General features: G+C 40.6%; 1 protein-coding gene across 1 annotated transcript; it reads right to left on the bottom strand.

Annotated features, from left to right (window-relative positions):
• Positions 1-27,742: 27,742 nt before the first annotated feature.
• Positions 27,743-58,330, bottom strand: MFSD14B (major facilitator superfamily domain containing 14B). Its single transcript, XM_048291204.1, has 12 exons — positions 58,097-58,330; positions 45,944-46,039; positions 42,792-42,854; positions 40,425-40,552; positions 39,432-39,546; positions 38,250-38,468; positions 37,075-37,188; positions 36,448-36,519; positions 33,791-33,903; positions 32,797-32,894; positions 30,836-30,993; positions 27,743-29,334 (listed from the first exon to the last, which is right to left on the bottom strand). The coding sequence occupies exons 1-12, from the start codon at positions 58,268-58,270 to the stop codon at positions 29,131-29,133; spliced, it is 1,554 nt and encodes a 517-aa protein (XP_048147161.1). The 5' UTR covers positions 58,271-58,330; the 3' UTR covers positions 27,743-29,130.
• Positions 58,331-72,089: the final 13,759 nt, after the last annotated feature.

Here is a 72,089-nt window from a genome sequence, read left to right as displayed (position 1 = left end):
TACTTGCATCTTTACCTTCCCTATGTGAAAAAATTTTGAGACCTCATCCCACCATTTGTTCTTTCAGAATTTTACCTCAGGACTGTCAGGAAGCCCAGCTCCTCAGATATGGCATGTCACAACAGAAAAGCTATGAATATACTAATGTTTTATTAAATTTGGGTTTGTGTTATACAGGGATACCAGCCCCTAAAATAGGATGCCTTTGCCACAGAATCCAACCCAGGAACCAGACTTCAATCAATGCAAAGGATCTTATGAATTCAGCAATTTTCTACCCTTGAGGGAGGGCACAGAAGAAAAACTCCTTCTCTTAGAAGCTACTGTCATCTCTCACACAGGACCCATCAGTCAAGCTAAATGTTAGCTAAGGGAGACTATGTTGTCTGGTGCTTCCCCTGTTCCCCAAACACTAAGTGGACACAGCTTCAAGAGAAGTTGTTCCTGCACACTGCAGGTCTGTGCTCGTTCCTGCATCGTAACTTAGCTGTGACAACACGAAAGGTGCTGAAAACCCTGATCCTTACATTTAATAATGAGATAGGTTCACCTGGGCTCATGTGGTGTGCACTCCACACTCTCAATCTGCTGACACAGACATTTTAATTAAGCTGTGCTAAAAAGATTGCACAGCTCAGTAAAATACATTCTGTCCGCACACAGCTCAGATGATAAGCTCTCTTCTTCATCCTGTATATGACACTATGTGGAAATGTATTTTTGAAAGTGCAATCAATACCAGTCCTTTAAAATTTAGCTCTAATAGAGAGTATTATAGCAAAAAAAAAAAAAAAAAAAATCAGAAGATAATGGTATATTAAATCTATCTCAGAAGAGTAGAGTAGTGGTTTTATTCATGAGAAATTTTAGAGTAGAAGGGCAGAAGGAACTACTGGAAGTTACTGCTATGCTCCTACCTTCTATACCACAGCACAGGACGTGAACCTAAGGGCTCACTTTAATTAAAGAACATCAAAAAAACCCTAAATCTCGAACAAAATGAATAGAAAATACATTGTACCAGCTACTATGCTGTTCCGGGACTTTATTGCCATTGGTGACAGTCTTCATTTTAAATCTGAATACATCTAGTTTCAACTCCCAAATCTTGGGTCTTCTTTTATGGCTTCAATCTCTGCTTCTCACATATTTCTTAGATGACATCTGTCCCTTCTCAGATGCCTGTAAATCACAATTCCTTTTCTTTCTCTTTCACCAGCCAAATATTTCCTGGAGTCTCTTAACTTACAGCAAATTCCTCCCTTTCTTGGCTCTTCTCTGAATTTTCTCAGACTTAGCAACTCCTATTTTGAATTTTGCACATTTAAAAACGATCCAAGATTCTGAAAAAAGCTGGTCTAGAGCCAAATACAAAAGCAACCTATCTTCTAGTTTTCTTTTTATGTATCTCTGATATACTCTACAGTTTAGTTCAAATAGTTAGGGAAATACAATCAAAGTTGTCAGTACTAATAAGATGCAGAATCAGGATAAATTGTACGTCATGGGCAGTATTAAAATGGTAGTTTACACTCTAGCTGATAAAACTTGTTCATTTTCAAATATCACAGATAACAGTGAAAAGATAATGGGGCAAGAAAAAAATTAAAAATAATCCCAGTACTTTGGACTCCTGGGGTTTTTTTGGAGGGGAAGGGGTTGAAGTTTTTTGGGGGTTTTGTGGAATTACTCTTACAAAGAAAAGAATGAATCAGCTATTCTCAAAACATCTCTATTATTGACATGATATCACTCACAACCTTTATAAGATAGTCTGATGCACTGTAATAGTAATGAACAAAATCTGCTGTATTGCATGTGTGTTCAGCTGCAAGTGAGAAACAAAACAATCCTTAGAAATGCAAAAGCACAGAGGAAGTATTATGTAATTTGAGATGTTGAACAGACTGAAAATAAATTAAATAGAAACTAGGTAGTCTTATCTGAAGACATCATTAAAAATTTCCAATAATTTATTAGCTGGTAAGTTTTCTGCCTCAAGCCAAGAAAATTACATTTTCTAATTCTCATGTTTTAATGTTCAAAACAGAACAAGAAGAAAAATCTTATTTCTGTACCAGGTACAGCAAACAGTTTAACTGCAGAGGAGAGGCAAAGGAAACTTTTTAAATAAGACTTGATTATACCAAAATCTACTCAGAAACTGTTAAGTGTAGCCGAGCAGAGTGTGAGAATGGTAAGACCATCTGAACCAGTTACATTTCACAGAAATGACAACCACTAACATAATTTTGTACATTGGAACCAGTTTGCTTACATAACTTATGCCTACAATTGAGGTGGTCTGTATTTGAATAAAGCAGATGTGCAAATGGCATGGCTCCTGTTAGAAAAGAGTCTTCCACCAAGTTAAATAGCTGCACAACACACTAAAATCCAGATAGCTAGTATTCAACACCATTTTTGCATCTGTCTAAATCCTTGTTGCAGTAAACAAGATAAAAAGGGTTAGAGGTTCAGAAATAAACACCCTTTCTTGTTTTTATTCCATTTGCTGGCCTTTCCAAGACAATGTCTACAATGAACATCATTATCAGTAATAATAATAATAATAATAATATGTTGGGGTTTTAGTTTAGTCTTAGGTTTTTTTCCTGTTAAAGGAATTTTCTCCCATATGCATGTTGCTAGGGGACAAATAGCTGTACTTAAGAAAGACAAAAAGGGGAGTGGGGCGGGCCTGGCTACTCCTTTGTCTACACCTGGGTGTGGGGTCAGTTCGCTCTGAGCGTCCGGAGAGAGAAGCTGCAGAGAAAGGAGCTGCTGCTTCTTTCTTTTTGGCCGTTCTTTCTTCCTGCTGGAAACAACGCCAGGACCCCAAAAGCCGCTTTCCCTGCCCTGCTGGAGACCGAGCTGTGGCTGCCCTGCCCCGCTGCTGCTTCAAGCTTTCGTTACGCTGTAGCCCTGCTCACCTTGCCTGCCTGGGCCTCCGTGGGGTTCTCCCATCTGGATACATCTCACCTGCCACCCGGGATTTGCGTCCGTCCCTGCCATTCCAGCCTGCCGTTTCAGCCTGCTGTTCCTGAGAGCCCGGGATCAGCTGCCCAGCGGTTTGTGAAGCCTTTGTTCCATCCTTCCCGGGATCCCAGGGCACCGGTGCCGCGGGTTTCCCGAGCTCGCCCCGGAGCGCCCCCTGCAGCCGCGGGGGAACCATCGCACCTGCCCTGCTCACCGGGAGCCGCCAGCGCCCCTGCCGGCTGCGAGCGGAACTGCACCCGAGGGGAAAGGGCCTGACAGCCGAGAAGGCTGGCACTGGGTTTGTGATTGCTGTTACTGCCATAGTTGTTGTTGTTTTGTTTGACTGGTTATATACATATATATATATAGTAAAGAACTGTTATTCCTATTTCCCACATCTTCGCCTAAAGGCTCTTGATTTCAAAATATAATAACTTGGAGGGAAAAGGGGTTATATCTGCCACTTCAAGGGGGGCCTCTGCCTTCCTTAGCAGACACCTGTCTTTCAAAACCGAGACAGATCTTGGCGCCCAACGTGGGGCCTGAGGGCATTAAGAGATAGAGGTGAAAAAGGAATAACAGTTCCTCGATAACTTTATTTTGTGTGCTGGATATTGGAACCTTGTTAGGCAGCACTATGTGGTCTAGTTTACCCTGGTTTGGGTGGCATGTAGCCGTGGCTATATTCTTCCCCTTTGCAGCTCCTTACTTGAATATGGGTCCTCTGACTAAGGCTACCATTGCTGTTATCCAGCTTGCGTTATGGGTCGAGAAGGTGAGGAATTCATGGGTTTTTAACTTCCTCTGGAATGTGGGCACATGGATAAACAGCTATCACACACTGAGCACATGTTTTTGGGGTTATGTTAACAATGGTACCTTCTGTGAGGAAATGACACCAGGGGAAGTTTTCTCCCAACCCCTCAACCAGTTCTTTGGGCCCACCCCATCAATTTTCGAAGGGTTTAAATTCCCTCTGAATACTAACCATCTGCTGCTGATAGGCCTACTCTATTTAGCATTCAAGGATAAGTTGAGATTGGCTTGGATATCTACCCGGACACCAGCCCCAGAGACTAGAGATCCTGCCCCAGAGCCTGACACGGCCCCAGACACTAGAGATCCTACCCCAGAGCCAGAGCCTGCCACAGCCCCAGACACTAGAGATCCCGCCCCACAGACTGATACTGCCCAACAGTCCACCTCAGAAATGGACTACCCAAACTGGGTGGGGGTACTGGCAAAAGGGATGCAGGAGATGTGCCAAGAGATGGGTCAGGTGCGCCAGGGGATATGCCAGGAGATGGGTCAGGTGCGCCAGGAGATATGCCAGGAGATGGGCCAGGTGCGCCAGGAGATATGCCAGGAGATGGGCCAGGTGCGCCAGGAGATATGCCAATTGCTAAGGGAATACACCTCCTCAGCTAGTGAAAAACCCTCTCCCTGCCCCAAAGAGGGTGAGTCCGATGGTGCAGCAGTGGAACCCACGGATGTTACAACCGTCCAGGCTTCAGCTGAACCACAAGGACAACCACAGCCAGCAGCAGTCGCCCCTGTGCAAAGGAGGAAGTATAAGACCAAATCAGTACGACCAGTTAATGATGATGGGCAACCAGGGCCCTCACAACCAGCAGGAGAGCCAGAGCCAGAAGTCATCACTGAGTCCCTGTCGCACGACAGTCTCCGTGCTATGCGAAACGACATTGTGCGAAGGGGGCGTGAGCCTTATACCACCTGGCTGCTTCGCGTTTGGGACCTTATGGGCACAAGTGTGCAACTGGATAGTGGTGAGGCAAGGTATCTGGGATCGTTGACCCAGGACCCAGGTGTGGACCAGATATTTGTGAGGGAGCCAGGGCCTCTCTCTCTTTGGGAGCGGCTCTTAATGAGTGTGAGAGAAAGGTTCATTCACAAAGAAAGAATGCAGGAGTATCATCATAGAATGCAGTGGAAGACACTCGAGCAAGGGATCCAACAGCTAAGAGAGGTGGCAATATTAGAGGTACTCTTTGGGAAGGATGGACAGCATGATAATGACCCCGATAAGGTCAGGTGCACAGGACAGATGATGTGGAACCTGGCAAGGCTAGGGCCATCGCAATACACCACCTTCATTGCAACGATTGATGCTGACAATACCCGAGAAACAGTGGGCTCTGTTGCCAACAGGCTCAGGCATTATGACAGCATGATCAATGGCCCGCTGAAAGCTCATGTCTCTGCTGTGGTCCAGGACCTCAAAGAGGAGATGAAGGAGATGAGGAAGGAAATGAGGGAGGAGATGAGGGAGGAGATGAGGGAGGAGATGAGGAGGGTCAGTGTGGCACCAGTGCGAGTCACAGGCCCCCAAGTCAGAGCCCGTCGTCCCCCTGCTAGAGAGAGAGGGTACACCCCACGAGCTGAGCTGTGGTTTTTCCTGTGTGAGCATGGGGAAGACATGAGAAGGTGGGATGGGAAATCCACCTCTGCCCTGGCAGCGTGGGTGCGTGAACTCAAGGAGGGAGGCACTAACCGAGGGGGTTCCGCTAAGGTGAAGGTAGCCTCAGCCTCCCGTGACCGAGCTGCCAGGCATTACAGAAGGGAGGATGATATGTCGGATCCCCTTGAAGGTACCTCGAGCATGTACGCCCAGGGAAAGAATGATAACCAGGGCTAGAGGGGCCCTGCCTCTAGCCAGGAAGAGGCACGGGAGAACCGAGTTTTCTGGACGGTGTGGATCCGATGGCCTGGCACATCAGAGCCACAAAAATATGATGCATTGGTTGATACTGGGGCACAGTGTACTTTAATGCCATCGGGACATGTGGGGGCAGAACCTGTATCCATCGCTGGGGTGACCGGGGGATCACAGCAGTTGACCCTTTTGGAAGCTGAGGTGAGCCTGACTGGGAAGGAGTGGCAAAAGCATCCGATTGTGACCGGCCCAGAGGCCCCGTGTATTCTGGGCATAGACTTCCTCCGGAATGGCTACTACAAAGACCCAAAAGGACTCAGGTGGGCATTTGGGATTGCTGCTGTGGAGGCAGAGGGCATTAGGCAATTGAACACCCTGCCTGGACTATCTGAGAATCCTTCTGCAGTTGGGCTCCTGAAAGTGGAAGAGCAACGAGTGCCAATTGCCACCTCGACAGTGCACCGCCGGCAGTATCGGAAAAATCGAGATGCTGTGATCCCCATCCACAAGATGATCCGCGAGCTGGAGAGTCAAGGGGTGGTCAGCAAGACCCACTCACCCTTCAACAGCCCCATCTGGCCTGTGCTCAAGTCTGACGGGGAATGGAGATTGACTGTGGACTATCGTGCCCTGAATGAAGTGACTCCACCGCTGAGCGCTGCCGTGCCAGACATGTTGGAGCTCCAGTACGAGCTGGAGTCCAAAGCAGCGAAGTGGTACGCCACTATTGACATTGCCAATGCATTCTTCTCCATTCCTCTGGCAGCAGAGTGCAGGCCTCAGTTTGCCTTCACCTGGAGGGGCGTGCAGTACACCTGGAACCGACTGCCCCAGGGGTGGAAGCACAGTCCCACCATCTGTCATGGACTGATCCAGACTGCACTAGAAAAGAGTGAGGCTCCAGAACATCTGCAGTACATTGATGACATCATTGTGTGGGGGAACACCGCAACCGAAGTGTTTGAGAAAGGAGAGAGAATAATTCAAATTCTCCTGCAAGCTGGTTTTGCCATCAAGAAGAGCAAGGTCAAGGGACCTGCCCGAGAGATCCAGTTCCTGGGAGTAAAGTGGCAAGATGGACGACGTCAGATTCCCACTGAGGTCATCAATAAGATCACAGCAATGTCTCCACTGACCAACAAGAAGGAAACACAAGCTTTCCTAGGCGCTATAGGTTTCTGGAGGATGCACATTCCCGAGTACAGCCAGATCGTGAGTCCTCTCTACCTGGTTACCCGCAAGAAGAATGATTTCCACTGGGGCCCTGAACAGCAGCAAGCCTTCACTCAGATCAAACAGGAAATTGCTCACGCCGTAGCCCTTGGCCCAGTCAGGACAGGACCAGAGGTGAAGAACGTGCTCTACTCTGCAGCCGGGAACAATGGTCTGTCCTGGAGCCTCTGGCAGAAGGTGCCTGGTGAGACTCGGGGCCGACCACTGGGATTCTGGAGCCGAAGCTACAGAGGATCTGAAGCCAACTACACTCCCACAGAGAAGGAAATCCTGGCAGCTTATGAAGGAGTCCAGGCTGCCTCAGAAGTAATCGGCACAGAGGCACAACTCCTCCTGGCACCCCGACTACCGGTGCTGGGGTGGATGTTCAGAGGAAAGGTTCCCTCCACGCATCATGCCACCGACGCTACTTGGAGCAAATGGATTGCCCTCATCACGCAGCGCGCCCGAATTGGAAACCCAAGTCGCCCTGGGATCTTGGAAATAATTACAAACTGGCCGGAAGGTGAGACTTTCGGGTTATCTTCTGAAGAAGAAGAGGAGCAGGTGACACGTGCTGAAGAAGCCCCACCATATAACGAGCTACCAGAGAGTGAAAGACAATACGCCCTCTTCACTGATGGTTCCTGCCGAATTGTAGGCGCTAGCCGGAAATGGAAAGCCACTGTATGGAGCCCCACACGACAAGTTGCACAGGCTACTGAAGGAGAAGGTGGATCGAGCCAATTTGCTGAGCTCAAAGCTGTCCAATTAGCTCTGGACATAGCTGAAAGAGAGAAGTGGCCAAAGCTCTACCTCTACACTGATTCATGGATGGTAGCCAATGCTCTGTGGGGTTGGCTGGAAAGGTGGAAGAAGGCAAACTGGCAGCGCAGAGGAAAACCAATCTGGGCTGCTGAGGAGTGGAAAGACATTGCCACTCGGGTAGAGAAGCTATCCGTGAAGGTCCGTCATGTAGATGCTCACATCCCCAAGAGCCGGGCTAATGAAGAACATCGTAACAACAAACAGGTAGATCAGGCTGCGAAAATAGAGGTGTCCCAGATAGACTTGGATTGGCAACATAAAGGAGAACTGTTCCTAGCTCGATGGGCCCATGATGCCTCAGGTCATCAGGGCAGAGATGCCACCTATAAGTGGGCACGAGACCGAGGGGTGGATCTAACCATGGACAGTATCTCCCAGGTTATCCATGATTGTGAGACATGCGCTGCGATCAAGCAGGCCAAGCGGGTGAAGCCTCTGTGGTATGGTGGGCGATGGTCCAAATACAAGTATGGGGAGGCCTGGCAGATTGATTACATCACACTGCCTCAAACCCGCCAAGGCAAGCGCTATGTGCTCACAATGGTAGAAGCCACCACTGGATGGCTGGAGACCTACCCTGTGCCTCACGCTACTGCCCGGAACACCATCCTGGGCCTGGAAAAGCAAGTCCTTTGGAGGCATGGCACCCCTGAGAGAATCGAGTCTGACAATGGGACTCATTTCAAGAACAGCCTTATCAACACCAGGGCTAGAGAACATGGCATTGAGTGGGTGTACCACATCCCTTACCATGCACCAGCAGCTGGGAAGGTTGAGCGGTGTAATGGACTGCTTAAAACCACCTTGAAGGCACTGGGTGGGGGGACTTTCAAAAACTGGGAGATGCATTTAGCAAGAGCCACCTGGTTAGTTAACACTCGAGGTTCCACCAGCCGAGCAGGCCCTGCCCAATCTGAACCCCTACAAACAACAGACGGGGATAAGGTTCCAGTGGTGCACATGAGAGGTATGCTTGGAAAAACTGTTTGGGTAAAGTCTGCCTTGAGCAAAGACAAACCCATCCGTGGGGTTGTTTTTGCTCAGGGACCAGGTTGCACCTGGTGGGTGATGCAAAAGGATGGAGAGACCCGATGCTTACCTCAAGGGGACCTTGTTTTAAGGTGAACTACCCATGGCTCTGTACTTGTATCAGTATCAGCATGTATATTTGTATATAATTTGGGTAATGCATAGAGTTATATGGTTAAAAAAGTTAAGTTTCATGTAACATGTTAGTATGGGAAAAAATTCGGGGTGGATAATGTTGGGGTTTTAGTTTAGTCTTAGGTTTTTTTCCTGTTAAAGGAATTTTCTCCCATATGCATGTTGCTAGGGGACAAATAGCTGTACTTAAGAAAGACAAAAAGGGGAGTGGGGCGGGCCTGGCTACTCCTTTGTCTACACCTGGGTGTGGGGTCAGTTCGCTCTGAGCGTCCGGAGAGAGAAGCTGCAGAGAAAGGAGCTGCTGCTTCTTTCTTTTTGGCCGTTCTTTCTTCCTGCTGGAAACAACGCCGGGACCCCAAAAGCCGCTTTCCCTGCCCTGCTGGAGACCGAGCTGTGGCTGCCCTGCCCCGCTGCTGCTTCGAGCTTTCGCTACGCTGTAGCCCTGCTCACCTTGCCTGCCTGGGCCTCCGTGGGGTTCTCCCATCTGGATACATCTCGCCTGCCACCCGGGATTTGCGTCCGTCCCTGCCGTTCCAGCCTGCCGTTTCAGCCTGCTGTTCCTGAGAGCCCGGGATCAGCTGCCCAGCGGTTTGTGAAGCCTTTGTTCCATCCTTCCCGGGATCCCAGGGCACCAGTGCCGCGTGCTTCCCGAGCTCGCTCCGGAGCGCCCCCTGCAGCCGCGGGGGAACCATCGCACCTGCCCTGCTCACCGGGAGCCGCCAGCGCCCCTGCCGGCTGCGAGCGGAACTGCACCCGAGGGGAAAGGGCCTGACAGCCGAGAAGGCTGGCACTGGGTTTGTGATTGCTGTTACTGCCATAGTTGTTGTTGTTTTGTTTGACTGGTTATATACATATATATATATAGTAAAGAACTGTTATTCCTATTTCCCACATCTTCGCCTAAAGGCTCTTGATTTCAAAATATAATAACTTGGAGGCAAAAGGGGTTATATCTGCCACTTCAAGGGGGGCCTCTGCCTTCCTTAGCAGACACCTGTCTTTCAAAACCGAGACATAATAATAAATAGTTACACTTAAAAAACCCCTGACTGAATCCAGAATATTATAGAGCTATACTAGAAATAGAGCTATACTATAATGTGGGCTTCTTTGAGAACGGTATCTACAGAGGACATCCTCTCTCTGCAATTTTGGTAATTTTTAAATTAAAAGATCCCTATTGCCACACTTCCACTCTTTTTTTTTTTTAAGAAACCCAGATGAACAAAAAAGAGTGGAGAACTACAATTGGTGTCAAAACAGTAATGGGCATTTGTTATTAATAAATGCAACAGCATTCAACACTTAATCATCATAATTCCACCTATTTTGTTGTGCCTTTTGGCCCAGCTCTTCGCTAAAATTGAGCATGTCATCTTTGCTCAGATACTTCTGGCAAACTCTTCATTCTTTCAGGAACCTATCAAAACAAAATCTTCTAGTGACCTCCCTGATTATCTCCCGTGCCACAATTTCAGAAAAGGTGCTGCCTTATGGGCATGGCAGAGGAGGAGAAATAGAAATTCAACATACTAATTCAGCATTAGTAATCTTTTTTGCAGCTACAGTGATCTGAAAGGAAGTAAGTTAGAAAGTATTGGGTATCAAAGGATGACTAGATTTGCCATTTTCTGATGATATAAAACTCCTCTAGACTGTAATAGCAATTTTTGCCCAGCACACCACTTTTAAGAGTGCAATTTAGCAATATGTTGTTTAGGCTTGATCTCTTCTGTGGTCTGTTCCATGAGATCAGACTGTTTTAACTTCAAAAAACCTGGAGTATGTGTCTCAGTTTTAAGTGTTGCTACAGTTTGAGATCATTAGCATGATTTTTTAGACATACTCAGAAAAAAAGTAAAAACAAATCCCAGCAACTAGAAATGGAGAAGATTTTTATCTCAGGTATCCTGGTGTCAGAAAAACCTTTTTAATTACTATAAATTAATCCCATTTTAAATATTAGAAAATAGAGTAATATTTTATTAGTAAGAAAGCTTTTCTATCCCTGCACTAAAAAGCTTCCCTCCTTAATGAATGCCTATGCAGGAAGAAAAGCGCACTTTTCACAATTGGAGCTCCAGCTTGCTCCCTTTGTTTCTCAGTGAGCACTACCTGAAAATTTATCCAGCATGGAAAGACATCTACTGACTTAACAATTTCCTGAAGTAAACATTTCATTAACCTTTCTAAAGGGAACAATTTCTCCTAAGAGAGAAGGCATGATTCAGATAAAAGATAAAAGAACAGAGAGAGTCCATGATTGAAAGAGTTTTCATATTAAAGACTGGTTGGCAGGCATCAATAGCATGAAAACCCAAGAAATATAGAAGTAATTAAATACCAAAACCTCAGCCTTCTTGCTAGCATCCCAATTGTAGCCAACCTCCACAAGGCAAATTGCTGGCTGGAAGCCACTTTTTATTTTCAGATAAAAGCTTGCTATGTCTAACGTACAGTTGTGCTTTTCACATACCTATTCCCTCTAAAGGCAGCAATTTTCTCAAAGCAGGGGAATATTCACAGGGAGAGGAGTCCTTTAGTAGCTGACTTCAGTCGCCATGGCCCAGATTTCCCCCTGTATTTAAAGGGTGCTGGGCCACCACTTCGAACCAGCGAAGAATTGCTCTCTATGGAATGACTGGCTCTCTGTGCTGAACTTACTCCATGCTGACACTGACTTCAAGACATTCTCATTCTGCACATCTGCCTTCCAAATGGCTCTGCTTAAATGATTATTTCCTTTCCCTTTATCAGTTTTGTTTTCACCAGGGATTTTTTCTTTACTTATTTCTGAAGCTACCAAATGACAGCTTTGACTAGAGTAAGAAAAGTGAACACAAGGCCTGAATATACACAAGACTATTTGCTAACTGAACAAATGGCAAACAACATGTTTCCAAAAATCTTACAGATAGAAGAATATCAAAACTCTTCATGTAATAAAAGTACAGGAACTAATTTCTGTCATGAGCATGATTTCTCTTCCATAATCCTTTCAGACTTGAAAGCAGGGGTTTAGGTCACCTTTCTGTTCCCCAGACTGGCCTTTTCCAGGATAAAATATATTACTGTACAGTGCAAAATACTGAGAACATTTTTTAAAAATTGATTTGTCTAAGGGCTCCATTCACTTACTTTTTTTTTCGTACTAGGAAATAATAGATTCTGACCACTGAGTTTCATAAATGTGTGAGTCTTCACCTACTTGCAAGTAAGAGATCTGGTAGCAATAAAGGAGTACAGTAAGTAATAGCAGTTGGTGCATCTGGTGCATGAGCATAGAAATGTAGTTAACTTGTTCTGCCATTAGTAGCCATCCTCAATACCCTGAATTCTTGAGTAGTTTTAATTGTTTGTCTCCCTTGATTAATAGTTGAAGGAGACATGGAATTATGCCTTAGGAAGCAAAGTATAGTTGATAGGCAGGAAATAATACAGCTTTAAGACGTTTGAATGTGAGAGAAAAGCACTTGAAATAAGTGCAATGAAGGACATCTTAACACTGGAGTTTCAAAGAGCTGATAGCACAGTCCAGGCTATTTGCAGATCATTATATAAGCTTCATTTTCAAGACCCTGGATGGTCTGAGGCAAGTAAAAGATGTTTAAAATCAAAATTAAAACTAAAACCACAGAATTGGAAAAACAAAAGAAATCCTATAAGCAAAGGTTATTACTTTAGAAACTATTTCTGCCCACTGCCCTTCCTATTTTCTTGCTAATCTGCACTGGAGCCTGAGCAGTGAAATATTCAGAAGTGCCCAGCCCTACTGAAATCCAATTTCTTTTTCTATTTTTAAAATTAAAGGTCTTGAGTCAAACCATGATGTATTATGCAATGAATCTGCAACAGGAAGAGCTGTATAACATTGCCAGCTAGTGGTCACTTGTCTTCAGAGCACAATAACTCAATTCTAGCACAGTTTAAATATTTTTGAAATGTAATAAAATCTTTTATAGTTGTAGCTTAAGAAGATGACAAATAAATTGCAAACATATTTCAGTACCTTAGCTATCAGAACATAAAATTCTGCATGAAGGTAACATTTAGTTCATGAATATGCTAGTCCTTCATTTATGTTTAGTTTTCCAGTTGAAAAGTACATGAAAATTTTAAGTTTATAACAGCACTGGTACCAGCGATGCAGGTAACTATATCTTCATAATTGTTGTTTAACATCACTATGTCATCTCTGAGCTGTATCTTCCAACACCTGAATATGTTGTTTTTTTTACAATTGTTGCTGCTAAAGACTATTTACTCATTAGAAGTGAACTCTCACAAAGGCCCAGACATCAGGAAAACAAACATGGAATGGATACAAAAGAGACAAAGAAAATTGAGGAGCCTGCATTTATAACCAGTTGTGCATATGTAATCATTACACTTACAATATTAATGATGCATCTTCCTGAATTCTCTCTGTAATCTAAGGTCTAGCTTCAAACAAGCTGTTTTGTGAAGCTATAAAGGGACATGAACACCAAGTAATGCAAAATACACAGTAAGACAGAAAAGGAAGAGAGAAAGAATGGATCCTCACATAAATGTCAAGTCCTGCAGAAACATACACACTTAACTGTTCCTATAGATAGCTTGACTAGCTACATTACTTTTGCAAAACTTAAGTCAGTCAGCACTTGTGTGTCAGCATGTAAAGTTCATAGAGCAGAATACACATTCTGGAAGCAGACATTTCTTTCAGACTAGCATAAGAAAAAATGAAGTTTTATTAAATATAAAAGAAATTAAAGGCAAGCCTATGATGGTGTAAACAGTTATCACCAAAGAGTTCTTATTAAGTCATTGATGGTCTTAATACATTAAAGGTTATATCTATGCCAGCTTGCAGGCATTTTTAAAATCACACTTTTCACCCTTGGATCAGAATTGGGAACAATCATCCCCTTGCAAGAAACCTGTGTTAATTCATCCTGCTCTGCAGACAGATCTATTGTGTGGATTTCATTTCTGAGCTGGCTGTGGTTATGGGGCCCACACAGTTCAGAAAGAGAACACAGCACGCTCATCCTGGCAGTGTGCACCTGCAGTACCAATCTGGTTTTGCCTGTAAAGGACTGGGCAAACATATCCTAAAACGAATCTGTTCAAGGTACTTCCAGTCTCAGGACATCATTCTGCAAAGATTTACGTGCCCATTTAATTTTATTCTGGCTTCAGCAGGACTGCTCATGGATGAATACAAGCTTAGCAGGCAGCTTTGCAAATGATTCTGAGAGCCGGCATAATTCTGAGGTGTGATCTGAGATACTGAGTCTGAGGGCCAAGCCCACAGTTGTCCGGAAAATTGAGCTGCCATTAAAATTCAAGTGAGAACTATCCCTAGAGGAACAGATCTGTCAACAAAGGCAGAGAGCTACCAAAGAGGCCTTACTCAGAATCCTTTAAAATTACCCACTACCTATGATGGAAGATCTAATTTAGAAGATGTCTTTAAAAAGTGGAGAGAAGGCAGATTTCACCTTTTAGTCTGAAAGAGGGGTTACAAAAGTTAAAAGAAAATTTGTTCCCTTTGGGCTGATTCCACACCAGTTTTGAAGCCCTTCCCTTAACTGACCCTACAGAACAGTTTGCTTTCACAGGATGGTGTTCTTGTACACTGTACAAATGCCTTGGGCAATACAATAAGTGTCTCTGTCAACAAGGAAGTCCAGTCAGCCTTTAAGCATTTCATCTTTAGCTATCTCCAAACTACCTGTGTGGTGGAGACTTTTGGCATAGGGGATCAAGCTAGATGTGTAACTCAGAGTAAATCCCCTGAACAACCAGTGTAAACAAAAACAGAAGTCCAGAGCCAGCTTCCAAATAAAATCCCAAGTTTCTGTCGGCACACACAGACTTCCTGTCAAGCATTGAAGTTAACTCAAGATAACTCTAGGTGGGTTGTGGTCATCCCCACAAGCGTCCAGGGATTACTTAGATTTTTCTAGCCATCACAGTGCACCACAGAGCTCATCTCATTCAAGTTCTCCTTCAATACTTGCAAAAGTACTCACCTACTGGGAAATGCCTATTTTTACATTACATTTTCAGGCTCTTGTATCAGTGACTGACACATACCCTCCTCCAGCCAAAGGATGCTCTGCAGCTCCATCTTCCCCTGAGTCAGACTTGGCAGCCTGCATCTTGCTATGATCTAGCTCTATGCATCAAGTTTTCTTCCCCAGTTTCCAGTGAGAGGAAGTTTATGTTCCTATTTCCTTGCTAAAAAGATATTGGCAGCACTTTTCCAGCTAACTTGATAGTTACTAACTTGTGCAGCTACAAGCAGCTTGTGTAGGAGCGCTTCTAGGCTGACAGTCTTACAGTTCCAATGCTGTCCTTTGACTGCGAAAGCGCATTTGTCACCTCTTGGATCACTCTGTGCTGTGCCACCACTAGCCAATTTTTACAGTTTTATATAATCCCCTCCACAGCCTTCAACTGTCTACAGTACAAAAACTTTGTACAGCCAAAAGCTCATTGATCTCAACTTCCACTTTTCACTCTCTGTCCCACATAAACCATTACCTGATCAGGTACTCATTCTTCTCCTTCCAGCAATTACTACCATCAATACGCATACATATGCTTTATTTTTTTTAATATATTTAGAACTTTTGTTGATGTATGCTTCACTTTTGCATAGAAAGCAGGATTCCTAAATTTTCTGCAATGCTGTTGCACTAGATCATCCACCCGAGATAAAGGAAAGACACTAAAACCAAACCATTTCAGAGCTAGCATTGCCACCTAAGAAATGATCCTCTGGCAGACTTCCTTCTTAGTAACCTTTGTGAACACAAAGCAAAGTGCTCTCCAGTCATCACCCATTCTACTAAAATGCCATCAGTCATGGCAAGGCTTTTACCTCACTCCTATATTTGTGGGAATTTGGTCTACCAAAATTCAGTGCAAGATGTTACAGAAGAGGGAGGTGATTTTATTTAACAAAATTCTCTCAAATACAGTGTGCATGCATTTGCATTCTACGAAGTGCCAAGTTATGGTTTCTCTTTGGCTGGGGGATGAACAGATCAAGAGCAGCCCTGGGGATAAGGCCTTGGGGGTGCTGGTGGGTGAGAGGCTGGACATGACCCAGCCATGGGCACTCACAGCCCAGAGAGCCAAACGTGTCCTGGGCTGCATCCAAAGCAGCGTGGGCAGCAGGGGAGGGAGGGGATTCTGCTCCTCTGCTCTGCTCTGGTGAGACCCCACCTGGAACACTGCATCCAGCTCTGGGGTCCCAGCACAGGAAGGACGTGGAACTGCTGGAGTGAGTCCAGAGGAGGCCACCAAGTTGATCAGAGGGATGGAGCACCTCTCCTATGAGGAAAGGCTGAGACAATTGGAATTGTTCAGCTTGGAGAGGAGAAGGCTTCAGGGTGACCTAATTGCAACCTCTCAATAACTGAAGGGAGCTTTACAAGAAAGATGGAAAGGGACTATTTGCAAGGGCATGCAGTGACAGGACATGGGGGAATGGTTTCAAACTGAAAGCGAGCAGGTTTAGATTAGACACTAGGAAGAAAATCTTTACTGTGGTAGGCACTGGAACAGGTTGTCCACAGAAGTTGTGGATGCGCAATCCTTGGAAGTGTTCAAAGCCAGGCAGGATGAAGCTCTGAGCAACCTGGCCCAGTGAAAGTGTCCCTGCCCATGGCAGGCAGGTTGGAACTAGATGATCTTTAATGTCCCTTCCAGCTCAAGCCATTCTGTGATTCTACAGCTCTGTGACACCTAAGCCAGCTGGCCAGAATCACTTGGGTGCACCATGGAGGACAAACACCGCTGTCTACGCAACTCTCATACATGTTGATTTCTTTTGGATTGACTACTTCACACTGACTGGGGCATGTGCTGAACATCATCCTTTAATATGGACAGTGCTGGAGCAAAATGCCCAAGACTTGTGGTTCTTTTCATCTCCTCTATGAATATTTCATTAATGCCTTTTCCTGGTCTTAAAATCAAGAGGCATACACGGTTAGAAGGGTAAAAGGGATTTTACCTTGGTATTTATTCTTAAGGATCCTTAGGTGTACATGTCCAGGTCATATGCATTGAGATGTACCCCACCGAGTCTTTCCCTGTGTCTCTGTGTCTCTCTCCTCCCGTGTCTCCCCCCCCACATTGGGTATATCATTATAGGCTTTTCTAATTAGCATATCTATCAAAGATTCCCCAGTGAGAGGTTCAAGTGAGCCCCCCCTCCCCAAGGAACCTTCCCCTGGATGGTTCTATCTTGGTTTACAGAATGTGTTCTGGAGAGGACCTTGGGGTCTGGGGCACACTGATCCCTAGCTACGAAGCTTCTAAGATGTTTAGTCTCTTAGCTTAACAAACAAGTCCAAGAATGTAGGCAAAAGCACTAGGAATACAGAAGCTGTAAAAAGGTATAACAGGGGTATAAAAGAAAAGGCAAAAATCTTCATGGCATCACATGGCTCCAGGTCTCTGTCAGAATTAATACTGCAAGTTTTTCCTTCTTGCTATCTCTACTGGGTTTGCACGGCCTGGTTTTTGGTAGCAGAGATTTTTGGTAGTGCAGGGGCCACAGAGATGGCTTATTTGAGAAGCTGCTGGAATGCCAAGCAGAGCCAACCCCTGACAGCTCCAAAGACAGACATGCCATTGGCCAAGGCGGGCCCAGTTAGAAATGGTGATAATGCCTCTGTGATAACATAGTTAAGAAGAAATCAAAACAAAAGTGGTGGCACAGTTTTAATTCCAGCCAAAGAAGAGCAGAATGAGAACATGTGAGAGGAACAACTCTGCAGACACCGAGGTCAGGGGATAAGGAGGGGGAGGAGCTGCTCCAGGTGCTGGAGCTCAGATTCCCCTGCAGCCCCTGGTGCAGACCATGGTGAGGCAGCTGTGCCCCTGCAGCCCAGAGCTCCAGAGAGAGGGCAGAGATCCATCCACGGCCCATGGAGAAGCCCCAGGCTGGAGCAGGTGGATGCCTGAGAGGAGGCTGTGACTCCATGGGAGACCTATGGAGTCTCCTTGAAGGACTGCACGCCATGGAAGAGTGACCCACGCCGCAGCAGTTTTGGGAGGACTGTTGCCCGTGGGATGGACTCACACTGCAGCAGGTCACAGAGAGCTGTTGCTTGTGAGATGGATTCATGTTGGAGAAGTTCATGGAGAACTGTCTCCTGTGAGAGGAACCCCACGGTGCAGCACGGGAATGACTCCTCTCCCTGAGCAGTGGGATAAACCGTGGGTGATGAATTGACCATAATCCCCACTTGCTGTCCCCTTGCACCACTGGGGCAGGAGGTAGAGCTTGGAAAGGAGGAAGCAGTGGGGAGGGGAAGCTGTTTTTAAGGGCTTTTTTTACTTCTCATTATCCTGCTCTGATTGTGCTAGCAATGTTTTCAACTCTTATCTCTAATTAGAGCCTGTTTAGCCCTGATGGTATTTGATGAGCCATGTCTCCTGGTCCTTGTCTCAACCCATGAACCCTTTGTTACATTTTCTCTCCTCTGTCCAGCTACAGAGGGGAGTGAGTGAGCAGCTTTCACGGGTGCCTGGCATCCAGCCAGTGTCAACCTGTGACACTCTCAAGTCATGCGAATGAAAAACTATATACAGTATTCTTTAGCAATTAACACATGCCATCCCCTTGCTTGGCTGTTTCTAAGGCTTTAACACATTCTTCTTTTAACACTTCAATCACACCAATCTTAATATTTTTGGTATAAACAAAAATATTTTGGTATAAATAAAATATTTTGGTATAAACAAAAACCCCTATACATTCTGTAAGTTAATTATCTTTGTTTGTTTCCATTTCTTTTTCAATAATTTAGCCATCTAACCTCACTGGGGTATGACTCCTCCTGTGTCTGGCTACTTTCAATTGCAAGTTTATTTAACACAACAGCTGACTCTCACCAAAGGTATCCGGCTATTTGCTACATTTAATTATAAAACAGGAGTGTGTTCTACTTTCCATCATCTGTTTCAGCAAACACATTTCTACTGCACAGAGGGTTACTCTTTTTGGAAATTATTAAATTAAATTATTTTTCAGCTTAATGAAACCCAGGTTAATCTGTATACAAACAGAAGACAACTGTTCAAGCCTACTAAAATTCTTGCAAGACTTGAACAACAGAGACTGTACAAGATTGTACATGAATAGGTGAAGATCTTTAGTCTATCCACAGGATAATGCATTAATGAAACTGATCTCAGATTTCACAATCATCACTTTTGAAGAGACAACAAGGACTTTTCACTTCCTCAATCTGTCCATCCTGGGGGTTGTCTGATGTAACATTAGAACCACAGTTTGCTTCCAGTTGGTAAAGCTTGTGGTCTTTCGAGTTTAAGGGTGATGCCAGTTATAATTTTATCAGATAGTTCAGTATCTTTTTGACATAACACAGGTGGTGTATTTTCTAAAAGAGCTGACAAGGTCTCAGACTAACATCCAAGAAATGCGTATGATGCTTTACCCAAGCATTTGAAGCTCAGTGCCTTAAGGCACTTTCTAATTCAAACACCACTCTGGGATTTGTGGATGGATGTACTACTTCCTCAGCTAAGATTTTCTTCTATGACTAATTTCTCTTAGGAGTAAAGTGGTACTATCTTTTTACAAAGACACCTGCACCTTACAGTTCTCTTGAGACCATGATGGGAAAGCTAACACCATGAAAACAAAAGTCAAGATTTTCTGATATTTTTTACTATTAGCAGCAGGCTTTCTAGATATCTACGACTAGCAGTGACAGACACTTTCAGTCCCTCCTGCCAATGGGAATATCATCACAACCTTAGGCAATAAAGAAACAATGCAGTCAAGACTTAAGTGATCAGCACATTTGATGCTCTAAATAGGACTGCTGTGTCAACCTTTCCTTAGACCTTCAGGACTTCTTTTATGCAGGACAAAAACCACACAAGAAAGCATCAAGCCAACATTCCTTTGATAACAAGCATCTGAACACTCCAACTAAAGCGTGGGTATTGGCTACTAAACACTGTCATGTACTAACTGCTACAAACCTCCTCAAAAGTTGCATGGGCAGAAGAGAATTGTCATCTAAGGCCAAAATAATATTGCAGCATGAACAAATAAATAAAATATTTTTGCAGCACTGTAGTTAAAGAAGTGTATCCTATTGGAATCAGTTGCAAAATGGATACCTGAGACAGAGCAGTTGGAGTCTTCCATCTCTAAAGAACAAGTTCTCTGAAGCTGTAGGTTTTCCTCTGTTTCCTGTAAGTTTGTGGCACACAGGGTATCACAGGAAAATGGATATGTGAGACAGGGCTGAATTCTCTTCTTTGAAGGCCAAATTTCTCAGTTTTCAGAGATCAAGTTTTCTGTGCAGATTGTCTTATTAGCTTTTGAATCATAGGTTTAAATTCCAAAATTTAGGTATATTTCAGATATAACCTTTGCCAAAATCGTCGATCAGTGTCATGTCAAAAATATTTCATTTCAAAGCTAGGTCTTACATCAAGGAAAACACTTTCTATCAAAATGATATTAACAAAACTTTCTGCAACGAGTGCTAATCTTTCATGCAGCTTTACCCAGATAAAGCTTCCTCACCTCATGAGGTTTTTTATCAGGTTTGAAAATTCAGCTGGTTAGAAAGTCATGCTGTCTTCTTTCCTTCTCCAGTAATACCACACTATCTCAAATGCATTTTTAATACACTTACTTACCCTATTTGCACTCTGTCCTAGGTAGGTCAGCATTTCTGGTAATTGTGTTAGAAATACAATAATATAAGCTGAAACTCTTAGGTTGAGTCTGGAGTTTTTGCAATTAGGGAAAAATAAAATTCCTATTTTAAAAGCAAATTTTAAAAATTTACCTCAAAGGCAAACATGGAATCTTTACTGTTCCATTTTTTTTGCTCTTTCTCCAAATATAACTACGTTCAACACTGAATAAAACCAAATAAATTCAAATATATTTACCATGGGCTCCTTCCACAAACTTAGAGATAAGCTTTTATTTTTGTGTATTTCATAATAAAGTAAAAGACCTCAACCAATTGCTTGAGGCAACTGTGCAGAACTTTTTAGTATGATTGCTACATGGTAGCTTGATGTATTTTTCCCCCTAGAGATGGAAGAAATAGGGCAAATGAGTTGTTTTTACTACCTTCAGTTATTACCTGGAGTCATGAGTTGTTTTTCCTTTTGACAGACGCTGTAATGTCAAGGTGGCACCAGCCCACTCTTGGCGAGGCTCTATCCTAGGAAAGTGTTTTGCTCATAATAGGCTGCCTGACAGTCTGACCTTTATCACATTTTTCTTTTCTGTCACCTTCAGGAAGGGCAGCTGTGGTGATGTTGATGTATTTCATACACAGACAAATAATTTCAGAATTATTATGAAACACCAAAAATTAGGTTCTTCTCTTGATCTTGCAACATCTGGTTTTTGCAATTTGTACTAAAAATAAAAGAAATTTGAATTTGTTTTTGATTACTTGGTTCCAGGATCATTAAGAGTTCTAGCACTCTGTATTTCCCAAGGCGCTTTCCCAAACACGCCTTCATGTCTGAAAAATGAAAGCTAACTCATTGGTAGGGAAAGCTTACTTCTTGAGAAAAAATGGAAATCTATTGTCCAAGAAGATTAAATCCTTAACCACTCAGTAAAAGTCACAAATTATCAGCTCTGCAAGCGGCTTTTTCCTCTAAGGACTGCACAGAGGCCTGCAACATCTCTCTCAGGTCAAAATGTGTACTAGACAAGGATATGCAGAATGCAATTGGCTTTAGGTGGCATAGTCTGGTGAATATTTTTATTTCTCAATCTTCCTTTTCAGTTTTATTTCTCTTTCAGCATTAAAAAATATATAATGTACACCTTTTAAATGTATCTTTAAATATTGTATTTAAAATACGCTACTATTCTATTTAAAGACATGTTTCAAACTTTCTGGAACCGCTAGCTGCATTGAATTAATGCTCTCAATGCATTCAAGCATGAGCACAAAGCATACGGATTAGGTAGCGGGGCAAGTTTGATGTTTCAGCTGTTTATAAGCCAGTTACAGATGATATCAATGATGAAAAAATACATTTTGTTTATTATGCAGGCATAAAGTAGTAAGACATCAAGAAAAAATTGCTTTTGGGCGTTAAGCAACATGGAAAGATGCTTAGACCTGCATGCTTTTTTTTTTTCAGCGCTTAACACTTCAGTCTGTTACTAGAACAATCTTGTCATGTTTGGTCTTTTTTCCCCTGCACTGCTTTTCAGAGGATGTTTGAGTCACTGCACTGAGAAATGGCATCAAGTTGTCAAAAGCGGTATCTACATATGATAAAGCGGACACCCCCATATATGATTAAGTTTCTCTGACAAAAGAGAATTCATCTGAACTTTCAGAAAAGACCACAGTATTCTGCTGCAAAGTGTAAAATATGCCTAAAAATACTCTTCATCAAAACTGGGAGGAGGGAAAGGGAAAAAATAGTTGTCTGTAAAAGAAAAACTGCCTATAAAACAGATTTGCTGGACAAAACAATACAACCACAGCAAAGTTTTCAAGATCACCCTTTCCACGTATGTAGAAAAGTCATTTGTCATGACTGATGCTGCTTGCCTGTTGGTCACCACCAGTTTTCTTGCATCATCATTAAATAAGGTCCTGCTGAGTAGATTTTTGCCTACATTCAGATGAGCAGAGCTTGCAGCAGTTTTCTTTACAGCCTGTTTCTTACACAAGTATATTCATACATAAGCACTAAGGTATGCATCAGGCATCAATTAAGGGACACTTCAGATACAAGCAATTTCCTGAAATCCATAAGCCTAAGCTCTCACCGGGGTATGCAATCAAAAGTGGCCATTTTTTCACATCAACAGAAAAAAAGGACTATAAAAAATATTGACTTCCAAGCTGCTAACATGTAATGCAGTTAATTGCACGTAAATCACCCAGCTCCGTACTTCTCAGAGATTCAGCTAGTGATCCACCATTTACTTTCAAATTAAGGAAGGATTTTAACACACTTAAAGGTGCTAGTGCTGAAAGTGCAATACATAAAGGCACTTTTATACTAACAGAAAACAGACTGCAAGGGCAGCAGAGTAGCAATGCTAGGCCTGGGACTGTATCCTGAACTGTGCCCAACATCTTCCATTCTCTTAACTGCAGTGTTCTTTTAGGAAACAGAGCAAGATTATTCAAGGCAATGGGAGAAGACAAACAGTACCTTCTTTTCTGTAAGACTTGTTCATGAGAAATTGTTTATAAAATAAAAAAAATATTTATTTTAGTTCTTTACACATGCTGGATTCAAGATTTTTACTCTCAAATGAATCTCACCACCAAGCTCCTGAAATGGAACCCATGAGACAGACTAAACAGAACTAGAAGTCATGCTCAGTTTCCTCAATCACATAAAAAGTAAGACTGTTCTGCTGATCTGCTCATCCTGGTTCACCAACTTTTTCAGGTTGACCAGGAAGTATCTCATCTTAGCCAACTGAGCTGAGAAGATCCTGTAAGTGAAAGCTTTTGGACCACAACAGAAAAGTATGACCAGAATTTTTTAACAACTTTTTAAATTAAATTCTCTTGATGTTAGGAGACATACTGATGCCAGTATATATAACAGACTGCTTAACATGCTTGTTAATCTAAGTAATAGGTTTATTTATCACAGGTTTTATTATAATCGTCTAGTATATAATAATCAAAATACAGTGTATTTTTCAATATATATACAATATATATAAATTTCACAATAAAGGCATGAACACAGCAGATCAAAATCTCTGAGGACAGAAGAAAAGGGAACAAGTTTCCCAAGTATAGTTTTCCAGATCTTTGTAGTGTTGTTATCCATCATGTCTTTCCCTGCTTTCAGGGAGGGGGCAGGCAAGACAGTGTTTGATTTCTTCATTTCTTCTGAAAAAAAAAAAAAAAAAAACAGGCAAGGTAACTTGCATCAGAACAACTGTAACTTTGTTTCTCTGGATCACAAGCACAGCTCAACACAAATGGAGACCAGCAGTTGCCCCAAAGAAGCATGCCCATTACCACCCTGAGGAAGTGAGGCACTGTCTTACTCTTATTGCCTGTTCTTATATTGCAATAAAACATGCTCTGGCAAAAATGGTCTCCTACATGGAGGCTGAGCACCCCAGGGGGTTCAAGGAAGAAAGTAAGAGGTATTACTTATTTTTTATCTAAAAGTATTAAGAAAAAATTAAAACTTTACTAATACTTAACATGTCTTGACACTGCATCCTCATTTAGTCTGTATGCCAGGTGGTCACACTTTACAGTACATGAGGTATCCTTCAGGAAGACTGGGTGCTTCACAATGCAGAACGGGGGTGACAGTGACACCCTCACTCATTTTTTCACTTTCAGTGTACTGACATATTGACATTTACACATGCCCAGTTAAGTGGATCTATGGATTGTATTACCTATTTGCAACTAAACTAATCCTCACAAAATGACCCAGTCTCTCAAAGAGATTCTGGAAAAAAAACCCTGCAGATTGAAGGCAACACAAATAATACAAGCACAAACAGACAAGAAAGTTCCAGAGCTGATACTTCTGCTCCTAGGGCAAGTCTTTTATCAATCACTTTGCAGGGTAATATCAGTGACAGTGTAGTCAGATTTGACAAAAAGTTGGCCAAAAAATTTGAAAATTATCAAGGTAAGTATTTACATGTATCATTGTTAACAATGAACCTCTTTTTGAGTGTATACTGCACCTTTAAGACATTAGCTAATAGTATGGAGCCACAAGGATTAACAGGGCACTTACAAACTAGCCATCCAGGACATAAAGAACAACCTTCATAAGTTTTTTCAGCAATGTTTAAGTCCTGTGATATTCAATCCCGTACTTCACAAAATTTCACAGAAAACACTGCTGAAGGTTTGAAGAAATAAATACTAGAACAAACTATGGGTTGTGGGAGGTTTGAAATTACAAGTGTTCCTAACCTGTCTCAGTTTATGGTACTTGCTGTATTTTTTACACTATAAAGTACATAAAGAGCAACTTTTTGTCAAACCCTACTATTACAGCTGGTGGTGGAGTCCAAGGCTGTGACCCAGGAAGAGATGACCGGTCCGGGGAGATGGTCCCGAAAGGAATCGCCTTCCCGGGGTCCAGTGTCTTCCTCTCAGCTGCTGGCAGAGGAGCCCTTGCAGAAGCTGTCAGCTCTTTAGTGATATCAGCTCGTGGTTCCAGCTCAGCTCTGCAGGGCAGCCTCCAGGCCAAACCAGACCAGAGAGAGAGACGAGAAGGCTCGTGTGGCTGGTTCCGCATGAAGGTAGCTTTATTGTGGGTTCCCTCCAGCGAAGGGAGGCCAGGGACGAGCTCTCTCTCGCGGGGCTCGAGGGAGCTTGCCTTTATAGGGATACAGGGGATCAGCAAGGGGACCAATGGATTACAGAGGGTCTGGGACAGACCAATGGGTTACAGAATGATCTGCATAGGGTATCCCAAAGGATTGTGGGTCTGCCTTTCCTCACCATGACCCAAAGTCGTTGCCTTTCCAGGGAGTCCTGCTGGGCAATTGCAAGATCTTTTATCTCAGCAGACATCCCTCCAGGGCAGTGGTTGGGCATATCCCACACCCTACTAAAAAGATGTAATAGCAAAGGTAGCTGCTCAACAGCAAACTGTTCCTCTATTAAAAATGTTGTTTTATGAAAAATCTGTGCAAGTGTAACCACTAATGAAGTGGTGGCTTTGAACAGAATAAAAAAAGCATCTCAGGATGTAAGTTACAGCAACAGTGAAATTCATTTACTGGATGACTCATGGAGAAGCTAGTGCAGGAAATAAACTGGAGACAAAAGCAGACAATGTCCTATATTGTCATCCAAGTGGTTCATTTTATAAAAAAAAGACCTTTCAATATTAGAATCTTTACAATACTTTGGAAACAGATGGGGAGTTTCATGAAAGTCCACATGGGACTGGTTATCCCATCTCAAAGTGCTCAAAAGAGCTGTTAAACTTACATTTTTCTTTCACAGAAAGAAAAGCAATTGTTCCACATCTCCTGACCTTTTCTATGATGAAAAGGGCCTGCCAGTACTATGCTAGTATTTTTGAAAAATAAAAACATTTAAAGTGTCTCTTCAAGATCAAGATGTTATTTTAACAATGAGCAAGAAAATTTTTCTTTTCAAAATAAAGTTATTATATGGAAGGAGCATTTTGAAAACAGAAACTTGAAAATGTTTCCATCATCATGCAATACTGTTGCAAAAAGAAGGGTAGAAGTGTCACCCATAAAAACTTCTAATATCTGTACATTTGTACAGGGAAGTACTTTCTAACCCATTTTAAAAAAATCTTCCAAAGGAAGGTTTTTCAATCCACTTGTTAACAACACAAAAATTCAAGACCATTCAATTAGTGTGCAAATCCAAGTGACTGACGTCAGAGAAAATGGAAACTTACTACTTGAATATTAAGTTTAATATTAATACACCTGTGCATAAGTAGTCAGCAGGACCAAAAAAAGGAGTATTGTGATTTAGTAAGCACAACCTTCAACACACTTTCTATTTGGATTAATATCTGAGGTATCTTTTTCAGTAATGACAGATATTAAAAACAGATATTAAATGGATAATAAAGATCAAAATTAGATAAATTGAACTTAGAACCAAATCTTTGAATCTCTGTACCATAGTGTTGAACAAAAATTTCTAAAAATAATGAGGCATCAGGTATTTCTGAGCATCACTTATTAATCTTCTACTGGGAACAGAAAAATACTTTGTACCACTCATAAAAAAAAATTCGAAAATTGTTTATCTAATCTATAGCTTAAATTTTTATATTTTTATCATGTACTTAATTCGCACAGAAGTACATATACATATTTACAGTAAGGGTGCATGCTTAAAATGCTTTTTTTTAATCCAGCTGTGGATTCCCCAGCACAGGAAACCACAAACCTGTTGGGAGGGAGGAGGCCACAAAAATGACTGGACGACTGGAGCACCTCTCCTGTGAGGACATGTTGAGAGCGCTGGGGCTGTTCAGACAGGAGAAAAGAAGGCTCTGGGGTGAGCCCTTCAGTGTATAAAAAAGGCTTGTAGGAAAGGAGGAAGCATTTTTCCAGGGCATGCAGTGACAGGACAAAGGGTAAGAGTTTTAAAATGAAAGGGGTTAAGTTTAGATTGGACATAGGGAAGAAAATAAAGATGGTGTGGCACTGTTGCAGGCTGCCCAGAAAAGCTGTGGATGTCCCATTCCTGGAAGTCCTGGAAATGTTCAAGGTCAGGTAGGACAGGGTGGCTCTGAGCAACCTGCTCCAGTGAAAATGTCCCTGTCCCATGATCTTTAAAGGTCCCTTCCAACCATTCTGTGATTCTGAGATTCTACTTCAAAAATCTGAGCCATTGCTGGGATACTATTAGCAGTAATATATTTGACAACTGCTACTTTTAACACTAACATACTGTATTTAATTCCATATATCAAGTTTAAGACATTCTAAGCTGGGATCATGTAAAACCTACCCAACTGCACTCTGGCCTGCAGCAAAAAGAGTATCCAGCATAAAAGCCCAGGCTTGAATTACAAGAAATTCAAAGAAAAACAGTCACCTAAGCCTTGTCAGAAAAAGCATTTTAATTCTGCGGTACTGTTCAGATCACAAATTATTCTCGGGGGTTTTTTTGTACTTTCCTTCTCCACTTCTCTACCCCAGTGGATACCATGTCAGACACCAAAGGAATTTCTAAGCAAAGCAGGGTTTTCACCACGCTTGATGACACAGACACAACAGAAGAGGAATTCAGGTACTGTCATCCAGCACCAGGATTACCCACTTCTGTTCTGAAGCAGAGAAGGCACAACAGCGAACTTGAAAGAACATGCACTTACTCACAAAACCTAGAAAGCTTAATATTTATATTTATTATGCATTAGGAAGCTTATTAACTTAAAAACCAAACCGCATAGTACAAAAGGTTTCTTATCTGTGCTCAATGTGGAACAAGTTTCAAAATATGTATTTTTAAAATTTGTTCAGTCAATACATAATCTTTTTTAAAAACTGTATAACTGTCCGTACCCTCATTACATTTATAAATACATGATTTACACAGAACCCCATCTGGAAAAATTAAAACTCCTTACAAATATCTACATTGCATACATATAAAACATTCATAGGAGTACTTCATTAAAGTTGGGTTTAATAGTCCATTTACACTGCAGCAAAATACATATAAATCTGTGTATTCTTCATAAAATGTCTCTAAAAATTAGCACATTTGTAACCATTTGTAACACCTTTGAAGAATCTTTTAGAAAAAAAATCTGATATAAATATATCCATGATATTCAGCGGGTAAGACAGTGATATGAAGGCTAAATATGATTAATAACTGAACACTAAGAAGCAGTTAAGGCAGGGGTGAAAGGAATTAATAGGAAAAATTATTTTATATGGCAGATAAAGTGATAAAATGCAGTACATACATATATTTCTTGATGTAAACTACTCTGGCACCCATTCAAGTGCCTGTATTTCTGACCCTGCTCATTTTAAAATTAAAATTTTATTTTTTTATATGGGAAACATTAATGGGACCTGGCTCTCAGGTGTCATCTGGATTTGCTTTTAACTGCACAAAACCAATTTACTCCAGAATGTGGGTTTACAGTTTCTGTATGACCTTCAGTATGGATAATTACTGTCATGTGTGATCACACACATTCAGAATTCTGCCATCTCAGTTTCATCACTGCTTTCTGGTAACTAGTGGACTCCTTGTTAGTAAATAATATTTGAGAATTTCACTGATACCCAGTATTTCAGGTACCAAAACTATATAGAGATCAGTGCCTCCAGTACCATGAAGACTACATGTGGCATAGATGCAGACAGAAGGCATAAGAAATGCAGAACAACCTGTAATAGTGATGGCAGACATTGTTCTGGCTCAAACCTGTTTATTTCACATTATCTTGCAATTCTGGGAACTGAACATTCAAACTTTTAAAAAAATTCTATCTGTGCATTCAGGTTTCTACCCAATATCGGAATTTGACACAGCATTTGCAGTCCAATATTGGGTAGAATCACACCAGCTTGTGACTTGCTGCTCTAAAAAACCACTCCTGCAAGCATGACATCAACCTCAAGTATCATACAGCAAGTGACCTCCTGTCACAGCTGCCTTCCTCTCGAAGGCAAGATACTCTGTACCTCCCACCAAGCTCCCAGAGCCACAATTCAGGGCATGAATTTGCTCCACAGACCCCTCAGAATTTAGCCTTCATACACTGCTATCCTGCAGCAATGGTTCAATGTCCTCTTCATTACTTTGGTCTAGGTTGTTACTCCGACTACTGCTGATGCTGTTGCTGTGTTTTTTGGTACTGCTGGCTTTGCTGTTCTCAGGAATAAATAAGGTGACAAGAAAAGCCAGAAGAACAATGCACGCTCCAACCAGGAAGGGTGGACCAGGAATGATCGCTCTCTACAGGAATACAAGCATAATAAAGAATTCATGAAGTTTCAGACATTGACTTCTGCATTATGAACTACATCACTAAGGCAGGAGATCATGAGAGACATATTTATGGTGACTATAAAATTTTTGCAAACAGGTTCCTATCTGCATCTACAATCCCCACAAATTCTCCACCTGATCTCAACACTGATCTAAAAATCAGAAACACATAAAATTGTCAACTGACAATATGACTGCCTAGCAAATGAAACAGATATTGACTGACGCTTTTTTGTATTTTTTTTCTTTAGACGATGTGCCTATTAAATCAACAAGACTCTTCTGAAGATTAACAGAATAAGGTTTCAACATCGAGAAGTACAAATACTCAATAAATCTTAACTTCACTTTTCCACGGCTGAGATACTCTAGAAACAAGTTAAACAAGCATCCCGAAAAAACAATAAATGACTATGCAAAGTAATAGCAGGCTATGTAGTACATACCATTCTCACTGCAGCACATTGTTCATGTATGATAATTTAGTATTTGGAGTCATTCTCTCTTGGTTCTAAGCAGTTTATTTTAAAATTTAAAAACAAAACTTACCCATATTTCATAGGCCCAACTAAAAACAAACACCAGAAAGGTTTTAAGATAAATTTTAAATCAGCCAAGTTTGATGACAAACCTCTACAAAAGAAACGTGTCAACAACCCAGCTTTTTTTTCTAATCTTTAACAACTTTTCTTTATCTGTGTAAACTAAAACCAGATAAAAATCAGAAGGTGAGATTTGTCAATCCAGCGTACTTTTATTCTATGAAATGAAATGTAGGAAGCTATTCTCAAATGAAGTGGGAGAGTAGCTGAACTTAAGTATACAGTAACAGTAATATGTTTCCCTTGCCTCAATTCTCCTCTGTTACAGAGGCACAAATTTTCAGCTGATGGTAACACATCAAAAATGTATCTTAATGATATTGAATCTTCAAGAGGTACTACACATACAAATACTTAAAGAAGTAATGAACTTGCACAAATTAATATGCCCTCATTTGTAGTACAACAGCTAATTGATCTGAGCAGCTTTTGAGTATTACAAGATTGTGGTTTCACTGAAGGGAGTAAAAATCTTTCAAAAGCTGTCCTTGCTCATTGCATTGCCAAGTGTTATTATTACTCTACAACACAGCCTACAACTCCACTATTCGGTGTGATTGCTTCCTGTGGATAATTATAATGATGCAACCTCACTCAAACTTTAACTCCAGTAAATTTACATCAAACAAAATTACCTGGTACCATTACAATACTGAAACCAATGGTGCCACTACTGTAGATCTAAATATTTACTATCACATTTAAATTAAGAGCTATCTTAATAATTTAATAAAAGTGAAAAGTGAGAATTAAGTAGTTTAAGAATAAGAAATAAGATATGAATATTTTAAATCAACCAAAAAGAAGATAGATTTCTGACCTAATGAGTTCTACACTGAAAACTGCACACCAGATTTTGAACTTACCTTATCACTGGGATTTTGCTTTGTTTTTTTTTCAGAAGTGTTATCAGGTAGCAATTCATTGAGTTCCACATGGAAGAGAAAGAAAATAAAGCCATACAGTGCTGGCCCCAGGCCATTGCACAGTCCTCTTACTCCAGTTATTATTCCTTGGACAACACCTAATGAGGAAAAAAACCCAAAAAGAGTAGGATTGGTTTTTTAAGCAAGAAAGAAATGCTCAGAGCCAAGAGTTCTGCGGGTACTTTAATAAATTTTTCCAAAATAGATCACATCATAATTATTTCTACATTCTAAGATGTAAGAAGTACACTGAAGACAAGTCTGTTGGATTAAAATAATCCTCTGCATCATCATAGTTCTGTCACTATACCTGCAGATTACTGGAAGCATTATGATTTTTATCATTATATAATATTTCATTATTATGATTATGAAATTTATGTGCAGGTTTAATTTTCTATATTAGAGCTCTTCCACCTACACCCAAAGCCTGAAACGAAGATAGCAAAGACAGCAGAGCTTAAATGTGGTACCCATTCCATTTATTTTCACATGAAATTTAGAGTAATGTACCTAAGCGTTAAGAACTCTGCTTGGGAAAATATGCACGAATTGTGACCAGCATTTATTTAAATACCAATTAACTTACTCAGGGCAGTAGATTAAGTGTATAGCAGCAAATTCACAATACGTGACTGGCTGCAGTTTTACACTGGATTCTTTTTAAAGCTTGATTAATCAAAGTGCTATGGGTATATTTCTGTTTTGACTTCATTAAGTGATTGTGACAACAGTGCAAAAAGTGTTTTGATGATATTAACTTTATGTAACAAGAGTCTAAAAATGCCAATTTGCAATATTAATAATCTGCCTTGTTCTTAAGGCAGTAACTTGTAAACTGGGAGGAAAGAAAACACGCAAAAAAGATAGCTGTCCAAGTTTTTTACTTCATGGATTGATGACATGAAAGTTCAAAATCTTCATGCCACTAGGTGGCAAAACCTCAGTCTTGAAACTATTGAAAGGCTTCAGCTATTAACGCCAGTTTCTTCTATGTAAAATCAAAGTTCAGTGGCTTCTGTCAGCCTAACTGAACTAGTTATTTCCTGATATAAACAGAAAACAAATCTTGAAAAATCTTTAAAATGTCACTAAAAAAAAAAAAGAGGGAGAGGGGAATAGTCAAAAAAAACTATGTAAAACACTCTATTTTGTATCTTTCAACAGAAATCCACCTCCTGGAACAGCATCTCGTTTGTACTTCTCAGATTAACTGCATTTACCTAACTTCATGTTGTACAATGCTAAAGTATAACTAATACTTAAAATTTACATGTACAGCAGTTTTTAAAGAGAACACTAAATTCACTTCTTATATACCAGTGTTTTAATTTGTGATGACTCCTACTCTCATCTCACTTTAAAGGAGGAGTACTTTCTGACTGCACATTGCTTTTCACATCAAAACCAGTAAATTTTGTGTTTTCTCAGATTAACTGGTTCCTTTCGCTTCCTTTTCTATTCCTTGAAGATCTATAGTACTGTATCAAATACAAAGGACCAACTTTTCTACAAAAAATAAAGCTTCTTGAATACATTTATTTCAACCTGGTAAAATGTGCAATTAAAAAGGTAGTATTGTTATATTAATCCTCACTGTCTACTTAGAGAATACTGCATGTAATAAAAGGAAAAGAAAAAGAGATAAAGTTTTTGTTGCTTTTGTATTACTTCTACAGGAAGAAAGACAACAAGTAGCTCGTCAGAAAGTACGTATTTTACAATGCAAATATGATGAATTTGTGCACTTCCTTCCTCTCTACATAGATCTGCAGGCTTCCTCCACAGGTACTGCCAAGTGAAAACTCACAAAGATAACTTGAAAGGTACACCTAGATAACTTCTGCTTTCTAGACAAAAAAGCAGTCTGATGCGTAAACAGCAACTGATCCAATACTCACCTTGTTGATCTGCCTCTGCATTTCGTGAAACCAGAGCACTAATTGCTGGGAATGTAATGCTTGACATCGCTGCTACAGCTCCCGCGGCCCACATCATCCTGTGTTAAATACATAATTCGGATTAAAAGTGAGACTGCCCTTATAATTACTCCCCATACTCCCAAAGAGCCACAAGGGCACCCTTATTTAACGCTTAATGCCCTTTCAAAATGTTTTTATTAAAATACCTAGAGACTGGAAATTATCTGGTTATCTTCCTGCTCCCCTCCCACATATTATTCTGAACTTGTTGGAACAGAAGCACATTGGATTTGAGTCTATCCTAGCAGAGAAAAAGACAGGAATGGGAGTGAAGTAGGCTTTCAAAACTTTCCAAACGCTGTACAAAAGAACAATTTCCCAGGGTGTCCTAATGAGGCAATTCTCTAGCTTCTGAAACTACTGACTGGGAAGTGTTCTGATAAACAACAAGCACTCATCCTTCTAAGTAGGACTTCCTCCTTGGTAAAGCAGAAGTTGTTCTAGCTTATGGTTCTAGTTGTCTCCACTTACATACAGTTTTTCCAACAGAAGAAACTCTAGACAGTTTCTAAGACCAAATATAATTAGAGAAGGAGAATATGTTAGAAAAACAAAAACAAGTATAGGTCCAGTACCTAATGGATAAAATAGCTCTAGTGGAATTACTAGACAGAACATGCTACTTACTAGCTTGTGAGTTCAAGAAAAAGTTTTAACCACATTCATAGACTTAACACTCAGTGGACCAAAATGTTGCCAAGACTCCCTTTGCAAAAGGGCTGTATGTACAGGAAATTCTACCACTCCTACATATGCAAAATACAGACCAAATTTTGGTAGTGTAATGAAAATGGGAATGCTTATTTCACAGAACACTTAAATACCCATGACAACAAAATTAAATAGTAGCAATTCTTGGAAAAAACCCTTTCAGTTCCTTAACAGATGTGTCCATACCAAAATATATGCTTACCAAGTCTGAGATCCAAAACCATACCAAGCCAGCTGAAAGATCTGAAAGCCAAGGCCGAGGAGAACTGTGTTTTTGTTCCCTACAGATCTCATCAAGATACTGAGACACACAGTCTGCAAGAGAAATTGGTTCAACCAAAAGTTGTTTTTAAAAGTCAGACTGCTAAAGTAATTTCTCCCATGCAAAGTAATTCAGAAGACCTTTCAAATAATGAGGAAATTAATACCATTTGTAGTCTTACTTCCCCTGTATGAAGTCCAAAATACAGGTAAGTAATTTCAACATTTAATGCACAGGTATTCTTAATTCTTAAAGGGCTACTGCTTTGGGACATCAAGAAGCATACGTACTGCCTTCTCTATGTGCATTAGATGACAGTGTCTATTTCCAGTGTAAACAGGCTTTCATTTCCACCTCTACAAAGCCATTTTATTACAGACTAGCGTGTTCCCCAAAATAAAAGCTGTTACCAAGCTAAGATAGTGCAGGCTGGACATGACTTGAATTTACCAGTATCTAGAAATACTAGAGAAAAAAAGACTACTAGCTCAGAAAAAAGTAAACTCCTTAGGTAATTTGAATTATTATGCAAATTTACATTTAAACTTACAGGTAAATCTTGCTGCTTTGTCATCTTCATCATACACACTGAAATTTGGCCAAGGCTGGTTCCCAGGCACCATTAATTACATTTTCTACTGACTCTTTACACCACTGATACAGCCTTTTCATTTGCACATGGAAGCTAATCCTAACCAAAGATCAGTGTTTCTCTTTGTTAGAACTGTTACTTCTAAGGGGGAAGGAGATCCCAGTTCAGATACAACAGCAAGACACTCAGGGCAAGAAGCAGACACTTCCTAGTAAAGCAAAGTCCACATGGACACTTGACTCAGTTAATGGAGGACACACTTTTCCTTAAAAGGAGAAACTCACCAATGCTTCAGTGAAAATACAGAGAAAAGGAACCAAGACTGCAAAGCAGAATACACCTCCTCTCTTGTCTTGCCTCTCTTCCTGATTGTATTGGGTCTGGCTGAGATGGAGTTAATTTTCCTGTAGCAGCCCTCACAGGTCTGTGCTTTGCGTCCATAGCTGGAAAGGTGTGATAACACACCAGGTGCTTTGGCTACTGCTGAGCAGCGCTGGCAGAGCACCAGTGCTCTCTCTCAACATTCCCCCACATCAGCAGATTGGGAATGGGCAAGATCCTGGGAGGGGGCACAACTCAGCCAGCTGACCTAAACTGACCAAAGGGATAACTCTTCCCATATGACATCAGCTTGGGTATAAAAGCTAAGGAAAGGAGGAGAAATGGGGCATTTGTTATTTATGGTCTTTGACTTTCAGAAAAAGTGGTACATGTGCTGAAGCCCTGCTTCCTGGGAAGCAGCTCAACACTGCTAGCTGATGGAAAGCAGAAAACAAACCTTTTTTTACTTCCCTCTTTGCTTGTGCATACCTAAACTTTTGCTTTTACTTTAATAAACTGCCTTATCTCCACCTAGTTGGTTTGTACCTCAATTTCTCTTCCCTGTCTGGCTGGGAAGGGGAATGCTGGAGTAGCTGAGTGCAGTTGGCATCCAGCTAAGGTCAGCCACCCACCCCAGCTTTCTTGCTTTTCATTTTTAGTCTGAATGCTACATAGAAAAAACCACAGTAATTCTACCTTCATGTATTCAGTTCTTTCTGGAGATATCCAACATGCCAACACAAATCAATATTTATGAAGCAAAGATTATGTCAATAAGCAAAGATTATTTCAGTAAGCTGTACTCTTCAAAGAACTCAAAAATCAATAGGTTCTCCTCATTTTAATACTGAAAATTATAAACCAGAAGGAAAGCCATCTTAGAGATTTTTAGCAAAAATACTGGTCTGCATAAAGTATGACTGGCAAATGTGAGTGCACACAACAGCCTCAGAACAAACCACAGCACGAGGATTAAAATAATGACTTGAATTGCTAATGAAGGCCACAACTGACACCAGTAAAACTGGTAAACATTGATGAATGTGTTCATATCAAAACAGTAAGACCTTCATTCTGCTAAGAATGGCAACAAGGTTAGAACATACTCTCTATGCCATTCCCCTACTCGTTACCGAAACAGGAAGACAAACTGTATCCATAAAGATACCAAAGATCATATCATAAAAACTCTTTGATTTACAAAAGACATAAAGGATCTGTTGAAAAATCAGCACATTGTTGCCAATTAAGAAATATGACAAGAAGATACTAAGGCCTCACAGCTCCTCAGCCTCCAAGCTGAGGAGTAACCCTGGAAAGATCAGGTCTTGCTCGTATGCAAGTTTGATAGGAGAAGCCAATTGAATAGGTGCAAGTAGCATGACTTTTATTTAAAATAAGGCATTTTCCTTTCAGAATTCCTCTCATTTAGTAACAAATTTCCTGCACCATTTTTATGATTTTAAGTCAGAATTCCAATGAATTTACTGATCCAAGTTTAGCAAATTTTGTTTTTCTGATGTCCAGATCCAGTATTTCTAAGGAAGGCTGATACAAAGCAAGAAATTTACACAGGCTGTATCACAAATACAACGTTTAGTGAATGCAAGATACACTGGCCTATTAGAGCATATAAAAAGTTTAAGACAAGCTTAAATGAAGCACCATAAAGAATAAAGCTTACCTGAGCTATTATGGACAGAATGCCCACCACAGCTATAAATGCTGCAATGCTAGCAGATCCAAAGCCTATAATCTGTAGAGAAGCAGAAATTGAGTAAAACAAATGCCGAACACAATCCAGGACAATTACTAGCAGTGAGTATCTTCTCAACGAAAGCACTCATCCCTGCTTGTACTCTAGATCTATACAGGATCCACACAGGAAGTGTCCACTTTGAAGAATAATCCTCAACTTGACTCTTTGCCAAGAAAACTATAAGGAAAAAAAAACCTGCCTTAAAAGGAGGAGACAGAGGAAGTCATGGATCTAGAAACTGAAGTTCTCTATCCCTCCCACAAACGCCATAGGTCTTCAACAGGCAAGATCCTTGAGACAGACCCAGAAACTGCTGCACTGAATGAGAACCAAGGCCTGCTTAAGGTTAACATGTGCTTAAGACATTGCAGGGTTTATACATCAGGAGTCAAGTGCTACTCATTTCTTGGCTTAGCAAAGCACCCTGCCTTTTATTTTAACGCTTTACTTTGCCAGAAAGCAGGTCTCTGAGCAAAGTCTGTAACAAAAAAGAGGTCATAGGGAATACTTATTTAAACATCCTTAGTAAGATGTGAAGACACCAACATTTACCTGTCTCAAGTACAGAAAGAAACTAGAATACTGGCCAGCCTCAGGCAAATATGAGAGCAACACTGTAATGCAGATTGGGAGAACTGTAGGATCTTTTCTAACCTTCTTCAGAGACTGTAAAAAAAAAAGAACAAAGCAGGTATTGAAACATTTGTACAAACTCTAATGAAAGCATAAAGAAAGAAGGTAGATTCCCTTTTTTGTGCATGCATACACATCAGAACAATTACACATGGAAATTGTTAAGCTGAAACTTAAGTCACAAACAATCTCATTACAGTTCGGGGGATCCAACTCTTTGGCAAAGCTTCCATTAAGACTTTTGAAGCTACTGTTCAGTGCCAAATCAACTATTCCCCAAAAACAGTATTACATAATAGTAAGGGAAATGCATAATGTCTTCCAATGGATTTCCATAATAATAATTTGTTTTGAAAGATGCTAGCAAATAATATACATTTCTTACACTTGTTCACTGATCATATTATTTACTTTAAGGAACAAATAAATTGTGGAAAACAAATTCTGTAACTGCAGTTTTTCAAGCATGTCATTCATCTCTCAATATTCAAAAGCAGTTCCCAGCAGGATGGATCTCATGAAGAAAAATCACTCCTCCTTTTCTTAAGATACTAAGGTGTAACAAAAATGTAAGTTATCTGAGTGAGTAAGTGAACAAGACTGCATGGTATGTTTTAGCCCTTCCTATACATGCCTATAAAAAAATCAGGCTTTATAGATCCATTCTCTATTAGAAAGAAATCACATATAACCAAAAGTGGAAATCAAGAGTGGGGAAAGACACTGCCAGAAGTACAATTATAAAGTGAATATGTAAAGCATTAAAATACTGGCTTTTGAGGTGTAAGAATTCAGCATTTCTCTTTGCAATAAAATAGAGTACGTAAGTTAGAAAAGTAAAGTATTGTCCCTTTGGATTTCACACCAAACATTATTTTCAAATCTAGAATTATTTAATCCACAAAGTTTGGTTTGATTTAGTTTTTTAAATGTAGTTAGATCTTTACGGGCAAGAGCAGAGAACAGAGACTATGGTATACGGCAGTCAAGGTACTAGTAAGATTGAAGATTTCTCAAGCTTACAAACTGCAACTAATAATTATTACTCATTAATCATCAAATATTTAATAATTACTTATTGAAGTGCATCTTACTGCAAAAGGATCTGCCTGTTCCCATGATATAGATGATCCCCACGAAGCAGGTCTTATTTTTTCTGGCAGAGATTCTGGTACAGCTATCAGGATGAAGCAGATGTCCACAACAGCCACCAGCGTGGCCACCACTACAACCAGACTATCTCCGTAGCTGGCAGACAGGTATGCTCCAATGGCAGGACTAGTTACCAAACTTGCTGCAAAGGTGGCAGATACCTATGTACAACAACAGTTTACAAACTCATCAAAGTGGTTATTCTGCCATTACAGAAAAATGAAGTAACTTGCTCACCACCACCACCCCTCCCCAAAAGTGTGATTTAAAAAACACAGCAGTAAAAATTCAAGTAAAAAACCCAAACCAAACATCAAAAAATTAAATAAACCACACATCATTTATGACAGTAAACATGGGCCCAAAATAAGTTTCTATAGCCTCCTCAACAGCACACCATACTAGACAGGATTTGCAATCCAAAACCAGGTCTGGCTCAAAGGAAAACAGCTCTTACTTTCAAATAGACTGAAATCTTTGTTTTCTAATTATGAAGTGATTTGACTGAAAAAGTTGTCTGTACATTTAAATGCTTGCCTAAATGAAGTCCAAAGGCTGAGGACATCTACCAATGGACCTCCAAAACCTAAAGTAATATAGATATTAGGAAAGTAAACTAAGCAGGAATTATTTTAGCATTGAAAGGGCTAGTTGGTACTAACTAAATTATTTTCCTCATCTTTTGATAATTAAGAAAGGTCATGACTAAGTTACTAAAAATACTGTTTTATGCATTTTCATCCTTCCTCACTGTTCTGACTTTGGAAAAAGCCATTCCATACTAAAAAGAAGTCACATAAACTTGAAGTACAACTTACAGGTGATGGAAAACTATTGCTAGATTACATTACCTGCATTGTCTTTAACATTTAATGTTTTGTTTGCAAAACTTAAAAGACATTCTTTCTTACACATGCCCCCTATGCAAGTTGTCAAGTATTTTTTTTGTTCCCATAAGCACATAGCACTTTGTTCACTGTCTGAACTCTAACCCAGTGTCTTGAGCCATGGTTCATTCCTTTATCAACATCTTTACATTAATCAGGAAACAATCTGTACATCAAAACACAAGTTCAATATGAAGGTCATAATCTGGCCTTCTTCCCAAGGTGAGCATATCTTACCAGTCCATAGGCTGTAGTTCTTTCATGTTCTTGTGTTACATCAGCTACATAGGCAAATATTACAGAAAAGGTAACAGAAAATATTCCAGATACTGAAATCATAGCGAAGTACCACCTAATAATTTAAAAGCAACAATTAGAGAGTTTGAGCTAAGATCTCTTGCTTTTTATCTTACTCATCAGCAAGTTTGCGTTTAAGCGTAAAAGGGGTGTTCCAAGAGAACTAACACAGAACTTTAGTGAAGATGAATGCATGAATAAATGACTGTGCAGTCTCACTTAAATACTAGAAAACAGCATTTTAACTTTTTTATATTCCTCTGTTTATTTTACATCAGCCTAAAAGAATAAGTGGCCCCTTGAGGACATGGTACCTATACATTTTTACACACTCAAGTATAAGTTATGAAAAATGAACTTAGAAGTCATTTCGTCAGCCAGTTAAGGAATAAACTATCATATATATAATGCTGTGGGAGCTGAATTCTGAATGCATTCAGTGTACACAAACTTCTTTTGTAATTCTTCCAAGTTTCACAATTAATGTAAATGAAACTGAAATCTTACTTAGCAGTATTGACTTGGTCTCAAAGTCCTAATGAAAGAGTTAAAAGATCTCACGTGCAACAATTATACTTTTCTGTGGCAAATAGATGGTAGGCTCATTTAGCTTTAAAACATCTTTACTACTGTCAGTCACCAAGGGAAAAAATTAACAGCTGATCTTAAAACAGAGTTAAGACAGGATTATCAAATCCTTGCAAGTACTGTTTTACTTGTGTGACTACAGTTCACATTCCATTATTTCTACTTCTAGGATACATGGTTTGAACACATCTTGAACAGAAAGGCTCCAGAGTAACACCAACATGGTCTTGAAAGGAAAGATGCTTTCTTCTTGTCCTACTGTCTCTCTTCCATTTCCCCAAACTACTCCTCTGATTGAACATCTGCTCTCCTGACAAGCTTGCTACTGCAGTTTGTACCACTTACCATGGGCTTATTCGCATTAATGGAATTGGGACACAGGTGAAGAAAACTGTAAGAAGAAGAAAAGATTTCCTTCCCCAAGCATCTGAGAGAGCACCTATTAGTGGAGCACTGAGAAAGGACAAAAAACCCTGTGACAGAAGAAAAACAATTAATATGTCTATATCTACATTTCCAAGGCTCACTTTATCTACAATACACGAAAAGAAAATTTAAAGTTGATTTACAATTAAACACGGAAGTTGTAGATAACTGAAAATGTACACAATTTGTTCTACAGTCTAATTTTCTGTGATTCTGATGGTTTGTGCTTCAAATCTATTAAACCTGAGTGAATTTAAAAAAAAGACAGCATAGATTTTTTCAAGATCCATTTGATTCGATATAGAAGTAATACAGACTGCAAAATCTTCTTTAAAATCTCCAAAATACAGTCTAGTTCCACAAAGGACACTATCTTAGCCTCTATCAAGAGATTCAGTGCTAGATTTCAAACCCAAGTTGCCCTCTAATCTGGACTGTCCCAAGAGAGAGTTTTGGGTAACGTAACCACTCTCTGAAACAAATTTAACAGAACACTTGCTGCTTTACACTACATATTCATCGCATATTCTGTACAGTGCAAGAACTATGAAGACCATTTGAGCAAGTCTGACAACTTGAGATCATGGGACGCTATAATGAGATTCCCATGGAGAAGGTCAGACTCACATGTACAGTAAAAACAGAAGGAATTGACTAAGGAGCAAATACTAGATTTTCCAAAATTTCTTAAAGTACTAGAACCTAGGTCTCAAATCTGTTCTATTACACAGGAGAATTAAAATAAGTAAAGGATTTCACGGGTTTGTGAAACAAACTGGGAACTGGGAAACAGTTCCTCTGAATTAGTACATTCTTCACTTATGAATTCAACTCTGCCGAGAGTCCAAACATGAGTAAATGCATGGTCCTGTAAGCACCTTAACACACTGGAAGTCTACTCTGGCTAATTTTAGCTTACCTCTCTTATTCAAATATAGTCATAAGTTTAACATAGGCGTACAGACTGCTGTACTAAATAACTGTTCTGCTAAATCCTTACAACAAACTGATTTCAACATTTCAAGTAAGGAGACTGAGAACAAAAGCCATAAAGCCAGACTACGAAATCCTCAGAAGGACATATGTCTTACTCAGTTGAAATTAATGTTTCTGCTCCTTAGAATCAGATTTCAGTACCATATGAACTAACATATTTTGCTGTCACCAAAGACACTTCCGATGTTTCATGAACAAAATTTTAAAGAAAAAAGAATGGACATACAAGCTCCTCCATTTACTACACCTGTTAGAGCAATACAAACATTCATGACATTAATGCACTTTTCTACAGATATCCTCTGTACAAAATCTATGGGGACCCCTCTATTTACTACTATTTATACACAGTTACATTGCACTGTGAGTGAAAAACTTGAAAGAAAACAGGAAGAGGAACATGAACTTTGTTCTTCTATGAGAACAATGAGAAGATAACTTCCTCTTTCAGTCTGAGATAAACCAACACCCTGAGTGCATTGTGTTCTGCCAATCCACCATAAAAGACAGCAAGACAGCAAGTCAGTCCTAAAGACATCATGTTCTTACAACTAAAAGCAATGCTTTACATTTGTTACAGGACATAAAGGTAAGTAATTTCTGAGTGCTATAAATTATCTTAGTCATAAGTTACAGCAAGAGCTTTGCAGTCTCTCAGTACAATAGTTATCAAAGAAAAGACTTTACATTAGTTATCCTAGAAAACTCTTGCAAGCTTTTTTTGTGGCCACAATCCAGCATAACCACAGCGTGAATGCAGTGGTGTAAGTAAGCTATAAGCTGTCCTGAATATCTTGAGGATCATAGAATGTTAAAAGAGTTGATGGAAAAAGGTCCAGTAAATAAAACCAACCTGATGAAAATTAGCTCTTAGGCCACATTTTAAGACAAAATTCCAGTGTTTAAGTGCTTCATTTTCTATCTCAATGGTATCATCATGGTTGCATTAATTTGCCTCTGACATAAATCATTTAACATTAGGAAGCAGACAATAAAAACCTAGCTCTATTCTCAGACAGATCCTTATCAAGATTACAACAGCTACAAGTGGTACCTATTCAAATGAGAGGAATTTAAATTTCTGAGAAACATTCCATTTGTTTCAAGATGCTGCCACTTAGCAGTAAAACTTGAACTGAGCCCAAGAAAGAACCCCTACAGTGAAAAAAAGGGTTTAAAATTAACTACATTCTCAGTGTTTTGTATGCTGTTATGGAGAATGCAGGTGAGACAAGTTAAAATATGAGAACACACAGAATATTTAGGTCAGAGGTTTAAAAAAAATCTTACCTTAACACCTTGAATAAGACCATTCATTAAGAATGTATGATGGGGAAATGTTTCATGTAAGACCTGATGGGGGGGGGGGGGGGGGGAAAAAGCATTATTTTCATCAGAAGAGACAGGAGAAAGTTGATTCCCAGTTTAAATTTGATTTGTAAAACAGGATAGCTCTATGAGGACTTGTTAAGAAAAAGTATCCCATCCCAAAATAAAAACTAAAAGAAGAGGAAAAAAACCAAAACCCAAACCCCTGGAACAAGCAGAAAAAAAAAGTATCTTCTACCTCTTTTTTGTCTTCACAAGAAAATGGAAACAAGATTTAAGATCAATTTATTGGCATAAATTCCTCTGCTGGCAAAGACTGTAATGCAGAGATAGTCTGGGACACTTTGCTCAAAAAGAGGATCAATGTAAGCAAAAACCATCTCCATGTGGTACAAGTTACAAAATTTTTACGCAGATAATTCCTTCAAAAGGTTGACTCAAACATCGTTGATATTTAGGAGTGAAAATGAGATTCAGCTAACTTGCACTGATGAGGAAAAAACAGTGCTACATTCACAATGGAACAAATAGCAGCTATTAAATAGCCATACAGTTAGAAACACCTCCAATTAACAAGCAGATGCTTAAAAATACCAGCAAGAATTCTGAGTGTTTAAATACAGCTACGAATTCATGTAAGGTGCTTTACCAGCAGTCTTAATTCAAGGGCAAGAATGTTAATCTACGCTAAACAGATTTACCATAAATATGCAAGAGAGTTAAGGGGCCTCAGAGGCGCTACCAGGTTGACTAAAAAAAGTTATTGTGATGTTCAAAGCACATAGGCACAAAAATTTACATTCAAACAAGATTCACATTAATTTGCTCCTGATATTTATAAGTAAGTGCCACCAACTACAAAAATTACTTACATGTATACTGAGAAAGTGTCACTGAAAAGTACCAGCATTATTTTTCTAGGAAGACTGAGATTCTCAAATCATAGGTTTAATAAAAGTGGTGGTTCTCATATTAATTATTGGGCAGATAATTCTCCTTATTTACATCACTTTTCCCTTCTGGTATCGTATTTTGGTTAGATATTTGGAACAAATTTTCACCTATTAGAACAGTAATCTTATGATACTAATTAAGGGAAAAAAAAGTCAGTATTCAAATTACAGATCTAAAGCAGGTGTCTTCTAAGTTAAAGGAAAAAAAATAAACCAAAACAAACAAAAATAGGAAACTCAGAGAGTCAAATCTAATTACCTGTCAACTGTTTTCTAGTATTTTTTCCTGAAAGACAACCACTTAAGTTCAAGTTTTCGAGATTAACCTGTTACTTTATAGACAAGAGAAATGCAAGTTGACAGAATGGTAGAGGGCACTGCTATACTCAAGTTCTACCAATAGATATATATTCCAAAAAAATATGTATTGAAGACAGAACATGTCATTAAGTAATTAATATTGCTTATGGTAATTTTCTAACATTGGCATAAAAGTCCATAAATAAAAGTAATGTCCATAAGCTTTGGGCAGTCTTTGACCAGAACAGCCTTTGTGTGCTTTATAAACACCTTAAATCTTTTCTTCTCCAAATATAGTGTCATGTAACAAACAATACAGCTTTGCTGACATATGTCAAAAGAAGTGAAAAAGCAATTTAAAGAATGAACTTTAAATAATCTCAGCTCTTAAAAATACACACCATGTATTTTCATAGTATACAACATTTTAATTAGATTGAAAGTTGACAATGACCTGCAGAATCATGAAAAAAACACAAGAATTGAGTAACCACAAGCTTTGACCAACAGGCCAGCCATTTCCATTTCTGCCCTTCCTACATGACAAACCTGCTTGAGCAGAAGTGGGCAGCTGGCACTTCAAAAGCTGACCTTTGCTCAGAAGAAATCTCTACATGACTTCTAATACTGCTGCCTGATAACCAGGCCAATGTAAGCTACCACAAACACATCATAAGACAGAAAGGTGCAAAGTATCAAACCAGACTTGAAATTATATATACCCAACAGCAGACTTTCAGTGCATGCAAAGCTGATTACAAATAAAGATGAACACCTTCAACCATGGACCTATTCCAACTGGAGTATACTACTGGAGAACTATTGAAGAACCCACCTAATATACAGTATTATTAAAATGAGTGGGGGTTTGCAGACCTGTAAGAATTATAATTTGCACATTTATCCTTTTAAAAGAGAAGTGTCGAACTTGGGCCAGTTGAAATTGAGCACTTTGGTTAAGGAAAAAAGCAAAGAAAAAGAAAATAGAAGAAAGACCACACAGTAAGCTTCCCCGTATTTTGACACCAGGAAGACAAGATGTCAGGACAGTCATTTTGTGAGACACCTGCTTTATGGAAATGTGTTAACTCTTTATGTGAACTTTTTTATTACTAAGTTATGTTAAGAAGTTCAGTGACTGTCTTTGGAAAGGTTAGACAAACACATTCCAAGAGTTATGTACATTATTTTATTTGTAGTTTGGAGAAGGAAAGAAATTAACTCTTTCGATCCCACAAAACTTTGCCTGCTATGTATTCAAAGTGGTCTCAGATACCAGCTGATGAAAACCTGGACTAATAGACCTCTTGCAACTGCTCATAGGCAGGCCCTACTAAAATAAATGAGATCCATGTCTTCAAACATATCCTATTACCAAGCACTCAAATTTTCTGTTCATCTGGAAAATAACCAGAGCAGATTAAATACTTATGAAATCAATTTCTTACATGAATGCCTTTACATTTTACTGTAAATTATATGCTGGCAGAACAGTCAGCCCACAGAAGTATACACAGTTAACAAAGGGTTGCATAGTTTATTCACTTGTTACAACAGGAAGATGAGTTGAACTACGAAGACTTTAAAAAGCCAGAATTTGCAGAGATACTTGTGATCAATAGACTAAACTGGTGTCACTCTAAAAGGCAAATAAGAGTTAAAGACTAGTACAGAAGAGTTAATTTATTTTTCCTCATCTTATAGTCTTTCAGCAGTCCAGATCTCAGGTGTTAAGGCTTCTGGAATTCAGATAATGGGATACGCACTAATGTAAAGCAAATTAAATCCCAAATCCCTAGGAATTAGCAAATTAACATTTGTCACTATCACCAAGATAAACAGTTGATGAATGATACTTACTGTTAGCATTGGAGTTGTCAAGAGCCCCCAGGCAAAGAATTCTAGAAATATGACCACCACGGCATGGTATACACTTGGCCGACCGATACCCTGTTGCTAAGAAACAAAAACATATGCAGTGGTTGTACCCACCCGGGTCATTACATAAGCAAGTATCTCTTGCAAACATGTTTTGAGCATAACCAGTTTGCATGACCTATTAACCAAGCCCTTGGGAACCACAATAAGCCAAACAAGCAAGGAGAAACTGTTCTGTATTACAAAACAATTAAAGACGTCTAGGGAACTTGAAAAAGTTTATGCCCTTGAACACTTGCTGACTGAAAACAATTATTTACCCTATTCCTGACACTGCGCTGTACTGCTCTCACCTCCAACATGCCTTTAGGCTTCCTCCCCCTCGAGCATTATTCACAACCCTTCCACAACAGGGTGACAAATGCTTCCTGCTTCCTCTGATGCCATGATGATTTTTTGCCTTTTCTCTTATACCCTTTTTATATACCTTTTCATAGCTTTTTGTATTCTCAGTGGTTTTTAGCCTACATTCTTAGACTTACTTTGTTAAGTCAGGAGACTGAACATCTTAGAATCCCCAGACACCAAGGTTCTCTCCAGAACACATTCTGTAAACTAGGACAGAACCATCCAGGAGAAGGCTCCTTGGGGAGGGGGGCTCACTCGAGCCTCTCATTGGGGAATCTTTGATAGATATGCTAATTAGTAAGACCTATAATGTTATATCCTATCTATTGTGGGTGTGCACTGCAGTGTGCTTTTCAGTGCATTCCACCTGGACGTGGTGCACCTAAAGATCCTTAAAATAAATACTGAGGTAAAACTCCTTTTTCCCTTCTAACCATGCTTGATTCTTGATTCAAGACCAGGAAAAGGCATCACTTCCACAAGTGACAACAAGACAGATCCACTTTATTAAGTCACAGCATTGTTTCAACAAAACTATGACAATGTCCATAATCAGAAGAGCAACAATTTTTGTATTTGAAAATGCCAAAATATGAGAAAATAAGGATCTGCTTATGTCATCTGTACAACTGTTTTCTGTTGATTGCTGACCAACTGATTCTATGCTTGTGTCTGCAAACACAGACTACAGACTGAGGAACTATTCTACTGGTCAACAAGTAATTCCAAAAAGAATTAGCAAACTATCAAAGTACTCATGACTCTGTGAAACTGCTGCCACTGAAGATCAAAGGACTTGACCCCAGATGAGATTAATGAAATCTTTTTATTTAGATGAAATGGACAGAACCCTTGGGAAAGGCATATTTAACCAGAACTGCTGCTTGCTTGCTTTCTTCCCAGAAGAGATTTAAGCAGAGGTGCTGAACAATCTAGTGGCCTTCGGTACAGTGACAGCAATGGCTGATAGGGGGAGACTGACAGGTGTCATTTACACAGACTTCTGTAAAGCCTTCAACGCAGTTCCACATGACAACCTCATTTCCAAAGAGGAGACACATGGATTTGAAGTGTGAGCTATCTGGCAGATAAGGAACTGGCTGGATGAATGCAGCCAGAGAGTTGTGGTCAATGGCTCTGTGTCCAGGTAGAGGCTGGTGACGAGTGATATCCCCCAGGGCTCTACTCTGGGATCAGTGGTCTTCAGTATCTTCACTGATGACACAGACAGTGGGACTGAGGGCAGCCTCAGCAAGACTGCAAATGGCACAAAGCTGTGCGGCACACTTGACACAACAGGAGGACAGGATGCCATCCAGAGAGAGCTGGACAAACTTGAGAAGTGGGCCCATAAGAACCTCATGAAGTCTTAACAGGTCTGGGTGCAAGGTGCTGCACCTGGGTCAGAGCAACCCCAGACATGAGCACAGACCGAGAGAAGAACTATAGAGCAGCCCTGAGGAGGACTTGGGGGTTCTTGTGGATGAAAAGTTGAACATAAGCCAGCAATGTGCACTCACAGAGCCTAGAAGGCCAACTGCATCCTGGGCTCATTAAAAGCGTGGCCAGCAAGTGAAAGGAGGGCATTTTTGACTCTCTACTCTGCCCCCATGAGACCACACCTGTAATACTGGGTCCAGCTCTGGAGCCATCAGCATGGAAAGGACATGGACCTGTTACAGTGGATCCGGATGAGGCCACAAAGCTATCAGAAGGCTGGAGCATCTCTCCTATGAAGACAGGCTGGGAGCGCTGGGGTTGTTCAGCCTCCAAGAAGAGAAGAGAAAGCACCAGGGAGACCTCACTGTGGCCTCTCACTGCTTGAAGGGGTCTTTTTAAAAAAGAGTGACTTTTAAAAAAAGGAGAGTGACTTTTTACACAGGCAGAATGCGATAGGAGAAGGGGAATGGTTTTAAATGAAAAGAGGAGAGATTTAGATTAGATATTGGGAAGAAATTTTTTACTCAACAAGTAGTGAGGCACTGCAACAAGTTGCCCAGAGAAGTTGTGGATGTCTCATACTTGGAAGTGTTAAAGGCTAGACGGATGCGGCCCAGAGCAACTTATCTAGTGTGTGGAATCTTTTCCACTGGTGCAGGGGGTTGGAATTAGATGATCTTCAAGGTTCCTTCCAATCAAAAGCATTCCATGATTTTTTCACTTCTAACTACCCCTTGGAATAGTAACTGTTTTACATAGTTTCTGTGTTCTAAAATTACCCTTTGCCTTTCCCACAACAACTGTTCTGCAAAAGACTGTTTTTCAGTGTTTCCAGCCAATCCAAAGCCATTACACTTCAACAGAAGAGTGCAATTTAATAATGCAGAATTCAGTTGAAAGGACATTATCCAGTGATAAATATCAACCTGACTCATTTCAGGAATTGGAGAGCAGGGCAAGTGTGAAACTCAGGTTCTCCCACTGAACCCAAAAAAGTCAAGACAATCTATGATGAACACAGAACACAGACACCTATGGTGTTTCTCCCCGGGCCAAAAATTTTCATCCAAATGGTAGAAATCACATTTTGAAAATGCTTGTATTACAAGACTCATTTAAGCTTACTGTCTATAGTAAAAACTTTGAAGAAATTCCTATTGTTTAAATAGTAAATGCATAAATCTCTAAGAATTTTTAGGTCTGTCAGTTTATCAAAACCTGTAGCAACAGTGTATTCTAGTTAGTAAGATTCAATTTATTTTCTACATTGCAGCTTGCTTCAAAGCATGCAGATTTGAAGAAAACAATTCTCTTTCTCCTGGGAAACAATATAATATCACAGATCAAAGACTATCTCTGGAAGGCTGATAATTTTCAAGCATTAACATTTCTCCATAGGTTATCATGCAATTTTTAATTTCTAAATAGTAAAGATTGCAAAGGCTAGAGGGGTAAAAAAAAAAATCCTCCTCATATAAGAAGTCTGTAAGTACTTCTATATAAGCTAATAGGATAACAATTTTATGAATTTTTTTTGCCAAGCCATATGCCACTTAACACCAATTACAATGAAGTCTGAAGACCCCTTCCAAAGCAGTTTCCTCTGAAAAAAGGAAATTTTACAGTAGAGTAGGTAAGGGATGCCCCAGACCTTCTCCTGCCTCTATTTTACTTCCCTCACACCTTTTTATCACTAAGCAAGTTGCTGCACCATACATATCTGGTCTGCATTTAGCAAACATTTCTAATGCTACTAAAAATGAAGTTTTGGAGTGTTTGAGGTTTTTTAATAATGTTTCTATGACATACAAATTTGACCTGAGATTTATATGGTTTAGCAGAAAGATAATACATACTCAAAAACATGCATGAAGATTAAAACAGCCTGCATATCATTTCTAGCGGTATCATGCAGCTTACAGTTAGCTGCACTGACCTACTAAAAAAACCAGAAAACACCATAGTCTTTTTGATTCAAGCCATGACCTGGAAAAGTAAAATTCAAATCTTGAAAGGAACATGTACCTGTTAAAACTAAGACAAGCATTATAGGTCAAATATACTAGCACTACCAATCTATGATCCACATAGACTGCAGTTGATGATTTTCAGTTTTCTTGACAGCGTACTAAATGCCTAGATTAATTAAAAAACCACAGGTGCAAAAAACTGCATTGGAAAACTGAGATCATGAAACCAAGAAAATTCACTATCAAATGGACTGATGCAGACAGTTACTTCCGAATGTTCATCTTTTCTCTAGTTCCCAAATACTCTCTCACAGAAGCTTTCGATTTTTAATCAAGGATCAACTTATTTTTTAAGGAAAGAAAATAGTTTATGGTCTACAGACTAAAAGAAGCAGTAAAAACTCCTTACTTGGTTCAAAATCAGTTTTCTCAAAACACCTCACACTTGCCTTTACCATGAAGTTGTATCAGAAGTACTGGGTGTGGCTCATTTCCACATTGAGAAAACACCCTGCAACAAAACTCCAAGCAATTTACATAAAGAACTTTGAGTAGGCAAAAACGGTTAAAAACTTCTAAACACAAGCACGTTCAGGCTTCTTGAATAAACAATATCAGAACAACCTACTGAATTCCTTATGATTAAAAAGATTTTAAAAGGATTTCAGAAATAGAACAGATATGGTCAACATACAAGTTGCTTGCATCATTCACTGCCCTCGAAATTGGAAGTGTTGTAAGTGCCCTCAGGAAAGCCTTAAAATTGTTATGGGCTTATTTTCTATTCACATGGATCATTTTCATGGGACAGACCTGTGTGTGGGTTAAGAAACTACATATGAACACTGCAACTGCCTTCAAATGCAGCTGTTTGTCAAGGTTTTATACTTGCACAATCATTACTGAGCAAAACATTACTTAATCTCAAATGCTTAACAATACGAGTTTGAGGCCACCCTTGTAAAATCTTAAGTCCTAGAAGTTCTAACAAAACATCTGTTATTTCTTCAGTTTTACACTTTTGCTCCTTCAATGCCTCTTTTCACTACCCAATTCCAAAAAAACATTTTTTCTTCTGTCTTTCTTCGAGTCAGAATAAACCCAAAAGTTAATTTGAAGGAAACTGGGAAGACTACAGGGAAGCAGTACAATTTCTTTTTCAAAGCAGAACAGCTGTTGAGTATTAATAAGTCCATGAAAGAATGTCAAAATGATAAACCCAGCTGGTAATAATTGCTCATAGAAAAGGATGGGGGGAAATGCAATATAGCATTAGTAAGAATACCTTAACTTAGACATCTTTCTGAAGAACAGCTAGTACAATTCACCCTAAAATACTCCACAGCAAGATGCAATCTTATAGCCAGTCCCTGGTCTACAGAGCAAAGCTAGAATGGCACTATTTAGTTATTATTTATAGGTAACTGTTTATCTGTTAACTCAAAACTATAATGTAATAATTAAAATTGTTTGAATGCCTGCAAAAGCACCTCAACATCAATTTCAAGCATGCCTAACTATTTATTTCTCTGAAGAAATACGCTTATTTGAGAACAAAATCACTTCCCACTGTTCAAATCCTGAAGTCCTCTGGAGACTTCAGGACCTTTTTAAATTTTTCATAATTTGATGAGGGCCACACAATCCTGCTAGGCATATTAAGCAAAAGATTCAATTGGATAAATACAGCAGGCTTTTTTTCCTCCCATAAGGGTGAAGCAGCCGAGCTGGACATGAAGGGTTTGTTTCAATAGCCAACTGGAAAAACCTTAAGCAACCTGCTCAGGCATCACAGCTGACACTGTCTTGAAGAGGAAGGTACTTCCCTAAAGTACCTTTCCAGTCACATAATCCTATTACCTCTCAGGCAGAAAACAACCAAACTCAAACTGAAGTTCTGAACTGACAAACCGTAGGAGCTTGCCTTTGTCCCCCTACACCATCCTCTGGGAAATTCTTTCCCACCAGGCAGTAGGGTCTCTCAGGAGAGCATACTAGTTGCTTGTTCTATTTGCAATACAGACATACCTTTGCAAAGAGCACCCACTGCCCTACAATATGTAAACCAACATTAAAATGCATTAGTGTGAGTTGTATTACCTGTCTTTTTTTTTTTTTTAAGTGTCTACAGAAACATTTTCCCCTATAAAAATCAACTGGTTCAAATACTCATTTTTTGTAGTACCACCTGTACTGCAGTACACGATGTCAACTCTGATATTTTCAAGAAAACATAGAACTAAACTCACAGAATCAGTAAAAGACTTCAATAAACATGCTTTCATGTATGAATCATTCAGATCTCAAAGTTCATGACAAATTATAAAATTCATTTCCTTTACATATTTACCCCCACTACTATTTTGTTAGTTTCCCCCAAAATACAACCATTTCAAATGCAAACTTTTCCTGGTATGCCCCCACTACAGGACTATTTAATCACTTTAGCTTATTCATGCACTAATATTATGCCACCAATCCATCTCACTACATGATGGATTCCCTTTCTTCCACACATATTACCCAGGTAGCTCTCTAGGCATATTGCATGTTTATCTCTTTCTAGTAACTATTCTCTTTAATTTTCAAACAGAAGTACTTTGGATCCACCTTAATTCCAACTGTTCACCACAAATGCTCTATTTGTTGGAACTGGCAAGAACTCAGTGCAAAAATACGTAGAACACAAGAGAAAGTGCTTTCCAATCCAGTACAGCATTTTAGGTATGCCTTGTAAGCTGCAATATAAATCATAATTAATTCAGATTATACACTGTCCAAACTTGTAGTTCAGTTGCAAATAAACACCTTAAGCAGATCTGTATCTGGACTGGAAGATCATGACATATTTTCTCAACAGAAAGCTGCGGTAAATCATATTGCACATGTCTAGAGCATCAGAACCACAATTCATTCAAAATGGAAGAGCCTGTGAAGATTTTGCGAAGAGAAACTGTGCATTAAAAAGTTCCTGGAGTTCTCAAAAGAAAATGTATAGATAATGTAGGTCACATTAATAAGTCTTCTGATAATTCAGTAAGCATACTCAAAGATGCTCACCAAAGGCTCTTAAAGCCAGCAAACTCTTCACAGGACTTGAAAAGAAAAAAAAAAGTAAACAAACACAAAAAAACAACCCACTCAAAAACTCCCCAAACATACATACACAAAAACCCTAGGACAATTTACAAAAATAAACCCACTGCAATCTGTTCATACAGCATAGCAAAGTTACCAGATGACACCTACTGCTCTGTCCTAGCACCTATTGTTCAACACATTCAGAAGTGAGCTGTAAAAAAGGAGGAAAGTGAAGTGATGAAGTTCACCGATGACAAAATGCAATTCACTCTGGAAGAGTTATAGTGCAATGGTAAAGAACAACAAAAGTTCATGGAATCAGCAGAACAAATTAAATGGCAGATTGAAATTTGTGTATATTAATTTAAGCAATGCAAACAAGAAAAACAATTTTAATTCCACATATAGGGTGATTACATCATAGGAATGTGATCCTGGAAAAGAAGAGTTCAATGAAAGAAATTAGTCTAGCATTCAGCAGAGGTTTACTGAAGTGTGTATCTTTACTAAAGATACAGCCTGTTAGGAAAAAGATTATCACTATACTGCAAGTGATGTGCCTGCCTTGCTAACTCTCTGCTTCTGGTGTTCTGACCATTTTTAATAGGTCTACATGAAGATCCTGCTCTTATCCCATGACTGTTTTGTTCAGAAGCTTTAATCAATATGCATTGTTGAGTAGTCTATTATACAGAAGCACAAGAGGCCCACAGAAAGAAGAAGAACACTACCAAAGGTATGGAGGATTGCTGAAGCAGCTTCCTCCAAACTGTGATCAAAATATCTGCAGAAAGATACCAATGGGATTCATTGAATTGGGAGTGACATGAAGGGTGTTAAGAAAAAATTGCCACTACCTCCTTATTCTAAAATACAAGAAAAAAGCGGCACTTCACGAAATTTATTCTTGAGGTCTAAAATGTCTTGCCATATTGTATTTCCTTCCGGGGGAGAACACATTCCTGTTTAATTTTAGACTGGACAAGTTTAGAAGCAGAAATCTTCTAAGTCACATAAAACACGAAGACCATTTCTGGTTCAGTCTTCACAGCTGAGGCCACTGAGGTACGAAGACCAGCTAAGTAAACAATTGCCATACACCCTGCCACATTCTGAAAGCTCTGCTTCAGACAGTACTGCACTGTCTAATTAAACTACTTCTTACAGAAATAACATATAGCCAGCATATTACACTAGAGCAAGCTGGAAGCCAAGTTATCTGTTTAAGTTTTCTTTGTAAAATGTAGAAAGGTGTACAAAACTGAGAAATTCCTCTAAAAAGCACTGGCTGCTCAGTTAATACACATGCTTCTCCATGGGGCAGACAGTTACTCAAACTCCTTGTCCAGTAGGCTAGGTTTGAATCTTCGGAACTAATTATATAGCCATGACTTGATAATTTAAGTTTTTATTGCTCTAACCTACAGTACTTCTCTTGGAAGGCAACACTATTCATATCTGGAATAACCTGGAGCACCAGTAACAGTAGACTTGCAACAGCAGAAGTGCCCTTTCAGCATAAATATACACTGGAGTTATTTGTTTTTAAACAGAGTAACTAAACATTCCTGGTAACAGTGCACACTTAGCGTCAATTTAACAGGATGGGAAGATTCAAAATGCCATTGGCAATCTTGGGAAGGCAATATTGTTCATCTCTAATTATTCGGATTTAACAAGAAAAATACCCCGTGTGGGAGAAAACAATGCTCCACCAAGTACTCAATACCCAAACTGACAAATGAACAATGTGTTTACTACTAGCAATACAATTTGAATTCTACAAGCAAGAAATTTAAGAAACCAGCTTATTGAATTGAGAGCTGTTTGAGTAAAGTCTCATAACATTACATCATGCTGCCTTAGTTTAACTGTGCTGTATTTTTTATGAAGTATAAAAGAAAAATGTGAACACTAAGGGCAAGAACATGTAATTCTTTGGGTACACAGAGTTGTGCTTCACTGTGTAAAATAGTTTAAATAATAAAGGCTGGCAAAGTTCCGAGATGTACAGTTCAGAATGCTTACATTATCTTGGGCTTCACAACAGCTGAGGCATTTTACAGTGTCCAAGAACATGAAACTAACATCTGATTAATTCTCAAAGAGGTACACAGGTGTGACTTTTCTTTTCATACCCTATTTAGGCTTTCTCCCATAAGAGCACTTTATTTAGACAGTATGACAGTGTATTTTGCTGAAAAGATTCCTTAGTGTTGACATTATTTTACCCCCAATAGGTTGCACAGAAATGAAGTATGTGGCACAAATATTCTGAATGCCATGCTAAATTTTATTCTACCAGTATTTGTAATCCAGATGTAACAAGACTGCACAACAGGCTAACAAAATGTCCCATGGCATCATTTACTTCAATTTCTGAGGCTCACTGAAGTCATGGTAATACAGCCAAAAAAAATTATTTAATTCCACTGGAATTTACTTAAAACATATCGTTCATATTAATTTTGAGGCAGTAGCTCAATTCATAAGAAGTCATTTGTTCAACATTTGTATTTCAGCTCTTCAATTCAGTGAAGCCAGTGCATTCAACAAGGTGAAGACAGTTACAGCTACATCAAAAAACAGAAGCTTCTTACACCCAAGCTGGAGGGGTAAGAGGAAAAAGTCTTGCACAACCTGACAGACTTGGTCATACTCTTCCACTTTGTCCTACTGATCTGATGTGAAGAAAGAGTAAAAATAAAAATGAAAAATTAAGACATTCTTCACAGACCAAAGAAGCAGCTCACAAAAGTTTCACTTTTGCATTTATTTCTTCAGCAGCAGTCCAAGCAGCAAGCTTCCCCTTCCAAATGCCAGGGAGGCACTCCTCCTGATACCAAACAGATCTCTGCAACTACATCTAAAGCCATTATCCGGCCCCTTATATTTTATTGTGAATAAGCTCTTTCAATAAAGTCTAGGCAGAGAGAGTTGTAGTAATATGATAGCCACATGAGAATCACAGGGATGTGCAGGAATTGCTATTACAAAACAGACTGCTCAGTCAGGAACAGATGCAGACCCTAACATGATATAACAGCACTACTGCTGTATCAGTGTACAGAAGATAAAGCTAGAGCCCTTCTCTCTTGAGATGCTTTAGAGGAACACAAAGTCCTCAGAGGGCACAACTAGGAGGGAAGGGACAAAAAATACACTCAGAAAACCAAACCTCAGATCATTTTATAAAATTAAGAATGTATGTCATTTTGAAGCTAAATTTTCGAACTTATAGAAGAGCATATATTAAGTACTCAAAAGCATTTTTCTAACACTTAATCCAACATTACCAAACATTCCATCCATTAATAAAAAACCAGGCAGTTATGGATTTAATTTCCATTTGAGCTTTACTTTTCAAAGCTAGAGAAAGAAGGCAGTTCTTTGATTTTTTTTTTCAATTTCCCTACCTGCACCTTCCATTTCCTAGCTTCTGTTCATACATTAAAAAATTCAGCTGTTTTTCTTCTGTATAGTGAGATCAATCCTCTGTTTGTTTCACCACATCATCTGAGCTGATAAAACTGAAAGCTTATGTTTCTTGGCTAAAACATTCACTTTTCAAGACTCTTCTTGGAGATATTTTTGTAGTCAGACTTCAGACTGGGTTACTGCATCTTACACAAACTAGACTCTTTATTGGGAGGTGCTGTACATAAACTTGGAACAGGAATTCTACCATACAGCACACATCAGATGCCTGTCTTGAGGAGTCCAACCTGCTTTTTGAAAGACATAACCATTTCTTAAAGACAACTGAAACACTCAAACACAGAAGTTATGCATTACAAGTGTGAAGCAGCCATTTTTGAATTAACTTACATAAAATAAATTACTTGACTAATGAATTCCATAGAACAACAATTTTTCTACATCTTCTCTGTGTTAATCATCTACTAGAAGTCCCTTAAAATCTTCATCAAGTACAAGTAAGGTAGAAACAATGTAGGTGCATCAGATGGTTTCAAGATGATTCTTTTTTTTACATTCTTCAGCTCTAGCCATGATATCACATTAATGCTACACTAATAATGCTCAGCTAAAAATACTTCTTCACATTCACATAAAATAGCACGTTCTGTCCTCTCTGATAGCAGAGATACTTATCTGTGGGAGGACAGGTAACACACGAAGGAAATGCCGGCTCCCTGACAAACTTAGCATTGTTTTATAACTTTTAGCATATTCAATGTTTTCAGAATACCCAACTTTGTGAGTAAACTAATACTAAATTATTTAAGTACACATGAACATTAACAATACCCCACGAAAAGTTATTAATAGCTTGTAATTCAGACTGCAAAAAAAATTTATGTGATTTCAACTTGCCAGAAGAGATTCGGCATGGTAAGGCATTTCCTTGTTTTGCACCTGAACCCCTGCAAAAACTGTCAGTGCCGGGATCATCTTTTTATTACTTTATGTCTTCCCCTCAGTTCTTCTACTCCATCGTGACCTCTGGGCTAACTCCAACAAAAAAGCATGGGTTATATCGCCTCAGCCAGTATCATCCTGCCCGAAACAAGTTACCTGTCTCCACCTACTGCAGAAAGCTCAGGGGGTGTGGTTTTAATGCACCTTTGTGAGCACACTGACGTACTGAGGGAAAGGCTTAAGCCTTTTCGGAAAGCAATTACGCACCCGCTACCACATTTACAAACGAAACTTGGCAGCGAGTGCACGGATTACTCCCTTCCAGCTCCATTTTTTGCACAAAAAGATCTCAGTGCTTAGTATGAAGAGACGAAACAGGCAGCACAGCAACTTAAGAAAACTGCGGATCATAACCCCGTGGGTTCGGTTCAACAAGGAGCACCTCCAAGAGCTCCTAGGGAAAACTTAAGTTTTACCTTCCTGGCACCTTGGATTCATGTATTTTAAAAGAAAACTTATTTACAGCCACCTGCTCACAGGTGCGATTACTCCGGTTCCTCCGCCCGGGACAAACTCGTAACGAACGTACCGAGGCTGTCAGAGACGGGCAGGGCAGGGCCTGCCCGAAGAACCCGCCGCACCCCAACTTCCATTAGGCATCCAGGGGCAGGACGCTCCGGGAAGCCTCTCGAGGGGCAGCTGAGGGTGAGCCGACCCCTCACGAGCAAGCCGGCTGCTGATCCCCACGGGCCGCCCAGCCCAGCCCGCAACGCACGGCTGCCCTCAGAGCCCGCACGATCTGCACGCAGCCGCCGTCGCCACCTCCGCGGAGCCCCCGCTCCCACCCTGCACTCACCGCGTTGCAGCCGCCCGCCGTCAGGCCGACCCTCTTTACCAGCATGATGCAGCCGCCCCACCTGGCGGCACCGCCGCCGCCCTCCCACGACGGCGACGGAGGCGGCGGCTCCTCTTCCTCTTTTGCCGCCCGGGCCCGGGCTGGCGGCGGCTCTGGCTCCGGCTCGGGGCTCATGTCGCTCCGACCATGGCCCCTCCCGGAGCGGCCGGGCTGGGCCGGGGGAGGCTGCCGCGGCCGCCTACGCCGGGCTCACGTGACCGCGCGGCCCCGCCCCCCTCGCGCCAAACCGCCCCCGCCCCTGAGGCGGGTTCGAACGGAGGCGCGCGCGGCCGTCAGTTTTCCTCCGGGAATCACTGGCTCCCTGAGGGGCTTCTGAGCTCATCGAGTCCAACCTACGACCGAACACCACCTTGTCAACTAGATCATGGCGCTAAGCACCACATACAATCTCTCCTTAAACACTTTCAGGGACAGTGACTCCACCCCCTTCCTGGGCAGCCTATTCCAATGTCTAGTCACCCCTTCTGTGAAGATATTCTTCCTCATGTCCAATCTAAACCTTTCCCGGCACAGTTTAAGATTGTGTCGTCCTGTCCTGTCACTGGTTGCCTGGGAAAGAGGCTGGCCCCCACCTGGCTATACCTCCTTTCTGGCAGCTGTAGAGACGGATAAGGTCAGCCCTGAGCCTCGTTTTCTCCAGGCTAAGCAACCCCAGCTTGCTCAACCATTACTTACAGGGCTTGTGCTCCAGACACTTTACCAGCTCTGTTGCACTTCTCTGGACATGCTCCAGCACCTCAATGTCCTTGAACTGATGGGCTCAGAACTGGACACAGGATTCGAGGTGTGACCTTACCAGTGCTGAGTACAGGGGACAGTCATTGCCCAGGTCCTGCTGGACACACTATTGCTGATCCACAAGGTGAATCTCTTCCAAACTACCGTTCTGTGTCGCTCAGCTAAACCTTTCTGAAGCCCTTGGTCCTCTGTCGCCGGGCGGATGTAATGGCAAGCTCAGTTTTCTCTCACTGAAGTACTGCAAGACCAGCTGGTTGTTGTTAGCAGTGTCCCAGGTTCATCACTAGAAGCAGAACTGGTTACCTCCCCAGTGCACCAGGTGCACACAAACAGAGTGCTTTGAGGCAGCATGGTGCTGACAGTAAAGACTGTAGCTACTGACAGACACTGTAACATCCATACAGCTGACCAGTTGCCCATCCGAAATAAGCTTTTCACCAGAGAGCTCAAAACGTCCCCTCACGGCCAGCAACAAGAAGCTTTCATATCCTGCAGAAGGACAGGCAGTAACACATCCTTCCATCTGGATATGCTACTGGAGTCAAGCTGCTGCTTTTCCTGGTTCCTCAACTGTTCTCTGCTAAGTACCAAGCTGGTTACAGGATCAGAACTTTTCAGTTTGCTAGAACAGTAAAGGTTACTTTAAAATGCTGTTTGCTGTAGTCTATATACCTCCTAAATATGGTGCGTTGTGAAATTTACCTTTTATGGTTCGTTATGCAGTAATTTAACAAACATTCTTTTTTATCGAAGTAGTGTGCACTGACTTAAAAGCTTTCCTTTATATGAACTTCTTTTAAAGCTCTATTTTATTTAAAGAAATCACTATTTCAGGAGGAACGCTGGTTACTATGAACTAAATGGATACACCAAGTTTTCTTTCTTATTATATAAGGATTAGTAAATAAATACATATTCTTTACATTTCCTTGGCAGCCCAAGCCAGTTGTGTGTAGAATTTCATGCTTACTTTCCACCTTTTTTTTTTTGTTCTGGTCTCCTAGAAGCTCTTACAAAATGTTTCATTTCTTCAAAAATAGTCATCATGAAATACAGTAATGTTTTTGCTCTTTTCAAGACTTAATGATTTTTCTACTGACTTGAAAGCCAAGGGACTTTATCCTGTACAGTTTTCAGTGTTGGGTTTTGTTGCTATCTTTTTTTTTATTAACAGGCTTCCAAATAATGAGAATTTTAAAAATTCAAACAGATTCCTCAGTCAGAAAGGTATGAATTTATAAGCTTGGTGTATCAGCCAAAAACCTGTTCACCACATGAGGTTAATGTAAAATGTATTGCTTTAATTCATCATTGTATTTTGAAAATTTCACCATTAAATTACTTACATATATCACTGAAATTTTTAATCCACTTCATATACAAGCAAATATCAAATGGTCAGCTGTAATGGCTATTGACTTGGGCTTAATAGACCACTACTTTATGTCATTATGTCCTTGTTGCATACAGAATTTAAAGTTAGAACAGTTTTGTTCACATGCTGAGCTACATGTATAAACCTTATTAGGAACTGGTTATCCAAATAAGTGAAAACAAAGTGAAGGAATGAATACTCCATTTATGAAGAGATGCTACTAGTACAGTTCCTCTCAGTTCTGTGCTCTATGCTTTTTAAAATATTCTAAGCAATATTTCTAAGCTATCTGGAGGGGTCATTAGTAATGAAGATATAGAGTTTATTAGAGAATACTATTCAGCTTGATCAAAACTATAAAGAGTTGTAAAAATACAATGAACTTGAGTGACTGTTGGAATGTCAGCTGAAAGTGTTGGTAAATGAAGATAGGACATCTGGGGGAAAAGAATTGTAATTAGTGATTGGGTTTGTAGATCTCTAAGTTAGCTATTTCTCCTTTAAAAAGATACTAGAAACTCTATAGTTTTCTGAGATAATTCTTACACCTGGCAGTAGCTAATTACCTGCTTAGAGATAATAAAAATATCCTCTGAAATTTAAAACTGTACTTTATCTCAGCTTAGGTACCTGCAAGTTTTTTGTATTTTAATTCATTTTTTGTAGTTAATAGAGTTAAATTGCCTGTTTTATTGAAGAAAAAGTATAAAATATTGACAAAGTATTCATGGTAAAAATATGAACCAGATCTAATCTTTTTTTTTTTTTTGCATAGTTTAGAGAGGTTTTTTTAAGTGTGAACCATCTGCAACACTGTTTGAACAAAATATTTCTAAGAAGCAGAACAAAGTCCAGTATTAACAAAATTCACAATTGAAGGTGAATCATATGTTGATATCAATAAACCGTGGCCAAGAGTATCCCAAGGGGGATGCCCTTGGAACAGCTGGATGCCTGAGGTGCTGTCCCTACATCCACCCCTGCCATGCCTCCCTGTGCTGCTCTCTCAGATGGACACTGCTGCTGTTCAGAGCAGTCATCTGCAGGCTCTGGGCATGGCGCTGGCAGCCAGGCACTGCTGCTGCCGTGGACCACAGGCACCAACAAATGCCCTACACACAGCCCCAAGTGACCTCCTGAACGTCAGGAGCGTTCCTGCTGTCATGGCAGGGTGTTAATGCCAGGAGGCTGGATGGCACTGAGGGGTCTTCCCAGGGAGTGGTAGAGATGGCTCATGGCCAGTGTTCGTGTGCGTGATGCTGCTGGCCTGACCTGGATGCTGCTCTCTGGGACAGCCAGGCCAGGCCTACCCTTGCTCGGGCAACGCTCGACTCTTGGATATGGCTGGGTCATCCTTGGCGTCCCTGTGACCACCCAGGGCAGGGATGTGCTCTGAGGGTTGCTGATTGCTTCTCCGTGGGAGAATGAACTAAACTGAACTGAAGCCACTGGATAATGACTCAAAACATTCCCCGTTTGTGGAGACCAGGGAGCTTTGTTGAAGCCTGGCTTGAAGATGGAGGAATTGAGCTTTTGAGTATGTAATGGCTAACCTCTGATGTGATAAGACAGTGACTGATAGGCTATGAGTGAGATAGGACATAATCCTGTGGAGACAGGATGATGCCTCTTGTCCTGCTAGGTTGTCCTCCCTTGCACAAACCACCATCTGCCCCATCTCTCCACACACATGCCTTCCTCTCCCCTCTCCCACCACCCCCACCACCATCTCCCCAAGTACACATTCACATGTGTCCTGAGGGTCATATGGCTGATGGGTCATAATGGGCCATAACTGACTCAGCTGCCCTGATGTGGTGGGCACCTGTGTTGTCTTGGACACCTGTGTCGTCTTAGGTAGCTGTGTTTTCTCAGAAGGTGTCAAGGGCACCCAAAGTGTCCAATGATCCACAAAATGACATCATCCAGTGTGAAGCTCCCTGCCTCAGGGGAGATACCTGGGCACCTGGGCGTTCCCACCTGAACCTGACTATAAACCAAACAGATTTTGTGTTCTGCAGATTTTCCTGGGGATTTTTCCCCACCACTTCTTTGGTACTTTCCCCACCACCCAACAGATCAGTTCTGCAACCACAACTTTGACCAAGATTGCTCAGCAACCAAGTCTTGGTGCAGGGCCTATTGGTGGTGAGAGCTTCACACTGTTATGCTTTCTCTTCTTTTTTTGTTCTTCACACTCTTGTATTTTCTCTTTCTTTTCGCTTTTGCATTTCCTTGGGTGATGTTGTTGCATTTTCATATTGCAATGCTTTCTTGTTATATTACTAGAGATAATACCAAGAAAAACTGCTACATACCTGTTTTCCTTTGCAACCAAATTGTTCTATAATAAACCCTACATGTGTATATTTACAAACACCAATCATTCACTGTCGTTTCATCAGTGTCGTAATCCACCCCAAAGGATCTATTAACCAGAACTCGGGCTGACCTTGCCTTCTGCAGCACTTCTGACTCTCTCCTGATGCTGCTGTGCCCTCATCATCTTCATGTTGAAACAGGTCTTGGCCACTGTGGTCTTTCAACACATCTCAGGACACCTGGCTTTTGCTGTAGTCTTCTCACCTCTCCAAGGGCGCTGGACATTGTTGGTCCTCTTCACACATCTCATGGGACAGCTCTTTGTCAATATTGCATTCCCAGTCCTCTTCCTCGGCCAAGGTCTCTGGCTCACTAGAGACATGGGCTTCAACATGCTCCAGCACCTTCTGCATGCTTGGGATGGCCTCTGTCCCCTCCAGGCCTGTCTGCTCTGGCTGCCTAAGGTCGAGAAATGTGTTCACCTGGCAGATGGGAAAGGAGAGAGGGAGGAATTATTGAAGAGTTCTTCATGTTCTTTACATTGAGGCTGGCAGAGCACTTGGAACAGGCTGCCCTGGTCATAGAGTCTCCCTCTCCGGAGACATTCTAAATACACTTGGACACATTCCTCTGTAACCTTCTCTAGGTGACCCTGCCTTTGCAGGGCGGTTGGACTAGATGACCTCCAGATGTCATTTCCAGCTATTCTGTGACTCTGACATTTTGTTGCCTTTCCCTGGTCTTAAAATTAAGAACCAAACATGGTTTAAGGGAAAAGGGGTTTTTACCTTGGTATTTAAGGATCCTTAAGGTGCACCACTTCGTCCAGGTGGAATGCTCCGAAATGCACACCAAAAGGTACACACACAATAGATCACATATACAGTTTATAGACCTTGCAAATTAGCATATCTATCAAAGATTCCCCAGTGAGAAGCTTAAATGAATAGTGTGGTATCCTCCCATCCCAAGGAATTCCCCCCTGGATGGCTTATCTTAGTTTACAGGATGTGTTCTGGAGAAGACCTTGGTTTCTCAGGATAGTGTGGGACTTTCTGGCGCAGACTGCGAGGCCTCCTGCGAGGATGTTTGGTCTCCTGGCTTAACGGAATATTAGGACTATGCTAAATTTTCAGGCTTAAGGAATTACAGGTATGCATGCTAAAAGCCCTGAGGATACATAAAAGCTGTATAAAAGGGTATAAAAAGCTATATTAAAGAAAAGGCAAAAAATCATCATGGCATCAATTTGTACAGTTTGTCTAGCTCCCACCAGCAAAAGTCTGCTGGGGACCTGGCCATGGTGGCTGCTGGGACAGGAGATGATGGGACTGCAGCCATGTGGCACCACAGCTGGCTCCAGGAAGTGGAAGGCTCGTTCCCCTTTCCCATGCCATCCCATCTTTTCCTCGGCACTCACCTGCCTGGATCTGTAATCGAGCTCCCAAGACCATGGCAGGGAGGCAAGCTGGTCCTCAACCTCCTGCTGCAGGACCTCCTTCTCCAGACTGTCCAGCTGCTCCTCTCCCACCTCTGCAGAACTTTCATCTGCAGGCTTGGCAGTGTTCTGCGAGGCTGGAAGCTCGTGTTCTCCAAAAGGACCTCCATTGCTGTCTTTGGCATCCTCTGCCACAGACCTCACAGGGGCACCCAGGTAAGATGCTGTCTCCTGAAGGAACTGCTCCCCCTAGAGTGGGTATCCCAGGCCTCTGTGTTCCTTCAATATCCTCACAGCCAGGTCAAGGCCCTACGGTTATCACAGTGATCTCCAGGCTTTACAAAGCCCTGGCAGCTGACCCCAGCAGCCACTCCCAGTGCAGGTGTTCCATGGCACCAAACCCTAGACACGGTGTCTGATAACAGTTGCCATGGCACCCAATTCATCAAAATCACCAAAGTTCCATATTTGTCATTTTCACAGTATAGGAGATCATGCCATCTTGAATAGGAAATCATGCTTCCAGCTACTTTTAGAAGTGCAAAGGTTCAAGATGAACAGGATGACCTTTTGCACTGTGCAACTTGGCTGCTGGGAAACTTGACTGCTGCTATCTTACTTTATGGAGGGGCTTTACCAACATTATTTGGAGCACCTTATAAAAATATTGAAGTTTTTGTAATGAAAACCTGCATTCTTACATGTATTAACCATGAAGAACATTTGTTTTAGGCAGTGAATGGTTTTGGTTTCAGAAATAATCTAACAAGTATGTAGACAAGTGAGCAGACAACAAATAGAAATCTACAGGCCTTGCACTCTTTGAAGAAGGACAGGAAAACTGATTTACCTGTGATTAATGGAAATTGGAGCCCATGCAAAAGAAACCTTTTTCTCTCAAAGATTTTCATGCTTGTTTGAGACGCACAGTACAACTGTGGTTGTAGCCAAGTTGACGAAGCTGCGTATGGCCTGTCTCTGAGCATGTCCAATTCCTATGGCATTCAGTGGGAACTATGTGCCTGGGTAGGCAGACATAAAGTTGCACTGTGATTGGATTCACTGCAATTGTTTTCGTGAGGGTAAGAGGAGATTCAGCTCAAATATTCTCAACTTGAAAGTAGTGATTTTTGGAGGTGGAAATTGGTAACTGTCATGTAGAGCACAATGCTTTATATGTAAAAAGAAGTATGATTTTTTATTACTTCAATTACCTGTTTTAAAAATTTTGTTGGTGTTATGTCGTGTATAACATTCATTGAAGAATTTGCAGAGGTTTAATACATGTATTTGGACACGTGTTGCCACACATCTTCCCTCTTATTTTAATACAGAAAAGAGACAGAAATCTCCCTTTTCCTTCCAATTCAGTTTTTACATTTATACAGGAAACTGCTTCCAATAGCTAAGTCTTCTGGTTTCAGAGACCTTATGCTGTTACACAGAGATCAAAATAAAGTTGCTGCCTTCAACCTGTGAACTGTCCTAGCAGAGAGAGAGAGAATAAAACAAGGGCAGCACAAGCACCAGGTCAGATTGACCTGTCTGCTGGTGATAAGGACAGTAGAACAGCATTTTACTCGCTTGACAAGAATAGCAGAACAACCTTTACTTTTATCAAGTACCACAGGACACAACTGCACAGCTTTGGAGAAATAAATAAAGGATGTAACTTAGGGAAACAGGAGTCATGAAAAATGCTAGCAGGATGCCAGCTTAGCTCTGTAAGGCTGACAATGTAGGAGTTACGTGAAACAATGATATTGTGCTTAAAAGCAGGGGGTCAAGGAACAGCTGCTTAAAATGGACACTGGACATTGAAGACAGATCCCAGAGAATCATATAAGGATTTCCAATAATGAGTGTGACTTTGTCATATAAAGTCAAGGAAGTGGGGATAACTAATGAATATGTAATGTGTGTATGATAAAATCTCTGCTCATCCTACACTTGTGGCACTCAAATGGCGGAAGGATCCCCCAAGTGACCAGCACACTGTAATAAAGAATTCCTGCTTTCTAATACTCAAAACTGTGTTAGAAATTTTCTTTCTGGCTGATTTCAGTATCACTGGGAAACTCCTTGTGTGCGAGTGAGGTGATGGTGCTATGGCAGCTGGCGAGCTGTGCTGCTTTAGAGTTGCTGATTCACCCAGCTGCCCCTCCCATCCCATCCCATCCCATCCCATCCCATCCCATCCCATCCCATCCCATCCCATCCCATCCCATCCCAGGAGGCTGTGCATGGCTCTTACCGCCATTTGGGGCATCCTGTGTAAGAAGAGCTTATAGCCAGCAAGGGCACGGCCAGTGAACTCTTGCAGGCTGGAAGTTGAAATGTCCATGTGTGTGGTTTGCTCTTGGGTTGGATTTTTCAGGTACAGTTTTTTGGGTTTTTTTAAATATTGCGGAGTAGTTAAAAATATACAGATTCACAGTGGTCTTACTGGGAACCTAAGAACTGCACGGATTCACCAAGGGGAAATTATGTTTTACCAAATCTGATAGCCTTCGATGATGACATGGCAGATGGATTGACAAGGGGAGAGCAGTGGATGTAGTCTGCCTTGACTTCAGCAGAGCTTTTGACAGTGTCTCCTGTAACATCCTCTTAGGTAAGATCAGAAAATGTGTGTTAGACGAATGGACAATGAGGTGGATCAAGAACTGGCTGAATGGCAGAGCTCAGAGGGTCGTGATCAGTGGAGTACAATGCAGTTGGAGGCCTGCAGTCAGTGGTTTTCTGTTGCAGTGGCTAAGTCCACTTTACACCCCTCAAGTTGCCTTAAAAGTGGTCTCTCCTTGCAACACTGTGCTAGAAAGTTCTCCCTTTGTCTAGATTCTGCTGGTCACTGGCCCTCTCCCCCTCCCATCCCTTTTCCCATTGGCCTCTGTTATGTCACTCAGCCTTGTCTCTGCCCCCTAGCCCTCAGACTATTGGTTTTGGATGTTCTGCCCGCCTTTGGGAGTTTTCGGGATAAAACGGGTGCGGGCTTTCAGTAGTTGTTCTTTTTCTTGACTCTGTTCCCTACGGGGTGTTGCCATTAAACGCCTCGGAATTGCATGCAAAGAACCCCTCTCGCCTCTTTGTCTCCGGTTCATGCATACTGTGTGTGTGAGCAGCTGTTTGCAACCACCTGCGAAGGTGAGATTGTGTGCACATGTAGGTGCTGGGAGAGTGCTGCCTAAGCAGTCCACGAGAGACCCAGTAGGAACAAATGCAGCATCGATCCACCGAAGCCCTCTCTTCTTTAGTTTTCCCCTGGGATCAATACTGAGTCCAATCTTATTCAACTTATTTATCAACAACCTGGACGAGGGGATAGAATGTACCCTCAGCAAGTTTGATGATGTGAAACTAGGGCAAGTGGCACAACTCAAGGTTATGCTGCCACTCAGCAGGACCTTAATAGGTTGGAGAGTTGGGTGGAGAGAAACCTGAGGAGCTTCAACAACGGCAAGTGTAGGGTCCTGTACCTGTGGAGGAATAACCCCAAGTGCTAGCAGCTCTGCAGAAAAGAGCAGCTCTGCAGAAAGGGCTATCTGCAGAAAAGGACTTGGGAGTCTTGGTGGGTCACAAGTTGACTGTGACCTGGCAGTGCCCTTATGGCCAGGAGGACCAACGGTATCCTGGGCTGCATCAGAAAGAGCGTGGCCAGCAGGTGTAATGATTCAATGGATGTTAAAGTCCTCTGCCCAATTTAAGGTGCAAACAAGACCAAATATCCAACATCATCAGTTCAACAGTACAGGCTTTATTTTGCAAAATTGCTTGAATAACAAAAAGAGAGAGAGAGGAGGAGGAGAGAGATAGTGCAGGTAGAAGATGGTTACCACTATGGATGCAGGATTATCCCATTAGTCATTCAGTGCACTGGGCTTCATCTGGTGCTAGGTACCCACCCCCTGGTTCACTCCCTGAGTAATTTTTTACAGTACCTTATTTGCACAAGAAGCAAAGGAACTTAAAGTGGCTTTAAGTTCCTCATTAGTAGGAGCAATTCTCAGTTCCTCATTAGCATTAGAGGGAGAGGATGAATGGCTTTGGCTATCACGCATGCTCGAGTCTTAATTCAATGGTCATTGAGGTCTACTCTGGCAGTTATATAACATACAGCAGTAGAACATTGCAATGAAAAGTGTCGGTTTCTGTCCTGCCTAGGCAAAGACAGAGCTGAAACATTTTTTCTTTTGCTGGTTGTGCTTAGGGACTGCTGACGTTTTCTGCAATAGGTTTTACAACCAAGTGTTTGTTTAAGGCATATACTACAAATGTCATTAACTCTTTCCTTACTGCAGGCCAAAGGAGGTGATCCTGCCCCTCTACTTGGCCCTAGTGAGGCCACATCTGGAGTGCTGTGTCCAGTTCTGGGCTCCTCAGTAAAAGAGAGACATGGAACTACTAGAGAGAGTCCATTGGAGGCCACAAAGATGATTTGGGGTCTGGAGCATCTCTGTTATGAAAAGAGACTGCAGGAGCTGTGTGGGGAGAGAGCAGATAGAATTGAGCTTCGGGCTGTGAGACACACCTGCAGAATGCCATGGCAGCACAGAGAGGCTTGTCTCTACCTGACCTTGGGGGGAGGAAATGCCACTCAGCAGAGCCCTGGAGAGAGGAGCCTGCCAGAAGCTGACAGACACCTGAACAGCATGTGATCACCCCCATATCAGGACATTAAGAAAGTGTGTTACTGACATGGCAATGTGTGATAGGTCACTTGGTGAAAAATACCATATTAGGAACTAAGGGTCTGAGGGCACGGGAGTGGTACTGTGTCTTGAAGAAGTGTATAAAACCAGCTCGTTTCTTTGAATAAATATCTCAGATTCCCTGCTGGTCTGAGTCCATGCCTTAGTTGCTACATCAGAGCTGGGCTTGTTTAGCCTACAGAGGACTGAGAGGTCATCTCGTTAATGCATATAAATATCTCAAAGGCAGGTGTCAAGAGGATGGTGCCAGACTTTTTAGTGGTGTGCAGTGACGGGGCATGGAGCAATGGCCTTAAACAAAAACACAACAAGTTTTACCTCAACATGAGGAAGAAATTCTTCACATTGAGGTTGGCAGAGCACTTGGAACAAGCTGCCCAAGAGGTGATAATCTCCCTCTCTGGAGACATTCCAAATCCACTTAGACGTATTCCTCTGTAACCTTCTCTAGGTGACCCTGCTTTTGCAGGGCGGTTGGACTAGATGACCTCCAAAGGTCCTTTCCAACCCTAACAATTCTGTGATTCTGAATGCTCAAAAGTGTTCAAAAATGAAAATACACATTTTGAAAATATTAGGAATTAGCTAGATGAGAAAGAATTTGAAAATACTACAGTATGTCACGAATCCGTGAAGTCTTTATGCTGTTGTCATCCCCATCTCAAAAAGGAAGTAATTGACAAAAGAGTCAGGGAATGGCTTTTGTACATGAGAGATAACAGAGGGAAGGGAATGATACAATAGCAGTTACAAAATGCTGAGTGGCATGGAGAAAGTGCTGTCATTGCTTGATATTCTCTTAGACAGGAAAAGGAGGCATTAAATGGGATTATCAAGGAACAAGTTTAAAACCAACAGAAGGAAGTGCTTTTCCAGTCAAATTGTCACTAAATCATGAAACTCATTTCTACAGGGTATTTTAGTTAAAAAAATACAAGTGGTTTAAAAGACAATTACAGAAATTTGTGGAATAAAACTCTATTAAGAGCTATTAACCAGGACAAAGTCTTCCAAGCTGTTGGCTGCACAAAGGTGGGGGAGTTTGTCAGGAGTGCCTCTGATGTTGCTTGTTTTTTCTTCTACTTGCGTAAGTATACACTGTTGTCTCAGAACAAGGATAGGTGGAAGTTTGGTGTAGCTCTCTACATACGTGCTCTTCAGTCTTAAGTCTCAAGTCTTGGCAGTCTTACAGACTCAGAGCCTTTGAAACAGAGACCACACTTGCACTGTCTGACCAACTTTCCAAGTATGCAGCTGCTGGTCTGACAGAAATATAACTGCCCCATTTGTTTCACTGGATATAGTCTTTTGAAAATTGGTGAGAAATTGTATGTTAGGGCTGATGACCATTATTACTCATCAAATAAATACCAGAGATTACAGAATCATTGGAATGGAGAAGATGATGATGTTTGGGTCAACAAAGTTTGTGAAAGCAATCTTTGCAGCTTGTGAGAGTGCTCCATCATGGCAGGGTGCCAAGATGAAGATAGCCTAACTCAGTGAGCTGTCAATAAAACAACAGGAGGGTTTCTATCAATGACACAATAGTGTGTGCAGGAGGTGGGCCAGCTTATTCTGCAGGGCAGTCACTTGCCATGGTTTCTGCTTTGAGTCTGAGCTATATGTCACAATAATGTGATGAACTATAAATACTAGGGACCAGAAACACCCTCCACTCTCTCCGTTCTCTATACATCATAGTTCCTAGTGAGAAGAATTTAGAGCTGATGAGCCATCTTTACTCTTCAATTTCTTTGTGTTATTAAAGACAAAGAACAAAAACAGTGGAATATGTTCATACTGCAATTTAGTTGTGTGCACTGCAAGAATTCATTATGATTTTGCTCACATTCATCATAGCCTAGTCCCCAACATTCACTACAGTACAATTACATTATTTTATGCTCTTAGGTCCCCTTGTAGTTTATTAATTTCTATGAGGGAGGACAACTTTGAAGGAAATTCAGGCAGGCTAAGTACTCTAGGGACAACTGACCAATACTCTTTCTACACTTTACTTTTCTACTTGTAATCAATTACATCTCATAAACCATATTTTTTCCACAGTCTTGCACTAAACTTTTTTCAGAGCTCATCCAGGTAATACAGTAGATAGCTCTCTGCATGTGCCAACCCTTTGCAATTGATGAGCTAGTCATAAAAGTAGCAAAAATAGAATCTTCTAAGGAGAGATCTGGTGCAGACAAAACCTGGGAATCTCCCATTTTTATTTGATGGTCCTTGCTACCACAAAATACTCAGAGTAATGAAAAGATCAAATCCTATCAGCTATTAAAAAGAAGTCCCACTAGATGGGGTTATAGTTTCAAAGGAAGAATATTTTCTCATCTGGTCTGAGGAGAAGCATTTTTTTTGTTTATTTCTTCAAATTGGCAAAATAATCCTGTGAAATTAGAATATATTGTCTTTTTGTTTTCAGTTCAGCAGTAGATTTTTTGACCATTTCTACATTCAGAACAAGCTATTGTATCTGAGTAAATTATTGATGTGTTTGGGGCAGTGTTGCCACTGCTCATAGATTTCAGTGGCTGAAATTTGGTTTTTTCTTTGCTGTCCCTAGCACTGCATCAGTAGCATTTTATATGCTGCCATGTAGCAGTTACAGAAGAAAAAAACTAGCACAAATCATCTTAATATGGCATTAGTAACATCATTGGTGCCATAATCTATGAACTGTTTGGAACAGAGGTTTTGGTTATTTATTTATGTGAAAGTGGTTAGAACTGGGATGCTGGGTAAAACTGGGTTTAAATTCTCCTGAAGTCAATAGTAAATAATTACATTGAATATAAGTAATAATTAATCTAATAATTGTTCTCAGGTCCTTGTTACTACTAAGTTTTAGAAGAAGTTTCTCAAATGAGAATTCATAAAATATAGTAATAGCCAAAAGAAAAAATTGTATGCACAAAAATCCAGTGAAAACAAATTAAAAGACAAAATTAATTTTTGACGTTGTCTGGTTTGTGATTATTTAAAAACTTAGATTAATATTCTTGAACCGTATTCATTGTTGTTATGCTCAGAACGCTTTAATTCCTACATCAGCTTAATTAATATTTATAGGAATGCCTGGCATTTTACACTTTAAGAATAGCGATAGGAATCTCAAGGGTCATCCTTGTTCTAATGAATTTAATTGAATTAGATTAGTACTAAATCATTTCTATCTACAAGTTTTGGTACAAAAGATGACAAATGAAATTTAACTTTTAAAACCACTGAGGGGGAACTGGGCAAGGACAGGAATGCAGAGAAATTAAAAGTAACCTAGCGCTAATATTAAATGTTGTGAATTCCATTAAGAGGTATTAGAAAATCAACGTC

Source organism: Corvus hawaiiensis, chromosome Z (assembly GCF_020740725.1).
Source record: "Corvus hawaiiensis isolate bCorHaw1 chromosome Z, bCorHaw1.pri.cur, whole genome shotgun sequence".
Taxonomy (NCBI): domain Eukaryota; kingdom Metazoa; phylum Chordata; class Aves; order Passeriformes; family Corvidae; genus Corvus; species Corvus hawaiiensis.
This window is presented reverse-complemented; position numbering and strand designations above follow the sequence as displayed.

Bases quoted from the DNA above. Each gene is read 5' to 3' on its own strand.
- MFSD14B (XM_048291204.1), bottom strand. From the start codon at position 58,270: ATGAGCCCCGAGCCGGAGCCAGAGCCGCCGCCAGCCCGGGCCCGGGCG. The intron at 40,553-42,791 runs GTAAGATTTTTT...CTTCTGTCACAG, and splicing joins GTCTTATTCAAGGTGTTAAG to GGTTTTTTGTCCTTTCTCAG. The intron at 36,520-37,074 runs GTAAATGTTGGT...GCTTCTCTACAG, and splicing joins TCTTTCTGTACTTGAGACAG to ATTATAGGCTTTGGATCTGC.